This window comes from Hordeum vulgare, chromosome 7H (assembly GCF_904849725.1).
Source record: "Hordeum vulgare subsp. vulgare chromosome 7H, MorexV3_pseudomolecules_assembly, whole genome shotgun sequence".
Taxonomy (NCBI): domain Eukaryota; kingdom Viridiplantae; phylum Streptophyta; class Magnoliopsida; order Poales; family Poaceae; genus Hordeum; species Hordeum vulgare.
Genome location: NC_058524.1, coordinates 187,387,305 through 187,459,393, shown reverse-complemented (window position 1 = coordinate 187,459,393; position 72,089 = coordinate 187,387,305). Strand labels below are relative to the sequence as shown.

The 72,089-nt window shown below is 44.8% G+C and overlaps 1 protein-coding gene and 1 pseudogene across 3 annotated transcripts; both read right to left on the bottom strand.

The window, feature by feature from the left end:
• Window positions 1–35,284: 35,284 nt before the first annotated feature.
• Window positions 35,285–53,059, bottom strand: LOC123412186. Of its 3 annotated transcripts, none has more exons than XR_006613437.1 (4): window positions 52,781–53,059; window positions 39,770–40,044; window positions 35,635–35,923; window positions 35,285–35,555 (listed from the first exon to the last, which is right to left on the bottom strand). XR_006613437.1 is itself a non-coding variant. In XM_045105127.1 (3 exons), the coding sequence occupies exons 1-3, from the start codon at window positions 52,823–52,825 to the stop codon at window positions 35,513–35,515; spliced, it is 363 nt and encodes a 120-aa protein (XP_044961062.1). In that variant the 5' UTR covers window positions 52,826–53,052; the 3' UTR covers window positions 35,285–35,512. The 3 variants fall into 3 exon arrangements, 1 of the variants encoding a protein (XP_044961062.1); XR_006613438.1 differs by lacking the exon at window positions 35,635–35,923 and adding an exon at window positions 40,296–40,396 and having other exon boundaries at window positions 52,781–53,058; XM_045105127.1 differs by lacking the exon at window positions 35,635–35,923 and having other exon boundaries at window positions 52,781–53,052.
• Window positions 53,060–63,190: 10,131 nt separating this feature from the next.
• Window positions 63,191–65,061, bottom strand: LOC123408850 (annotated as a pseudogene).
• Between the last annotated feature and the right edge of the window lie 7,028 nt (window positions 65,062–72,089).

Below are 72,089 nucleotides of genomic sequence, written 5' to 3'. Positions count from 1 at the left end.
ATTGTTCATTTGGAGTTGCTTCTTCTTCTTCTTCATCGATCTAGGATGGGTTCCAGGCCGGCAGCCTGGGATAGCAAGGATGGACGTCGTTCTTCTTTTGTCGTTTGTTTTCGTCCGTAGTCGGACCCTGCTCTTACTCTTGATGATTATGTAATGTACTGATGTGACTCTGATGTAGCTTGTGGCGAGTGTAACCAACTCTGAATATATATCTCTTCTTTTCAGTACATGTACTTGTAACGATATCCATTCTTGCGACACGACAAGATGCGCTTCTATCCCTGACGAGGCCTTCGTGCCAAATTGAGGATAGGATCGCATCTTGGGCGTGACAAACATCCTCACAAATACCAACAGGAATGGTTGTTGAATTATCAGCCATTTGAACAGAGATATCTGTAGGGATTAGTTTATCTATACAAAGCCTTTTATAAAGAGAGAAAGGCATAACACTCACTCCTGCACCAAGATCACATAGAGCAGTTTTGACATAATTAATATTTTTATGGAGCAAGGAATGGTGGGTATACCTGGATCACCAAGCTTCTCGGGAATCCTACCACTGAAAGAATAATTAGCAAGCATAGTAGATATTACCTCATTAGGAACTTTTGTTTTATTAGTAACAATATATTTCATATACCTCGAGTATGGAGGCAACTTAATAGCATGAGTCAAAGGAATTTGAAGAAAAAGAGGTTTCATTCATTCACAAAATTTATTGTAATGCTCTTCTTCTTTGGTTTTGAAAGACTTATTTGGGAAGGGCATTGATTTCTGTACCCATGCTTCTCTTTCCTTCCCATGTTTTTTTGCAACAAAATATGTTGGGGAACGTCGCATGGGAAACAAAAAAATTCCTACGTGCACGAAGACCTATCATGGTGATGTCCATCTACAAGAGGAGATTTGGATCTACTTACCCTTGTAGATCGCACAGCAGGAAGCATTAAGAAACGCTGTGGAATGCCCTCACGTCCCTCGATCCGCCACCCGAACCGTCCTGCGATCCGTCCCACGATCCACTCCGATCTAGTGCCGAACGGACGGCACCTCCGCGTTGAGCACACGTACAGCTCGACGATGATCTCGGCCTTCTTGATCCAGCAAGCAAGATGGAGAAGTAGATGTGTTGTCTGGCAGCGTGACGACGCTCCGGTGGTGGTGAAGGATCTACTCCTGTAGGGCTCTGCCCGAGCTCCGCGGAAATACGATTTAGAGGTAAAACTATGGTGTCTAGAGCTGAGTTGCACGTGGCAAAAGTTGTCTCAAATCAGCCCTAAGTCACCACTACATATAGGAGAGAGGGGGAGGAGGCTTGCCTTGAGGTCCAAGCCCTCAAAGGTGCGCCGGCCAAGGAGGAGGAGTCCTACTCCAATCCTAGTCCAACTAGGATTGGAAAGTGGAGTCCTTCTCTCCCTTCCCACCTTTCTTTTTTTTCTTTGGTTTTTCTCTATGGCGCATAGGCCTTCTTGGGCTGTCCCACTAGCCCACTAAGGGCTGGTGCACCACCCATAAGTCCTTTGGGCTTCCCCTGGGAGGGTTGCCCCCCTCCCGGTGAACTTCTAGAACCCATTCGTCACTCCCGGTACATTCCCGGTAGTGCCCGAAAACTTCCCGGTAACCAAATGAAGTCATCCTATATATCAATCTTCATCTCCGAACCATTTTGGAAACCCTCGTGACATCAGTGATATCATCTAGGATTCCGAACAACATTCAGTAACCACACATATAACTCAACTATACTAAAACATTGCCGAACCTTAAGTGTGCAGACCGTGCGGGTTCGAGAATTATGTAGACATGCCCCGAGGTACTCCTTGGTGAATATCCAATAGAGGGACCTGGATGCCCATATAGGATCCTACATATTCTCCGAAGATCTTATCGGTTGAACCTCAGTGTTAAGGATTCATATAATCCCGTATGTCATTCCCTTTGTCCTTCGGTATGTTACTTGCCCGAGATTCGATCGTCGGTATCCGCATACCTATTTCAATCTCGTTACCAGCAAGTCTCTTTACTCGTTCTATAATACAAGATCCCGTGACTTACACTTAGTCACATTGCTTGCAAGGCTTGTGTGTGATGTTGTATTACCGAGTGGGCCCCGAAATACCTCTCTGTCACACGGAGTGACAAATCCCAGTCTTGATCCATACTAACTCAACGGACAACTTCGGAGATACGTGTAGAGCACCTTTATAGTCACCCAGTTACGTTGTGACGTTTGATGCACACAAGACATTCCTCTGGTGCCAGTGAGTTATATGATCTCATGGTCATAGGAACAAATACTTGACAGGTAGAAAACTATAGCAATAAAACGACACGATCAATATGCTACGTTCATAGTTTGGGTCTAGTCCATCACATGATTCCCCTAATGATGTGATCCAGTTATCAAGCAACAACACTTTGCACATAGTCAGAAAACCTTGACTATCCTTGATCAACTAGCTAGCCAACTAGAGGCTTGCTAGGGACATTGTTGTGTCTATGTATCCATACATGTATCTATGTTTTCATTCAATACAATTATAGCATTGATAATAAACGATTATCTTTAAACAGGAAATATAATAATAACTATTTATCATTACCTCTAGGGCATATTTCCAACAGTCTCCCACTTGCACTCGAGTCAATAATCTAGTCCTCACATCGCCATGCGATTTACATTGTAATAAATCGAACACCCATACAGTTCTGGTGTTGATCATGTTTTGCCCGTGGAAGAGGTTTAGTCAGCGGGTGTGCTACATTTAGATCCGTGTGCACTTTGCAAATATTCACATGCTCTCCTTGGACGTACTCGCGGATGAGGTTGAAGCATCGTTTGATGTGTCTGGTCTTCTTGTGAAACCTTGGTTCCTTTGCTAAGGCAATGGCACCAGTGTTGTCAGATAACAGAGTCAATGGATCTAGTGCGCTTGGCACAACTCCAAGATCTGTCATGAACTGTTTCATATAGACACCGTCCTTTGCGGCCTCTGAGGCAGCCATGTACTCCGCTTAACATGTAGAATCTGCTATGATGCTCTGCTTGGAACTGCACCAGCTCATCGCACCCCATTAAGAATAAATACATATCCAGTTTGCGACTTAGAGTCATCCGGATCGGTGGCAAAACTTGCGTCGACGTAACCTTTTACGGCGAGCTCTTTGTCACCTCCATACACGAGAAACATTTCCTTAGTCCTTTTCAGGTACATCAGAATATTCTTGACCGCCGCCCAGTGATCCACTCCTGGATTACTCTAAAACCTGCCTGCCATACTTATGGCTAAGCTGACGTGTGGTCTAGTGCACAACATTGCATACATGATAGAACCTACGGCTGAAGCATAGGGGACGGAACTCATTTGTTATCTATCTTCCGCGGTTGCTGGGCACTGAGTCTTACCCAATTTTATACCTTGTAATACTGGCAAGAACCCTTTCTTGTATTGATCCATTTTGAACTTCTTCAAAACTTTATCAAGGTATGTGCTTTGTGAAAGTCCTATCAGGCGTTTTGATCTATCCCTATAGATCTTAACGCCTAGAATGTAAGCAGCTTCTTCTAGGTCCTTTATAGAGAAACTTTTATTCAAGTAATCCTTTATGCTCTCCAAAAGCTCCACGTTGTTTCCAATCAGCAATATGCCATCCACATATAATATTAGAAACGCCACAGAGCTCCCACTCACTTTCTTGTAAATACAAGATTCTCCAACCACTTGTATAAACTCAAATGCTTTGATCACCTCATCAAAGTGCTTATTCCAACTCCGAGATGGTTGCACCAGTCCATAAATGGATCGCTGGAGCTTGCACACTTTGTTAGCATTCTTCGGATCGACAGAACCTTCGGGTTGCATCATATACAACTCTTCCTTCAGAAAACCGTTAAGGAACGCCGTTTGACATCCATCTGCGAGATTTCATAATCGTAAAAGGCAGCTATTGCTAACATGATTCGGACGGACTTAAGCATCGCTACCTATGAGAAAGTCTCATCGTAGTCAACTCCTTCAACTTGTGAAAAACCCTTTGCCACAAGTCGAGCTTTATAAATGGCCACATTACCATCTACGTGCGTCTTCTTCTTATAGATCCATTTGTTCTGAATAGACTTGCGGCCTTCAGGTAGTACTTCCAAAGTCCACACTTTGTTCTCGTACATGGATCCTATTTCGGACTTCATGGCCTCCAGCCATTTGTTGGAATCCGGGCCCACCATTACTTCTTCATAATTCACAGGTTCATTGTTGTCCAACAACATAATCGTTAAGACAGGATTACCATACCACTCGGGAGCAGTACGTGATCTTGTCAATCTGCGAGATCCGATAGCAACTTGATCCGAAGTTTCATGATCATCATCATCAACGTGCTCCTCAACCGGCACCGCAGGAACAGGGGTTTCCCCTTGCCCTGCGCCACCTTCTAGAGGGATTAGAGGTTCGACAACCTCATCAAGTTCTATCTTCCTCCCACTCAATTATTTCGAGAGAAACTCCTTCTCAACAAAAGCTCAATTTTAGCAACGAACACTTTGCCCTCGGATTTGAGATAGAAGGTATACCCAACTGTCTCTTTTGGGTAACCTATGAAGACGCACTTTTCCGCTTTGGGTTCCAGCTTTTCAGGTCGAAGCATTTTGACACAAGCATCACATCCCCAAACTTTAAGAAACGACAACTTTGGTCTTTTGCCATCCCACAGTTCGTATGGTGTCGTCTCAACGGATTTTGATGGTGCCCTATTTAAAGTGAATGCAGCTGTCTCTAATGTATAACCCCAAAACGTTAATGGCAAATCAGTAAGAGACATCAAAGATCGCACCATCTTTAATAAAGTACGATTACGACGTTCGGACACACCATTACGTTGTGGTGTTCCACGCGTTGTCAACTGTGAAACAATTCGACATTGTCTTAAGTGAGCACCAAACTCAAAACTCATATATTCACCCCCACGATCAGACCGTAGGAACTTGATCTTCTTGTTACGATGATTTTTAACTTCACTCTGAAATTGTCTGAACTTTTCAAATGTTTCAGACTTGTGCTTCATCAAGTAGACATAGCCATATCTACTCAAATTGTCAGTGAAGGTGAGAAAATAACGATATCTGCCGTGCGCCTCCACACTCATCGAACCGCACACATCGGTATGTATGATTTCCAACAAGTCACTTGCACGCTCCATTGTTCCGGAGAATGGAGTCTTAGTCATCTTGCCCATGAGGCATGGTTCGCGTGTGTCAAGTGAATCAAAGTCAAGTGACTCCAAAAGTCCATCAGTATGGAGTTTCTTCATGCGCTTTAAACCAATATGACCCAAGCGGCAGTGCCATAAAAACATGGCGTTATCATTGTTAACTCTAACTCTTTTGGTCTCAATGTTATGTATATGTGTATTATCGCTATCAAGATTCAATATGAACAATCCTCTCACATTGGGTGCATGACCATAAAATATATTATTCATAGAAATAGAACAACCATTATTCTCTCACTTAGACGAGTAACCGTCTCGCAATAAACAAGATCCAGATATAATGTTCATGCTTAACACAGGCACTAAATAACATTTATTTAAGTTCATAACTAATCCTGATGGTAACTGAAGTGAAACTGTGTCGACAGCGATTGCATCAACCTTGGAACCATTTCCCACGTGCATCGTCACTTCATCCTTCGCCAGCCTTCGCTTATTCCGTAGTTCCTGTTTTGAATTGCAAATATGAGCAACAGAACCGGTATCGAATACCCAGGCACTACTACGAGAGTTGGTTAAGTACACATCAATAACATGTATATCGAATATACCTGATTTTTCCTTGGCCGCCTTCTTATCCGCCAGATACTTGGAGCAGTTGCGCTTCCAGTGACCCATACCCTTGCAATAATAACACTCTGTTTCAGGCTTAGGTCCAGCATTGGGTTTCTTCGTTGGATTGGCAACAGGCTTGCCGCTCTTCTTGGAATTACCCTTCTTTCATTTGCCATTTCTCTTGAAACTAGTGGTCTTATTCACCATCAACACTTGATGCTCTTTACGGAGTTCTGACTCTGCTACTTTCAGCATCACGAATAACTCGCTGGGTGACTTGTCCATCCCTTGCATGTTATAGTTCAAAACAAAGCTCTTATAGCTTGGTGGCAGTGATTGAAGAATTCTCTCAGTGATAGCCTCTTGCGGGAGTTCAATCCCCAGCTCAGCTAGACGGTCAGACATTTTGAGCACCCAGACATTTTGAGCACATGTTCACTGACAGACGAATTCTCCTCCATCTTGCAAGCATAGAATTTATCGGAGGTATCATTCCTCTCGATTCGGGCGTTCTTCTGAAAGATAAACTTCAACTCTTGGAACATCTCATATGTTCCATGACGCTCAAAGCGACGTTGAAGTCCCGGCTCTAAGCCATACAAGACTGCACATTGAACTACTGAGTAGTCCTCCTTGCGTGCTAACCACACGTTCTTAGCATCTTGGTCATCCGCAGCGGGTGGTTCATCTCCTAGCGCAGCACTAAGCACATAATCCTTCTTTCCAGCTTGCAGGAGCAACTTAAGATTACGAGCCGAGTCTACAAAGTTGCTTCCATCGTCTTTCAACTTAGCTTTCTCTAGGAACGTATTAAAATTCAGGGTGACTGTCGCGTGAGCCATTGATCTACAACACAAATATTTTCAAAGTGGACTTAGACTATGTTCAAGATAATTAGAGTTTAACTAATCAAATTACTTGCTAAACTCCCACTCAAAAAGTACATCTCTCTAGTCATTTGAGTGGTACATGATCCAATTTCACTAGCTCAAGTCCGATCATCACGTGAGTTGAGGATAGTTTCAGTGGTAAGCATCTCTATGCTAATCATATCAACTATACGATTCATGCTCAACCTTTTATGTCTCATGTGTTTCGAGGCCATGTCTGCACATGCTAGGCTCGCCAAGCTTAACCCGAGTGTTCCGCGTGTGCAACTGTTTTGCACTCGTTGTATGTGAACGTTGAGTCTATCACACCCGATCATCACGTGGTGTCTCGAAACGACGAACTGTAGCAACGGTGCACAGTCGGGGACAACACAATTTCGTCTTGAAATTTTAGTGAGAGATCACCTCATAATGCTACCGTCGTTCTAAGCAAAATAAGGTGCATAAAAGGATTAACATCACATGCAATTCATAAGTCACATGATATGGCCCTCGTCATGTGCCTCTTGATCTCCATCTCCAAAGCACCGGCACGATCTTATTGTCACCGACGCCACACCATGATCTCCATCATCATGATCTCCATCAACGTGTCGCCATCGGGGTTGTCGTGCTACTTATTCTACTACTACTAAAGCTACGTCCTAGCAATATAGTAAACGCATCTACAAACACAAACGTTAGTTTAAAGATAACCCCATGGCTCCTCCCGGTTGCCGTACCATCGACGTGCAAGTCGGTATTAACTATTACAACATGATCATCTCATACATCCAATATATCACATCACGTCATTGGCCATATCATATCACAAGCATACCCTACAAAAACAAGTTAGACGTCCTCTAATTGTTGTTGCATGTTTTACGTGGATACTATGGGTATCTAGTAGATCGCATCTTACTTACGCAAAAACCACAACAGAGATGTGCAAATTGCTATTTAACCTCTCCAAGGACCGCCTCGGTCAAAACCAATTCAAAAAGTTGAAGAAACCGACACCAACCAGTCATCTTTATGCAACGAGGTTGCATGTCAAGCACTTCTCCCATTGCAAGAATCATAGATCTAGTTGGCCAAACAAAACCCACAACTCGAAGAGAATTACAAGGATATGAAATCATGCATAAGAGAGATCAGAACAAACTCAAATAAGATTCATAGATAATCTGATCATAAATCCACAATTCATCGGATCTCGACAAACACACTGCAAAAGAAGATTACATCGGATAGATCTCCATGAAGATCATGGAGAACTTTGTATTGAAGATCCAAGAGAGAGAAGAAACCATCTAGTTACTAGCTATGGACCCGTAGGTCTATGGTGAACTACTCATGCATCATCAGAGAGGACATGGTGTTGATGAAGAAGCCCTCCGTATCCGAATCCCCCTCCGGCAGGGCACCAGAACGTTCCCCGGATGGGATCTTGCGGAGACAGAAGCTTGCGGCGGCAGAAAAGTACTTTCGATGATCTCCTGATTTTTTATGGATTTTTAAGGAATATTGATACGTCTCCAACTTATCTATAATTTTTGATGGTTTCATGCTATTATCTTGTCAAACTTTGGATGTTTTGCATGCCTTTTATATATTTTTTGGGACTAACTTATTAACTCAGTGCCAAGTGCTAGTTCCTGTTTTTTCCATGTTTTTGAGCCCTTTCAGAGGAGATTTTGAAACACAGTCCAAACAGAAGAAAATCCCCGACAAGATTTTTTCTGGAATGGAAGAAGATCGGGAAGCTTGGGAGCCAAGGCAGGGGAGCCAGAGGGGCCCCACAAGCCCCCACCCCGCGGCCAGGGGGAGGCCGCGCCATCCAGGCTTGTGGGCCCCCTGAGCGCCCCCCTGACCTAGGCGTTGCGCCTATAAATTCCCTAAAAATTCCAAAAAAATCAGGAGATCATCGAAATCACTTTTCCGCCACCGCAAGCTTCTGTCTCTGCAAGATCCCATCTGGGGCACGTTCTGGTGCCCTGTCGGAGGGGGGATTCGGACACGGAGGGCTTCTTCATCAACACCATGACCTCTCCGATGATGCGTGAGTAGTTCACCATAGACCTACGGGTCCATAGCTAGTAATTAGATGGCTTCTTCTCTCTCTTGGATCTTCAATACAAAGTTCTCCATGATCTTCATGGAGATCTATCCGATGTAATCTTCTTTTGCGGTGTGTTTGTCGAGATCCGATGAATTGTGGATTTATGATCAGATTATCTATGAATCTTATTTGAGTTTCTTCTGATCTCTCTTATGCATGATTTCATATCCTTGTAATTCTCTTTGAGTTGTGGGTTTTGTCTGGCCAACTAGATCTATGATTCTTGCAATGGGAGAAGTGCTTGGTTTTGGATTCATACCGCGCGGTGACCTCACCCAGTGACAGAAGGGGTAGCGAGGCACGCATCATGTTGTTGCCATCAAGGGTAAAAAGATGGGGTTTTCATCATTGGTTTGAGATTATCCCTCTACATCATGTCATCTTGCTTAAGGCGTTACTCTGTTCGTCATGAACTCAATACACTAGATGCATGCTGGATAGCGGTCGATGTGTGGAGTAATAGTAGTAGATGCAGAAAGTATCGGTCTACTTGTCTCGGACGTGATGCATATATGTATGATCATTGCCTTAGATATCATCATGACTTTGCGCGGTTCTATCAATTGCTCGACAGTAATTTATTCACCCACCGTGATATTTGCTATTTTGAGAGAAGCCTCTGGTGAACACTATGGCCCCCGGGTCTACTCCACACCATATTTTCAACCTTTCTCTTTTTACTTCGTTGCACTTTCCGCCTTTAGATCTCACTTTGCAATCAATCTTGAAGGGATTGACAACCCCTTTAAAGCGTTGGGTGCAAGCTCTTTTGTGTTTGCGCAGGTACTCCGGACTTGACGAGATTCTCCTACTGGATTGATACATTGGTTCTCAAACTGAGGGAAATACTTACTGCTCCTGTGCTGCATCACCCTTTCCTCTTCAAGGGAAAAAGCAACGCAAACTAGAGAAGTAACAAGAAGAATTCCTACGCGCCAAGGAAGGACTTTTGTTGCTGCAGCAGAAGAATTTCTGGCATGATTGCCGGGGAGGAAGATCAAGTCAAGAACTCATCCAAGTAGGTGTCCCAACTCATCTCTTGCATTTACTTTGTTTGCCAGTTGCCTCTCGTTTTCCTCTCCCCCACTTCACCAATTTGCCTTTTTATTTTGCCTTTTTCGTTCGCCTTTTCGTTCGCCCTTTTTCTCGACTGCTCTTTGTTTGCTTGTGTGCCTTCTTGCTTGCTGAAGTCACCATGAATGAAAACACCAAACTTTGTGACTTCTCGAATACTAATAATAATGATTTTATTAGTACTCCGATTGGTCCCGCCACTAGTGCGGAGTCATACGAAATCAATGCCGCTTTGCTGAATCTTGTTATGAAAGAGCAATTCTCTGGCCTTCCTAGTGAAGATGCCGCATCCCATCTCAATACTTTCATTGAGCTTTGCGATATGCAGAAGAAAAAAGATGTGGATAATGACGTGATTAAATTGAAGCTTTTTCCTGTCTTGTTGCGAGATCGCGCAAAAACTTGGTTTTCTTCTTTGCCCAAAAATAGTATCGATTCTTGGGATAAGTGCAAAGATGCTTATATATCCAAGTATTTTCCGCCAGCTAAGATCATCTCTCTCCGTAATGATATCATGAATTTCAAGAAACTTGATCATGAACATGTTGCACAAGCTTGGGAGAGAATGAAATTAATGATTAGAAATTGTCCCGCTCATGGCTTGAGCCTTTGGATGATTATTCAAATCTTTTACGCTGGCTTGAATTTCGCTTCTAGAAATATCTTGGACTCCACCTCAGGTGAACATTCATGGAAATCACGTTAGGAGAAGCCACAAATCTCTTAGACAACATCACGAAGAACTGCTCTCAGTGGCACACTGAAAGGTCGTCTACTAGTAAGAAGGTACACGCTATAGAAGAAATTAACTCGTTAAGTGCTAAGATGGACGAGTTAATGAATATGGTTGCTAGTAGAAGTGCTCCTTTGGATCCTAATGATATGCCTTTGTCTTATTTGATTGAGAGTAGCAACGCTAGCTTGGACGTTAATTTTATTGGTAGGAATAACTTTGGCAACAACAATGCTTTTAGAGGAAACTATGTTCCTAGGCCTTTTCCTAGTAACTCCTCTAATAACTTTGGCAACTCCTACAACAATACTCATGGAAATTACAATAGATTACCCTCTGATCTAGAGAGTAATATCAAAGAGTTCATCAACTCTCAAAAGATTTTCAATGCGGCCATAGAAGAAAAACTACTCAAAATTGACGATTTGGCTAAGAGCGTTGATAGAATTTCTTGTGATGTTGATGCTTTGAAAGTTAGATGTGCTCCTCCCAAAATCAACATGGATGAAACTTTGAAAGCTATGCGTGTTTCCATGATTCAGAGCCAAGAAAGAACCGCCCAAATTCGTGCTAGACATGAATGGCTTAAAAAGGCGTATTCTCGTGATGAGAATCAGAAAGATCTTAAAGTGCTTGGTGTGACTCCCATTGAATCTTTGTTTTATTGTGTCAAACCTAATGATTATGGGGCTGGATATGAATCCACTTTGGTTGAAAAGTGCCCCAATGATTCGGAGTCCATCTATCTTGATGCTAAAAGCATTAAAAGTGGAGTAGAAGATGTTAAAACTTTGAGTAGTAATGAAATTACTACCGTGGATTTCAAGGAATTCAATTATGATAGTTTCTCCTTGATTTAATGCATTTCTTTGATGCAATCCATGTTAAACTCTCCGCATGCTTATAGCCAAAACAAAGCCTTTACCGATCATATCGTCGAAGCTATGATAAAAGCTCTTGAAGAGAAACTTGAATTGGAAGTATCTATCCCTAGAAAGCTTCATGATGAGTGGGAACCTACCATCAAAATCAAAATCAAAAACTATGGGTGCAATGCTTTGTGTGATTTGGGTGCTAGTGTTTCTGCGATTCCAAAGTCTTTATGTGATGTTCTGGGTTTTAATGAGATTGAAGAGTGTTCTATTAATTTGCATATTTCTGATTCTACTGTCAAGAAACCCATGGGAAGGATCAATGATGTTCTTACTGTTGCAAATAGGAACTATGTACACGTGGATTTCATTGTGCTTGACATTGATTGCAATCCTACTTGCCCTATTATTCTTGGTAGACCTTTCCTAAAGACTATCGGTGTTATCATCGATATGAAGGAAGGGAATATTAGATTTCAATTTCCGTTAAGGAAGGGCCCCCGGGTCTACTCCACACCATATTTTCAGCCTTACACTTTTTACTTCGTTGCTCTTTCTGCCGTCAGATCTCACTTTGCAAACAATCTTGAAGGGATTGACAACCCCTTTGAAGCGTTGGCTGCAAGCTTGTTTGTGTTCGCGCAGGTACTTTGGACTTGACGAGGCCCTCCTTCTGGATCGATACCTTGGTTCTCAAACTGAGGGAAATACTTACTGCTCCTGTACTGCATCACCCTTTCCTCTCCAAAGGAAAAACTGACGCAAACCAGAGAAGTAACAAGAAGAATTCCTACGCGCCAAGGAAGGACTTTTGTTGCCGCAGCAAATATATAGGCGCAAAACCTAGGGCAACGGAGCCTGAGGGAGCCCACAAGCGAGGGGGTCCCCCCCTGGCCGCGCCATGAGGGCTTGTGGGGTCCCTGGTGGCCCCCTGCCCTGATTCTCCGGCTCCCCGATCTTTTTCTGTTCCGGAAAAAATGTTTTTGGCAGTTTCATTCCGTTTGGACTCCGTTCAAAATCCCTCTGAAAGGGGTCAAAAACATGGAAAAATTAGGAACTCGCACTTGGCACTGAGTTAATAAGTTAGTCCCAAAAAATATATAAAAGGCATGCAAAACATCCAAAGTTTGACAAGATAATAGCATGAAACCATCAAAAAATATAGATACGTTGGAGACGTATCAAGCATCCCCAAGCTTAACTCCTGCTCGTCCTCGAGTAGGGAAGTGATAAAGACTGAATTTTTGATGTGTAATGCTACCTAGCATAGTTGTCCTTTGAAAATTCTTTCACGTGACATGAATGTTCAGATCCGTAAGATTCAAAACAATAGTTTGCTATTGACATGAAAACAATAATACTTCAAGCAAACTAGCAAGGTAATCATGAACTTTCAAAATAACAAGGCCAAGGAAAGTTATCCCTACAAAATCATATAGTCTTGCTATGCTCCATCATCCTCACACAACTAATGTAAATCATGCACAACCCCGGTATTGGCCAAGTAATTGTTTTCGCACTCTTACTTTCTCAAACCTTTTATAACTATCACGCAATACATGAGCGTGAGCCATGGATATATCACTATAGGTGGAATAGAGTGTGGTGGTGGTTGTGAGACAAAAAAGGAGGAGATGGTCACATTGACTCAGCATATCAAAGGGCTATGGAGATGCCCATTAATAGATATCAATGTGAATGAGTAGGGATTGCCATACAAGGGATGCACTAGAGCTATAAGTATGTGAAAGCTCAAAAGGAGAACTAGTGGGTGTGCATCCAACTTGCTTGCTCACGAAGACCTAGGGCAATTTTAAGGAAGCCCATCATTGGAATATACAAGCCAAGTTATATAATGAAGATTCCCACTAGCATATGGTAGTGACAAAGCAAGAAGCTCTCAATCATGAAGAACATGGTGCTATTATGAAGCACAAGTGTGGAAAAAGATAGTAGCATTGTCCCTTCTCTCCTTTTATCTCTTTTCTTTTCTTTTTTCATTTCGGCTCTTAGGCCTCTTCTTTTTTTGGGGGGCTCTTTGGCCTCCTTTTTTTATTTCCTCACATGGGACAATGCTCTAATAATGATGATCATCACACTTTTATTTACTCACAGCTTAAAGCTCAAAATGATGATGACTCTATAGGAAATGCCTCCGGCAGTTTACCAGGATGTGCAACGATCTAGCTTGGAGTATGACGTTGAAACATCTCGCTAGCTATCTTACGATAATGCAATGGCAATATGAGAGTGACGGCACAAGTCATGAGACGGAACAATGGGAGTTTGATACGTCTCCAACGTATCTATAATTTTTGATGGTTCCATGCTATTATCTTGTCAACTTTGGATGTTTTATATGCATGAATATGCTATTTTATATCTTTTTGGGGACTAACCTATTAACTCATTGCCAAGTGCCAGTTTCTGTTTTTTCCGTGTTTTTGACCCTTTTTCAAACAGAGTCCAAATGGAATGAAACTTTACGATGATATTTTTGGACCAAAAGAGACCCCCGAAACTTTGGAAGAAGGCCAGAAGAGCCACGAGGGAGTCACAAGCCCTGAGGTCGCGACCACCCCCCTAGGTGGCGCCTACCAGGCTTGTGACCTCCTCGTGGGCCCAACCGACGTAATTCCACCGCCATAAATTCCTATAAATTCAAAAAACCCCAAAAAGAAACCTAGATCGGGAGCTCCGCCGCCGCAAGCCTCTGTAGCCACCAAAAACCAATCTGGAGCCCGTTCCAGCACCCTGCCGAAGGGGGAATCAATCTCCGGTCGCCATCTTCATCATCCCGGCGATCTCCATGACGAGGAGGGAGTAGTTCTCCCTCGGGGCTGAGGGTATGTACCAGTAGCTATGTGTTTGATCTCTCTCTCTCTCGTGTTTTTGAGATGAATTGATCTCGATGTACCATGGGCTTTGCTACTATAGTTGGATCTTATGATGTTCTTCCCCTCTCCCTCTTGTAATGAATTGAGTTTCCCCTTTGGAGTTATCTTATCGGATTGAGTCTTTGAGAACACTTGATGTATGTCTTGCACGTGTCTATCTGCTGTCATCAACTTGCGGGTTTGTGACATTTGGAACCTATGCATATGGGTTGGCACACGTTTGATCCATGTGAGTACTCGATGTATGTTTTGGTGATCAACTTGCGGGTTCGTGACATTGGGAACCTATGCATAGGGGTTGGCACGCGTTTTTACTCTCCGGTAGAAACTTTGGGGCACTCTTTGAAGTTCTATGTGTTGGTTGAATAGATGATTCTGAGATTATGTGATGCATATCGTATAATCATGCCCACGGATACTTGAGGTGACAATGGAGTATCTAGGTGACATTAGGATCTTGGTTTATATGTATCTTAAGGTGTTATTCTAGTACGAACTCTATGATGGATGGAACGGAAAGAATAGCTTCGTGTTATTTTACTACGGACTCTTGAATAGATCGATCAGAAAGAATAACTTTGTGGTGGTTTCGTACCCGACAATAATCTCTTCGTTTGTTCCCCGCTATTAGTGACTTTGGAGTGACTCTTTGTTGCATGTTGAGGGCTAGTTATATGATCCAACTATGTTATTATTGTTGAGAGAACTTCACTAGTGAAAGTATGAACCCTAGGCCTTGTTTCCACGCATTGCAATACCGTTCGTGCTCACTTTTGTTACTAGTTACCTTGCTGTTTTTGTCATTTCAGATTACAAAAACCTATATCTACCATCCATATTACACTTGTTTCACCATCTCTTCGCCGAACTAGTGCACCTATACAATTTACCACTATATTTGGTGTGTTGGGGACACAAGAGACTCTTTGTTATTTGGTTGCAGGGTTTCTTGAGAGAGACCATCTTCATCGTACGCCTCCCACGGATTGATAAACCTTAGGTCACCCACTTGAGGGAAAATTGCTACTGTCCTACAAACCTCTGCACTTGGAGGCCCAACAACATCTACAAGAAGAAGGTTGTGTAGTAGACATAAGAGTTGCATGGCAATATATCTCGGAATGGCTCTGAAAATGCCATAGAAGGTAGGTATGGTGGCTGTTTGGAGGAAGGCATATGATGGGTTTGTGTACCGGCGAGAGTTGTGCGGCACTAGAGAGGCTAGCAATGGTGGAAGGTGAAAGTGCATCTATACCATGGACTCACATTAGTCATGAAGAACTCACATACTTGTTGCGAAAGTTTTTATTAGTAGTCGAAACAAAGTGCTAAACGCATACTCCTAGGGGAAGGGTTGGTAGGTGTTAACCATCACGCGATCCCGACCTCAACACGAAGGATGACAATCAGTAGATCAATTATGCTCCGACTTCCTAACATAGCGGTTCACCATACGTGCATGCTACGGGAATCACTAACTTCAACACAAGTATTTCTAGATTCACAACACCCTACTAACAGAGCTCTTAATATTATTGAATCCACGTCTCAAAACTAATTGAGAGGAATCAAGACTTCTCTTTCTACTCAATGCACATGAAGATGGAGGTTTTTGTATCCTCTTTGGGTACCTATCACCTTTGGGACTACTTTCATAGCATAAGCCAACTACCAAGTCACGCACCGCCGTGCTCTAAAAGATATAAGTGAAGCACATAGAGCAAAAGTATCGAGCTCAAAAGATATAAGTGAAGCACTATGAGCATTCTAGAAAAATCATGATGAGTGCATGTCTCTCTCTCTCAAAAAGGTGTGCGGCAAGGATGATTGTTACACAACAAAAATAAAAGACCCCTAAGATACATGACGCTCCAAGAAAAACACATATCATGTGGTGAATAAAAATATAGCTCCCAGTAATGTTACCGATGGATTGAAGACGAAAGAGGGGATGCCTTCCCGGGGCATCCCCAAGCTTAGGCTTTTTGGCGTCCTTGAATTTGGCTTGGTATGCCTTGGGCATACCTAAGCTTGATCTCTTTCCACTCATTATTTCTTTGTCCATGATAACATCACCCAAAACTTGAAAACTTCACAACACAAAACTTAAACAGAAACTCGTGATAACATTAGCACAAGAAAACAAACTACCACCTCTTTTGATACTGTAGCAAACTTAAATTATATCTATATTGGTGTTGGGCTACTGTATTCTCATTTTTCCATGGCTAGTACCCCCCCCCCCCCCCCCGCCCGATACTAACCATAGTTTCATCAAAACAAGCAACCAACTCAACAAAAATAGAATCTGTCAAAAACAGACCAGTCTGTTGCAATCTGTATACTTCGTATACTTCTGTTACCTCAAAAATTCTGTTACTACTGCCTGGGCAAAAGGCATATCAACCAGCAGCAAAAAGAATTAACTCAAAAGCTCTTTCTGGATAAAAATGAAAAATCATCTCGTGAGCGAAAAGTTTCTGTCTTTTTCCAGCAGGATCAAACAACCATCACGAAGACTAGTCATAAAGGTTTTGCTTGGCTCAAACACAACAAGAAACACAAAAAACACAATCACAACAGAATTATGATGGTGTGGACGCAACAAAACAGAAATAAAAAGATAAATTCATTGGGTTGTCTCCCAACAAGCGCTATTGTTTAACGCCCTTAGCTAGGCATAAAAGTGATAGAATCACGTATCGTCGTCTTTGGTGCTCAAACCATAAGTGGCGTGATCACTTATCATCTTAAGGTTTTCATCTTTCTTGCTAGATGATTCACCACTATTTTTGGGAACAAAAACAGACTTGGTGACCTTATTGTGGGCAAAGTTTGGAGTATTCTACAGAGCGGCAAAAGCGGAACCCAAGTTGGTTATAACGTCCTCTAGTTTGCCAATCCTAGCGGAATCATGACCTAGCTTTTCATTAATTGTGGGTTCCTTCTCCTTTAAATTTTTCAAAACCATTCCCACCTTGGATCCGTACTGAGTGATTTTATTGTGGATCTTTTTATCCAAATTCTCAATGAGTTCTATCGTAGCAACTTTATTTTCAATGACGTCCACCCTACGCATCACATGTTCCAGAGTTAAGGTAGTTCCATTAACCATGAGTGGGGGTGAGCCTACCAAATTTATTATAGCTCCGTAAGAATCAACGGTATGGCTACCCAAGAAATTTCCACCTACGATGGTGTCAAGAATATACCTATTCCAAGGAGAAACACCCACATAAAAGCTGTGAAGCAGGACGGTAGTGGATTGCTTATGAGTAGATCTACTCTGAGCATTGCAAATCCTATACCAAGCGTCCTTTAAGTTTTCTTCCTCAATTTGTTTGAAATTGAGAACTTCACTCTCGGGAGTATCGTTCAAAGTGGTGGATCTAGCCATGAGGACAGGTAGGCTATCACACACAGACGAATAGGAAGCGAGCGAGAGAAAAGGGCGAACGAAAAGGCAAACGAAAAAGGAAAATTGGTGAAGTGGGGGAGAGGAAAACGAGAGGCAACTCGCAAAAAAGTAAATGCAAGAGATGAGTTTGCGACACCTACTTGGATGAGTTCTTGACTTGATCCTCCCTGGCAACGGCGCCAGAAATTCTTCTGCTATGGCAACAAAAGTCCTTCCCCGGCAACGGCGCCAGAAATTCTTCTTGCTACTTCTCAAACAACAGCGCCACAAATTGACACGTTGACGGAGACTTGCTTGCGTTGGTTCTTCCCTTGAAGAGGAAAGGGTGATGCAGCACAGGAGCAGTAAGTATTTCCCTCAGTTTGAGAACCAAGGTATCAATCCAGTAGGAGAATCTCGTCAAGTCCAGAGTACCTGCGCAAACACACAAGAGCTTGCACCCAGCGCTTTAAAGGGGTTGTCAATCCCTTCAAGATTGATTGCAAAGTGAGATCTGAAGGCGGAAAGTGCAACGAAGTAAAAAGAGTAAGGTTGAAAATATGGTGTGGAGTAGACCCGGGGGCCATAGTGTTCACTAGAGGCTTCTCTCAAAATAGCAAATATCACGGTGGGTGAACAAATTGTTGTCGGGCAATTGATAGAACCGCGCAAAGTCATGACGATATCTAAGGCAATGATCATACATATAGGCATCACGTCCGAGACAAGTAGACCGATACTTTCTGCATCTACTACTATTACTCCACACATCAACCGCTATCCAGCATGCATCTAGTGTATTGAGTTCATGACGAACAGAGTAACGCCTTAAGCAAGATGACATGATGTAGAGGGATAATCTCAAACCAATGATGAAAACCCCATCTTTTTAACCTTGATGGCAACAACACGATGCGTGCCTCCCTACCCCTTCTGTCACTGGGTGAGGTCACTGCACGGTATGAACTCAAAACCAAGCACTTCTCCCATTGCAAGAATCATAGATCTAGTTGGCCAAACAAAACCCACAACTCGAAGAGAATTACAAGGATATGAAATCATGCATAAGAGAGATCAGAAGAAACTCAAATAAGATTCATAGATAATATGATCACAAATCCTCAATTCATCGGATCTTGACAAACACACCGCAAAAGAAGATTACATCGGATAGATCTCCATGAAGATCATGGAGAACTTTCTATTAAAGATCCATGAGAGAGAAGAAGCCATCTAGTTACTAGCTTTGGACCCGTAGGTCTATGGTGAACTACTCACGCATCATCGGAGAGGTCATGGTATTGATGAAGAAGCCCTCCGTATCCGAATCCCCCCTCTGGCAAGGCACCAGACCGTGCCCCAGATGGGATCTTGCGGAGACAGAAGCGTGCGGCGGCGGAAAAGTACTTTCGATGATGCCTTGATTTTTTATGGATTTTTAGGAATATACAGGCGCAAAACCTAGGGCAACGGAGCCTCAGGGAGCCCACAAGCCAGGGGGCTGCGGGCCCCCCTGGCCGCGCCATGAGGGCTTGTGGGGTCCCTGGTGGCCCCCTGCCCTGATTCTCCGGCTCCCCGATCTTTTTCTGTTCCAGAAAAAATATTTTTGGCAGTTTCATTCCGTTTGGACTCCGTTCAAAATCCCTCTAAAAGGGGTCAAAAACATGGGAAAAAAACAGGAACAAACACTTGGCACTGAGTTAACAAGTTAGTCCCAAAAAATATATAAAAGGCATGCAAAACATCCAAAGTTTGACAAGATAATAGCATGAAACCATCAAAAATTATAGATACGTTGGAGATGTATCACCGCTGAATCGAGAAAAGACTAAGGAGGGCACCAAATCGAACATCGCCATCCACAAAACCCTTTGTGTTCTACTCGAGATTACATCTACGCATGAACCTAGCTCATGATGCCACTGTTGGGGAACGTCGCATGGGAAACAAAAAATTTCCTACGCGCACGAAGACCTATCATGGTGATTGATAACCCACAAGTATAGCGGATCAATTGTAGCCTTTCTTGATAAGTAAGAGTGTCGAACCCAACGAGGAGCTAAAGGTAGGACAAATATTCCCTCAAGTTCTATCGACCACTGATACAAATCTACGCACACTTTACGCTCGCTTTACCTAGAACTAGTATGAAACCAGAAGTACTTTGTAGGTGTTATAGGATAGGTTTGCAAGAAAATAAAGAACACGTAAATAAAAACTAGGGTCTGGTTAGATAAAGAAACAATTATGTTAGTTTAACAAGTGTGGAAAATTGGTGGTAGGAGTTGCGGAATTGTCCCTAAGAAATTGACTACGTTACTAGACCGATAGCAAGTTTTATGTGGGAGAGGCCACTACTAGCATGTCATCCCTTACTTGGAATTTTATGCACTTATGATTGGAACTATTAGCAAGCATCCGCAACTACTAACATTCATTAAGGTAAAACCCAACCATAGCAATAAGATATATTGGTCCCCCTTCAATCCCGTATGCATCAATTTCTATGTTAGGCTGAAGCTTCTGTCACCCTTGCCCTCCAATACATAGTCCTATCAACATACTACTAACCCTATGGTGTGATCCACGCGCGCGCTCATATGATGGGCACCAAAGGACAGCAACATAACCACAAGCAAATTAAACCAATCATAGGAATTCATCAATCACCGATAGGAAAACGGAAATCTACTCAGACATCATAGGATGGCAACACATCATTGGATGATAATATGAAGCATAAAGCACCATGTTAAAAGTAGAGGGTACAGTGGGTTGTGGGAGAGTGGACCGCTGAATATAGATGGGGGAAGGTGATGGAGGTGTTGGTGAAGATGACGGAGGTTTTGGTGTAGATCGCCGTCACACGATGATGCTCGGGCGGCGTTCCGACGCTGCCGGGAGAGGGGAAGAGAGCCCCCTTATTATTCTTCTTCCTTGACCTCCTCCCTAGATGGGAGAAGGCTTTCCCCTCTGGTCCATTGTCTCCATGGGGGCGGAGGGGCGAGAGCCCCTCTGAGATTGGATCTCTCTCTCTCTCTCTCTCTCTCTCTCTCTCTGTGTGTCCTTCTGTTTCTGCGCTCCCAGATTCTGCATTTCACCATTTCTTAAATTCCCGGAGATCCGTAACTCCGATCGGGCTGAAATTTTAACACGATTTTCTTCCGGATATTTTATTTCTTGTCGCGAAAGAAGGGCCCCAACCGCCTTAGGGATTGGTCACAAGCCTGCCAGCCGCGCCCTAGAGGGACCACGCCTCCTGGGCTTGTGACCTCCTCATGCATCGTTGCGCGTAGATTCTTCTTCCCAAAAATCATAAATATTGCAAAAAAATCCCCGTAGGTTTTTATTGCATTTGGACTTCGTTCGGTATGGATAATGTGCGAAACAAAAAAACATGCAACAAACAGGAACTCGCACTAGGCACTGGATCAATATGTTAGTCCCAAAAATAGTATAAAAAGTTGCCAAAAGTATATGAAAGTTGGAGAATATTGGCATAAAACAATCAAAAATTATAGATACGACGGAGACGTATTAGCATCCCCAAGCTTAATTCCTGCTCGTCCTCGAGTAGGTAAATGATAAAAAAGAAAAAAATTGATGTGGAATGCTACCTAGCATAATCTTGATCATATAATCTAATCATGGCATGAATACTAAAACACGAGTGATTCGAAGCAATAGTCTATCATTTGACATAAAGACAATAATATTTCAAGCATACTAACAAAGCAATCATTTCTTCTCAAAATATCATGGCCAAAGAAAGTTATCCCTAAAAAATCATATAGTCTGGCTATGCTCCATCTTCCCCACACAACGTATTTAAATCATGCACAACCCCGGTTTTAGCCAAGCAATTGTTTCATACTTTAGTGTTCTCAAACTTTTTCAAGTTTCACGCAATACATGAGCATGAGCCATGGACATAGCACTATAGATGGAATAGAATATGGTGGTTGTGGAGAAGATAAAAAGGAGGAGATAGTCTCACACCAACTAGGCGTATCAATGGGCTATGGAGATGCCCATCAATAGATATCAATGTGAGTGAGTAGGGATTGCCATGCAACAGATGTACAAGAGCTATAAGTGTATGAAAGTTCAAAAAGAAACTAGTGGGTGTGCATCCAACTCGCTTGCTCACGAAGACCTAGGGAAATTTGAGGAAGCCCATCATTGGAATATACAAGCCAAGTTCTATAATGAAGATTCCCCACTAGTATATGAAAGTGACAACATAGGAGACTCTCTATCATGAAGATCATGGTGCTACTTTGAAGCACAAGTGTGGTAAAGGATAGTAGCATTGTCCCTTCTCTCTTTTCTCTCCATTTTTATATATATTTTTTCCCTTTTTTGGTGGGATTCTTTGGCCTCTTTTTTTATTTGGGCTTCATTGGCCTCTTTTATTACTTCCTCACATGGGATAATGCTCTAATAATGATGATCATCACACTTTTATTTACTTACAACTCAATATTTGGAACAAAATATGACTATATATGAATGCCTTTGGCGGTGTACCGGGATGTGCGATGATCTAGCATAGCAATGACATCAAAAAACGGACAAGCCCTGAAAACATCATGCTAGCGATCTTATGATCATGCAAAGCAATATGACAATGATGGTGCGTGTCATAATAAACGGAACGATGGATGTTGCATGGCAATATATCTCGGAATGGCTATGGAAATGCCATAATAGGTAGGTACGTTGGCTCTTTTGAGGAAGGGTATATGGTGGGTGTAATGCACCTGCGAAATTTGCACGGTACTAGAGAGGCTAGCAATGGTGGAAGGGTGAGAGTGCGTATAATCCATGGACTCAACATTAGTCATTAAGAACTCACATACTTATTGCAAAAGTCTATTAGTCATCAAAACAAGGTACTACATGCATGCTCCTAAGGGAAGGGTTGGTAGGAGTTAACCATTGCGCGATCCCGACTTCCACACAAAGGATGACAATCAATAAATAAATCATGCTCCGACTTCGTCACATAACGGTTCACCATACGTGCATGCTACGGGAATCACAAACCTTAACACAAGTATTTCTATGAATACACAATTACTCCCTAGCATGACTCTAATATCACATCTTCATGTCGCAAAACTATTGCAAGGAATCAAACATATCATATTCAGTGATCTACAAGTTTTATGTAGGATTTATGACTAACCATGTGAATGACCAACTCCTGTTAACTCTCTAAATAGGTATAAGTGAAGCATGACAGTTTAATTCTTTCTACAAAAGATATGCCCCGCTCTAACAAATATAAGTGAAGCAACAGAGCATTCTACAGATGGCGGTTTTCTATGTGTACGGAAACAGGCAATCCAAACTTCAAATGATATAAGTGAAGCACATGAAGAATTCTATAAAGCCATACTCAAAAGATATAAGTGAAGTGCAAAGAGCATTCTATAAATCAACCAAGGACTATCTCATACCAGCATGGTGCATAAAAGAAAAAGGAAAAATAAACACAAAAGACGCTCCAAGCATTTGCACATATCATGTGACGAATAAAAATATAGCTCCGACTAAAATTACCGATATATTGTAGACGAAAGAGGGGATGCCTTCCGGGGCATCCCCAAGCTTAGACGCTTGAGTGTTCCTTGAATATTACCTTGGGGTGCCTCGGTAATCCCCAAGCTTAGGCTCTTTCCTCTCCTTATTCCTTCATCCATCGTGGTCTCACCCAAAACTTGAAAACTTCAATCACACAGAACTCAACAAAACCTTCGTGAGATCCGTTAGTATAATAAAGTAAATCACCACATTAAGTAATGTTGTGAACTCATTCCAAATTCATATTAGCATTATATCTACTGTAATCCAACTTCACCATGGTTCATACCCCCCGATACTACCCATAGATTCATCAAAATAAGAGAACAATGCAAAGAAAACAGAATCTGTCAAAAACAGAACATTTGTAGTAATCTGAACTTATACCATACTTATGATACTCCAAAAATTCTGAAACAATTATGATAATTAAGTAAATTTGCATATAAATCAGCATCAAAAAGAATCAACTCAAAATCTCTTTCTGGATAGTAATTAAAAATAATTTCGTGAGCACAAAGTTTCTGTCTTTTTCGGCATGATCAAACAACTATCACCCAAACTAATCATAAAGGCTTTACTTGGCACATTATTTTTATAATACAATGGATGTACAAGGGGATAATTATTTTTGTGAGAAACTTCCATGAAAAATTCTACATTGTTTCCATGAGCATGAACACAAGTGTTCAAGGTCGACCCTCAGTTCCACAATGCATCACCTTTCAATCGCTTCTCTTTTTGAAAAAGTTTTAAGTTCCCTTCTATTTTTTTTAACTATATAAAAGCACTCAACGGAAATAAATGACTCTCTAAAACTTCCAGGTTGTCTCTCAGGCAGCGCTTTCTTTAAAGCCATTAAGCTAGGCATAAAGTGCTCAAGTAATGGATCCACCCGGATCCCAAGGTATATCAAACCCAATTTTAATTAACAATGATTTGTAATTTAGTAGTGAGCACAAGGTAACATATATCATGCAATGACGAAGTCTAACTCTCTTCCTATGCATTGGCATGTCATAAAAGAACAATTCATGCACATCAAGTAAAGGCCAATACATAGCATAAGCAGTTTCTTGAAATTTTATCGTATTGGAAACATAGGGAGGTGGAGATGTAGTTCCTCTCTCATAATAATTGCAAGTAGGAGCAGCAAGCACATGCATATTATATTCATCAAAATCATCATGTGTAATAGTAGAAGGCAACCCATCTATGTAATCCCTAATAAGAGCAAACTTCTCCGATATAGTGTAGTTGGGAGAGTTCAAAAAGATAATAGGACTATCATAAGTGGGTGCGATAGCAACAATTTCATGTTTAACATAAGGAACTATAGCAATTTCATCTTCATAAGCATCATTCAGATTGGCATCATGTCCACAACCATAGCAAGCATCAAGTTCATCAAAAAGGGATATTTCAAACGAATCCAAGGGATCATAGCAATCAACATAGCATTCATCCTTCGGTAAGAACGAAGGGGAACTAAACAATGTATGAGTTGAAGAGTTACTCTCATTAGAAGGTGGGCACGGGTAGCTAGTCCGCTCTTCCTCCTTTTGTTCTTCGCTCTCCTCGTCATCTTTTTCATCTAATGAGCTCACAGTTTCAGCATTTTCTTCTTCCATAGTTTCCTGCAAAATATTAATATCTTCTTGGGCAGCAAAGAATTTCTCCATAAATCGATCAATGTGGGCATTATATTCATAATTAGTATAACAATAATGAAGCATAACCAAATTTTCAGATCGGTAAGCAGCATCATCATTATCATCACACCTTTTAAACAGAGCTTCAATTTCATAAGCACCCATAAAAGCAACAAACTCTTCTATTTGTTCCACATCATAGTAATCATATATACCATTAGCATAAGAAGCCAAGGTTTCATTAGCATTAAATTTACAAGAAAAGGGAATGTGTTTAGCCTTCATCCTAGAGCAACAAGTAATATCATATCTCGAGCATAGCTCCCAAGCATACCATTTCAACATATGAATTTGACCCATAATAGTTTCCCTTTTTGAGTCAAGGGATAATCCCTAAAGTATTCACGTTGATCCAACGTGTATCCCATTATATAATTTAATGGGGTTTCCTCAAGATTATTAAAGAAGTGCATAATATTTTCCACATAACGAGCATCGAGGGTTTTAGGAGGTTCCTCATCTCCATGAGTAGCAAGTACACCTAATTTTTTTTGGTATTTCGTGTTCCATATCCATAACTAAAGATACAGAACAACTTAGAACATCAAATAAATCTACTTAGTGATAAAGCAAACAAGCACACACGAGAATATTCACCCCACGCTATTGCTCCCCGGCAACGGCGCCAGAAAAAGGTCTTGATAACCCACAACTATAGAGGATCAATTGTAGCCTTTCTCGATAAGTAAGAGTGTCGAACCCAACGAGGAGCTAAAGGTAGGACAAATATTCCCTCAAGTTCTATCGACCACCGATACAACTCTACGCACACTTTATGTTCGCTTTACCTAGAACAAGTATGAAACTAGAAGTACTTTGTAGGTGTGATAGGATAGGTTTGCATGAAAATAAAGAACACGTAAATAAAAACTATGGGCTGGTTAGATAAAGAAACAATTACGTTAGTCTAATGAGTGTGGAAAAGTGGTGGTAGGAGTTTTGGAATTGTCCCTAAGCAATTGACTACGTTACTAGACCGATAACAAGTTTTATGTGGGAGAGGCCACTGCTAGCATGTCATCCCTTACTTGGAATTCTATGCACTTATGATTGGAACTATTAGCAAGCATCCGCAACTACTAACGTTCATTAAGGTAAAACCCAACCATAGCAATAAGATATACTGGTCCCCCTTCAATCACGTATGCATCAATTTCTATGCTAGGTTGAAGCTTCTGTCACCCTTGCCCTCCAATACATAGTCCTATCAACATACTACTAACCATATGATGTGATCCACGCGCGCACTCATATGATGGGCACCAAAGGACAACAACATAACCACAAGCAAATTAAACCAATCATAGCAATTCATCAATCACCGATAGGACAACAAAAATCTACTCAGACATCATAGGATGGCAACACATCATTGGATAATAATATGAAGCATAAAGCACCATGTTCAAGTAGAGGGTACAACAGGTTGCGGGAGAGCGGACCGCTGAATATAGATGGGGGAAGGTGATGGAGGTGTTGGTGAAGATGACGGAGGTGTTGGTGTAGATCGCCGTCACACGATGATGTCCCAGGCGGCGTTCCGACGCCACCGGGAGAGAGGGGGAGAGAGCCCCCCTTCTTCTTCTTCTTCCTTGACCTCCTCCCTAGATGGGAGAAGGGTTTCCCCTCCGGTCCATGGTCTCCATGGCGGCGGAGGGGCGAGAGCCCCTCCGAAATTGGATCTCTCTCTCTGTGTCCTTTTGTTTCTGCGCTCCCAGATTCTGCCTTTCACCTTTTCTTAAATTCCTGGAGATCCGTAACTCCGATTGGGCTGAAATTCTAACACGATTTTCTTCCGGATATTATCTTTCTTGTGGCAAAAGAAGGGCCCCAACCACCTTAGGGATTGGTCACAAGCCTGCCAGCCGCGCCCTAGGGGGGCGCCTCCTGGGCTTGTGACCTCCTCGGGCATCGTTTCGCGTAGATTCTTCTTCCCAAAAATCATAAATATTCCAAAAAAATCCCCGTAGGTTTTTTATTGCGTTTGGACTTCGTTTGGTATGGATAATCTGTGAAACAAAAAACATGCAACAAACAGGAACTGGCACTAGGCACTTGATCAATATGTTAGTCCTAGAAATAGTATAAAAAGTTGCCAAAAGTATATGAAAGTTGTAGAATATTGGCATGAAACAATCAAAAATTATAGATACGACGGAGACGTATCAGTGGTGTCCATCTACGAGAGGAGATTTGGGTCTACATACCTTTGTAGATCGCACAACACGAAGCGTTAAGAAACGCGGTTGATGTAGTGGAACGTCCTCACGTCCCTCGATCCGCCCCACTAACCTTCCCACAAACCGTCCCGCGATCCGTCCCACGATCCGCTCCGATCTAGTGCCGAACGGACGGCACCTCCGCGTTCAACACACGTACAGCTCGACGATGATCTCGGCCTTCTTGTTCCAGCAAGCAAGACGGAGAAGTAGATGAGTTCTCCGGCAGCATGACGACGCTCCGGTGGTGGTGAAGGATCTACTCCTACAGGGCTCCGCCCGAGCTTCGCGGAAATACGATCTAGAGGTAAAACTATGGTGTCTAGATCTGAGTTGCACGTGGCAAAAGTTGTCTCAAATCAGCCCTAAATCACCACTATATATAGGAGGGAGGGGGAGGAGGCTTGCCTTGAGGGCCAAGCCCTCAAGGGTGCGCCGGCCAGGGAGGAGGAGGAGTCCTACTCCAATCCTAGTCCAACTAGGATTGGAAAGTGGAGTCCTTCTCTCCCTTCCCACCTTTCTTTTTTTTCTTTGGTTTTTTCTCTATGGCGCATATGCCTTCTTGGGCTGCCCCACCAGCCCACTAAGGGCTGGTGCGCTACCCATAAGTCCTTTGGGCTTCCCCTGGGAGGGTTGCCCCCCTCCCGGTGAACTTACAGAACCCATTCGTCACTCCCGGTACTTTCCCGGTAATGCCCGAAAACTTTTCGGTAACCAAATGAAGTTACCCTTTTATCAATCTTCGTCTCCGGACCATTCTGGAAACCCTCGTGACGTCTGTGATCTCATCCGGGACTCCGAACAACATTCGGTAACACACATATAACTCAACTATACTAAAACATCGCCGAACCTTAAGTGTGCAGACCGTGCGGGTTCGAGAACTATGCAGACATGCCCTGAGGTACTCCTTGGTCAATATCCAATAGCGGGACCTGGATGCCCATATTGGATCCTACATATTCTCCGAAGATCTTATCGATTGAACCTCAGTGTCAAGTATTCATATAATCCCGTATGTCATTCCCTTTGTCCTTCGGTATGTTACTTGCCCGAGATTCGATCGTCGGTATCCGCATACCTGTTTCAATCTCGTTACCAGCAAGTCTCTTTACTTGTTCTGTAATACAAGATCCTGTGACTTACACTTAGTCACATTGCTTGCAAGGCTTGTGTGTGATGTTGTATTACCGAGTAGGCCCCGAGATACCTCTCCGTCACACAGAGTGACAAATCCCAGTCTTGATCCATACTAACTCAACGGACAACTTCGGAGATACCTGTAGAGCACATTTATAGTCACCCAGTTACGTTGTGACGTTTGATGCACACAAGGCATTCCTCCGGTGCCAGTGGGTTATATGATCTCATGGTCATAGGAACAAATACTTGACATGGAGAAAACTATAGCAATAAAACGACACGATCAATATGCTACGTTCATAGTTTGGGTCTAGTCCATCACATGATTCTCCTAATGATGTGATCCAGTTATCAAGCAACAACACTTTGCACATAGTCAGAAAACCTTGACTATCCTTGATCAACTGGCTAGCCAACTAGAGGCTTGCTAGGGACATTGTTGTGTCTATGTATCCACACATGTATCTATGTTTTCATTCAATACAATTATAGCATGGATAATAAACGATTATCTTTAAACAGGAAATATAATAATAACTATTTATCATTGCCTCTAGGGCATATTTCCAACAAAATCTTCTCTAGTATACCTCTTGCGCTTGTCGGGTGCTTCTTCTTCTCGTACCTCAGGAGGATCACTCTTTTCATTATCTTTATCAGGTTCAGCACCATCTTCAGTTTCAGCATCGGAAATAGATATACTATTAGGATCAACAATAGGTTCTTCATTACTTATGGGATCATTGGAGTTGTCAGCTTCCTTGTGTTTCTTCTTCTTCTTCGGGGAGTTGACAATGTCTTCTTCCTCCAATTGAGAATCTTGCTCGATCCTCTTTGGATGCCCCTCCGGATAGAGGGGGTCCTGGGTGTGTGTACCTCCTCGGGTCTTTATACCATATGCCTGCGTATTAACTTGTTTGGCATTATTAGCAAGCAAATCTTTTTGCACATTAGAAATTTGTTCAAGCTGAGTTTGAACCATATGAAAATGCTTAACAAGACCTTTAACATCATTAGCAGTTCTACTTAAAACATCAAGCAAACTTTTGATAGCAAGGGAATTATCATGCAATTGGCTTTGAATCCTCTCATTAAAGTGATTTTGCTTGACAATAAAAATTATCAAGCTCATCTAAACATTGATCAGGGGGCTTACCATGAGGGATGTCACTTGCATTGAATTCTAAAAGAGAGTGTACCTCTACCATAGGTGGGTGAGTGGTAGGCTCACATAATTTCTCAATAGGAGGTAGATTCTTCACATCTTCAGCTTTAATACATTTCTCTTTAATAGACTTATTTTCTTCTTGCATAACTTCGGGGCTCAAGAAAAGCATGCCCCTCTTCTTAGGTGGTGGAGATGGTTCAGGGACGGGCCAATCATCATAATTTTTAGCTATCTTGCCCATTAGTTCTTCAGCATCGTCCGGTGTTCTTTCCCTGAAAACACAACCAGCACAACTATCCAGATAGGTTCTAGATTCATCGGTTAGACCAGCATAAAATATATCAAGCAATTCATTCTTAGGGATTCCATGTACCGGTCTAGCCTTAAGTAGAGTGCAATACCTCCCCCAAGCTTTAGGGAGGTGCTCATCCTGCAACTGTTTAAATTTATAAATTCTTCGTAAAGCAGCATGTTGCTTATGAGCAGCAAAATATTTAGCAACAAAAGATTGAGGTAAATCTTGAGGACTCTTAATGGAACCACATGGTAGTGCATCATACCATGCTTTAGCATCTTCCTTCAAAGAGAAATGAAGTAGCTTAGTAACATAATATTTTCTCTTCTTGTCCTCTATAGTGAATAAGCCACCCAACTCAGTGAGTTTAGTAAGGTGTGCAATAGCATCGTCATCTTCTCTGCCATAAAAGGGGTCAGCTTCAACTGTGGATATAAGTGAAAGATCAAGAGAGAAATCAAAATCAGCATCCTCAATGCAAATAGGGGATGATCCAAACATAGGATCAGGAGTAAACTTGTTCTTCATAGAATACTTTTCAAGCAGCTTCTGAACAGAAGCAGGGTCAGAGTTAGCACACTTTGTAAGCTCCCTGCATAAATCATCATCAAGTTCAATATAATAATCATCAAGAATTCTTTACTTGAGACCACTCAAGTCTGGGTAACCAAAAGATCTACCAATGGGGTAGCATGTAACAGGAAGTTCAATTCCAGACTGCTTAGCAGCCTTGGCAATCTGAGACTCAATAAAATAACCAAGTAAACTAGGCTCATCAATAGTAATAGAAGCATCATCAAAAGTATCAGGCATAGTGACAGACTCGGTAGAAGCAGCATGTGATGGTGGTGAAGCAAACTTACTCATGACGAAAGGTGAATCAAGCGTAGCGCTAGTGCTAAGAACAGTTTCTTTTCTCATAGTGGATGGTAAAATTGGGACCTTGGGGTATCCTTTCTTAACCATAGTGAATAAATCGCAGCAAGAAAAATAACTCCAAGTAGGCTTGTAAATAAAGCTATGCTCCCCGGCAACGGCGCCAGAAAATGGTCTTGATAACCCACAAGTGTAGGGGATCGCAACAGTCTTCGCGGGTAAGTTAACCCAATTTATTGATTCGACACAAGGGGAGCCAAAGAATATTTGTAAGCTTTAACAGTTGAGTTGTCAATTCAACCGCACCTGAAAGATACTTGCTTGGCAACGAAATATTAGTAGCAACGGTGGTATGGAAGTGATGGTGGCAACAGAAATAATAGTGGCAAAGCAACGAAAGTAAAACGACGAAATTAAGGCAACTTGTAACTAGCAGTATTAAAACATTGTAGGCTAGGGAGATGTATGGTTGATCATGGATGAGAGATATCATGTATTTCACTTGGGGTAAGGCACATAGAAAAGTAATGATCATCTAGGCATATATCAAACATTAGGCATGTATCCCAAGGTAGTCGTGTGTGCTTGCAATAAGAACTTGCACAACATCTTTTGTCCTACCATCCCGCTATCAAAGGGGCAAAAAGGAACTTATGGAGATTAAGGTGCTCCTGTCAAGGATCACCGGAACAAAGCATTAACAATCAACAGATTCATGGAATCCTCAAATTATAGTCTATCCCCTTTGGTGTCCCAAGTTGTCACCATTGGGATCGCCGGTTCCGGACTATAATAGGTGCATACAACTCATAGATAGGGTCAAGAACACAAATATGTTCATGAAAACATAATAGGTTCAGATCTGAAATCATGGCATTCGGGCCCAAAGTGACAAGCATTAAGATCAACGAGTAGTAGCAAAGATGATAAACACCATAGTAGATGATAGGCAACATGCCCCCAACAATCCGATGAACTATTACATGATCTAACTCATCCAATCTCTTCCATCCCCTTGATCTACAACAGGGAATTACTAACACATGATGGGAGAAGCCATGGGAGGATGACGGAGTGGCGATGGTGATGACGATGGCGATGATTTCCCCTCTCCGAAGGCTAAAACAGCCTCCAGATTAGCTCTCCTGAAGAAGAACCGAGGGTGGCGGCGACTCCGCGTCAAGAACTTGCAAAGCGACTTCTCTTCTGGGATTTCTCCGTCACGGGTAAAAATAGGAGCCAAAGTAGGGCACCAAAGGGGGTGGACCCCACCCAGACGGCCTCCCAATGCGCCCAGGGGGTAGGCCGCGCCCACAGGTCGCATGGGGGCCCTATGGCTCCCCTGTGGCTCATCTTCCGGCCCATGGTTCCTCCCGGTGCATGGATTTTCTCTATTTTTATGGGAATTTTCCGAGACGTCTAAATATCCATTTTCCTGCGCACAAGAAAACCATACAAGCAGCTCTGCTGAAAACAGCGTCACTCCGGGTTAGTTTCATTCAAATCATGCAAGAATGAGGCCAAAACAATAACAAAAGTGTTTGGAAAAGTCGATACATTTGAGACGTATCAGCGCCGCCCTAAGAACAGGGATGATTTGCGAATCAGATCTACAAGGAAGAAGAACTCACCTGATGAGTGCAGATGGCTGCGGAGGTAGCCTGTAGGGATCCAAGCCAAGTATCGCGTCTGATCGATCCAGAGAGGCGGTAGATCCGAAGTGGAAGCACTGCAATGGCAGTGTGTTTGTGACATGAGCTCGAGGAAGAAGATGAAGTGGAGCGGCGATGTGGATGAAGACGAGTGACCCCCCGCGACTATTTGAAGACCCGAGGCTGAAAACCAAAACGGCAAGCGCGGGAATCAAGGAGGCGCATTAAAAATTGGAAATGATGGCGCCTGGATTTTTGGGATGACTGGATAAGACGAAAGGTCCATTGGGATGACGTCATTAAGATCTCTGAGATGGTGGGGCAGGTGACGTCGTCAATAAGCGACTCAGCGAATCAAACATATCATGAAGATTGGCGGCTTGTCGCTCTTTAAAAAAAAGCCGAGTCGGAGATTCCACGTGAGTCGCCAGGGTCAAAAGTAAAGGTTTATTAACATGAATAAATTCAAGTCAATATGGGGCCTAATGTTGGGGATATTACTCAATGTATGACCCGCCCTACTAGGCCGGGTCAGGTTCATGGTGACTCAACATTCATGTTCAAAGATGGGCCTAGACCCAGGATGCAGAAGGCGCAAGGTGTTCTCCATCAGAGAGTCGGCCGAGCCCAAGAGCCCAGGTGGTGACTCAAGGTCCAAGAAGAGGAAGACTCGCCGTTAGTTTCCTTGCTTGAGAGACACAGCGGCTTAGAAACATGTCAGGTCACGACTTACAATGTGGCCTGGACTCTTGTAAACCTAGGGCCCTGGCCTGTATATAAAGGCGAGGTTCTAGGATTGATAGACTTAAGTTACAATCCATCGAGAGCTAGGTCAGGCGAGTTACGCACCCTTGTAATCGATTCCAACATCAAATATACACAAAGCAGGACGTAGGCTTTTACCTTCATCGGAGGGGCCGAACCTGGGTAAACCCGAGTCTCGCTTCCGCTCAACCCCTTTGAGTCGTCACCAAGGTGCGATGGCTCCATCACTAAGTCCTTTCATGAGGACATCTGCCGTGACAAAACCACGACAGGAACCGAGATATTCACTGTGAGCTTATTGAGTGCCAAAGTCAGCTCATCACTATGGGTGACGAAGCAAAGACTTGCAGGGTCAGCGAAGACGGCAGTTAACTCGTGGTCGGAGAGGGGAGTGACCACCCAGCCCTAGTCTGGGCAGAAGAGGTGCTGAAGCTCGGCCAAGATGATGGCCGGAGACGATGTCCACCCACCAAGCACAGAGATGAGGGCCGTGAGAGACGGTGAGGTCGGTGGCTCGGAGATCTCTATCTGGTAGTAGCCAGAGCCCTCAAGGGCATGGCCATAGAGCGCCAGCTCGCTGGAGAGATCGGCCTCCGGGCACAGCAAGGCAGGGTGATCGGCACTCTTGCATTTGTGACAGGAAGGGGGAGCTTGCAGTCCACTTGGTAGTGACCCACCACCCCGCAATTGAAGCAAACAACGAACGAGGCGCGGGGAGCTCCTTAAACAGGAGCATCCACCGGCGGGGGAGCGGGGCGGGTCACCGAGGATGCTTGACCGGCGCAACCATGGACGGGTTGGCCACCCTTCTTCTTCTTCTTCTTCTTCTTAGCAAATGCCCCTTGCCATTCCTCCCACCAGGCCCCGCCGGAGGAAACTAGGGCTGGCGCTGGGGAGGGTTATAGCGCCGTGGAGGCGACACCTCCGCTCGACCTGAGCGCGCTGGGGATCAAGAACGTCGGCCACGCGACGGAGACCGGTTGTCACGGCCCCGCCAGTGGTCGGTGGACGGTCGCGTTACTGGGACTCGCGCCAGGACAAGACCTCCTCGCCAGCCACCGCCTTGCCCTTGAGCAGGGAGCTGCGGAGCTCATTCTCATGTCGGCTGGCCGAGGGGGAGGGGCGACGATTCGCGGCCGACTGTTCGTCGTCCCGCTCTGGAACGCGGCGCTTGGGGCGAGGCGCGCCGTCGTCGAGGTCCCGTGGCATGGCGACGGGCAGCAGCCGACCGGAGCAAGGGAAGGGAGAGGAGGATGACGCGGCGGGCGGCGCAAAGGGAACGGGGGTAGGAGCGGGCGAAGTGAGAGTACTTATAATCCCCCAATTAAGCTTTTGTTTTCAATTCTTTTTTTAATTTGGCAACTAAGTATGTTTAAATTAACAGCTGTTTTTAAAATCTGGCAACTGATCCTTTATCTAATAACTAAATACATGTAACTTTGGCAGTTAAGTATATATAAAACCTAATCTAAAAAAAGAATATGTTAAACCTGACAACAAATCCTAAGCAGATGCATGTGGCTTGTTCTTGGCTACGTATTGAACAATGACTGCGTACTTATATTTGTAGCTAGTGTGTTGTTAGTGTATGCACCTTTTTTCCTGTTTTTGTGGTACGCTTTGCATGCACGCTTGCACTTTAGTCTCAGCCTGCCATACTACACTCGGTTGTCTGACACTGAGCCTTGAGTTCATTTCTTCTGCATGTACGCGCAGATACGGGAATTGTTCCTGGCCCTGAGCATTGAGTTCATTTCTTCTGCAGGTACATGCAGATATGGGAATTGTTACTCGCTGCGGCGCCGCTACGTAGTGCCTTCATGAATGTATCTAGATATATTTTAGTTCTAGATACATTTATTTTTATTTATTTTTATGATAAGTAATTCCGAACGGAGGGAGTATTTCTTTATCTTAGTTCTAGATGAAGTACAGTATGAACTAAAATATATTTATTTTAGTTCTAGATACATTTATTTTTATTTTTTTTACGACAAGTAATTCCGAACGGAGGGAGTATATACATCATCCCGCATGAAGGGGGAGGCTTACAACAGAAAGCATACAATCTGTATTCGAAACTTTGAATACTTCATTGCAGGTCAAAGTTACGAGTTACAGGGATCTCTCTATTCAAAACTGCCAAGAATTCACTGTAGGTCTCCATGTGTTAAAAGACAGGGTGGAGGGCGCGCTACAGCATGGTGTCTTACGAACTTCATCCATGTCACTGTGGTCCTCATGGTACAAGTCTCGAGGCGTCCCCAACTTCATAATGTACTTCATCTGTGGGCCGTGCTTCACTCCCATGAAGTTGTTGTTCCAGGGAGCATTGTCCGGAACCTGGTAGAGACATAAGTTAAGTGAGTAATATTTGAAAAGTTCTCAAGAACAAATGCAAAGTACTCATAAGCACGCTTACGGATTGATATGATCAAAATATAAGACAACTCCCTTTGTATATAAGAAAACATCTTATATTTGATACAGAGGGAGTGGAATCCAAGGAAGCGGTCGCTGAGAAGCATCTCGGCTTTCTCATAGTGAGTCGGGAGGTAACCACCAGGGTTGCTACCGTTGTCCTTGTTGCTACGGCGTCAATTGTATGCTGTCAGCGAGCACGATCATCCTTGTTGCTACGGAGTCAATTGTATGCGGTCAGCGAGCACGACATTGTTGTTCTCCAGAATCTTAGGATGCAACGTCAAATCCTGAAGAACAAAACAGAATGAACAGTTCACTACTTTAGGACTCTCGATCAAGGATTTTCAGCAGCACATTGCCACGGTGGCTCTAATCTGGACCACCATGTTTTACTATGGATTTTTTTAAATAATACAATTTTTTATTAAATTTGAAAAATATTATGCAGATTCAAAAAAAATCAGAAATATTATGCTGGTCTTGTTAAATTTGAGAAGTTCTTTCCATATCTCCTCGAAGGTCCCGGGAGGCCACCCACTCCTAGCTAATGCGTGAGCCAGCTCATTCAGTAGGATGTCACTATTGATGAGTTCGTCTCATGAAACTATTCTATTGCCTATCTTGAAATTGCTGGCTAAACGCAGAAGACACTGGGACATATCAGAGAGAAAACTAGTATCAAAAGGATAATGAGACATCTTGGCGAAACTACGATACTACACTGGACTGCTTACCCACCGGAGTGTGGAGGAATTTTTATAGGTTCAGAAGAGAAAAATAGGCGGAAACTAACAAGCAGGAAACTATGGCAGGAGATATCGGCGGGAACTAAGAAGTGGGAAACAATGGCGGGAAGTTAAAAGCGGGAAATTAGGGCGGGAAGTCAGAAGCAGGAAATTATGGCGGGAAAAAGAATTCTTGCCACCTGATCCAATAGCGGGATCTGCCACTCGGGAAACTAGAGGGGCTATTTTGGCATTCTGGTCATCAGAAAATCTTAGTTACGTAGGAAAATATGAATGCATGCACCTATCGACTTTGCCAACACCGATTAGTACTAATTGGTCACTACTAAGCCGATTAGTACTAATTGGTCCCGGCAAGGCCGATTAGTACTAATTGGTCAAATTTAAGCCAAGTGGAGCCAATGCAGCGCGGCCGAGTGGCCTATCCAAAGCCGACAGGCACCAATCGGCTTTGGCAAAACCTACTGGAGCCAGTCGGCTAGGCCGATGGTGTAATATTTCCGAATTTTTTTGAACCTGCATAATATTTTTCAAATTTAATAAGAAAAATGTATTACAACAACAACAAAGCCTTTAGTCCCAAACAAGTTGGGGTAGGCTAAAGGTGAAAATCATAAGATCTCACGACCAACTCATGGTTTCAGCACACGGATAGCAAGCTTTCACGCACCCCTGTCTATGGCTAGTTCATTGGTGATGCTCCAATCCTTTAGATCTCTTTTTACGGACTCTTTCCATGTCAAGTTCGGTCTACCCCGGCCTCTCTTGACATTATCAGCATGCTTTAGCCGTCCGCTATGCACTGGGGCTTCTGGAGGCCTACGCTAAATATGTCCAAACCATCTCAAACGATGTTGGACAAGGTTCTCTTCAATTGGCGCTACCCCAACTCTATATCGTATATCATCATTCCGGATTCGGTCCTTCCTTGTGTGGCCCCACATCCATCTCAACATGCGCATCTCCACCTAGTTGTTGCACATGTCGCCTTTTAATCGGCCAACACTCAGCGCCATACAACATTGCGGGTCGAACCGTCGTCCTATAGAACTTGCCTTTAAGCTTTTGTGGCACCCTCTTGTCATAGAGAATGCCAAAAGCTTGGCGCCACTTCATCCACCCGGCTTTAATTCGATGGTTCACATCTTCATCGATATCCCCATCCTTCTCCAACATTGACCCCAAATATCGGAAGGTGTCATTCTGAGGCAGGCTAACATCCCCCTCCTCCTCGTGTCTAGTAGTACTGAAAGCGCACCTCATGTACTCAGTCTTAGTCCTACTAAGTCTAAAACCTTTCGATTCCAAGGTTTGCCTCCATAACTCCAACTTCCTGTTGACCCCCGTCCGACTATCATCGACTAGCACCACATCGTTCGCAAAGAGCACACACCATGGGATATCTCCTTGTATAGCCCTTGTGACCTCATCCATCACCCACGCAAAAAGATAAGGGCTCAAAGCTGACCCCTGATGCAGTATTATCTTAATCGGGAAGTCATCAGTGTCACCATCACTTGTTCAAACACTTGTCACAACATTATCGTACATGTCCTTGATGAGGGTAATGTATTTTGCTGGGACTTTGTGTTTCTCCAAGGCCCACCACATAACATTCCGTTGTATCTTATCATAGGCCTTCTCCAAGTCAATGAACACCATATGCAAGTCCTTCTTTTGCTTCCTATATCTCTCCATAAGTTGTCGTACCAAGAAAATGGCTTCCATGGTCGACCTCCCAGACATGAAACCAAACTGATTTTTGGCCACGCTTGTCATTCTTCTTAAGCGGAGCTCAATGACTCTCTCACGTAGCTTCATTGTATGGCTCATCAATTTAATTCCACGGTTATTAATACAACTCTGAACATCCCCTTTGTTCTTGAAGATTGATACTAATATACTCCGTCTTCATTCTTTTGGCATCTTCTTTGCCCAAAAAATGAGGTTGAAAAGTTTGGTTAGCCATACTATCGCTATGTCCACGAGGCCTCTCCACACCTCAATGGGGATACAATCAAGGCCCATCGCCTTGCCTCCTTTCATCCTCTTTAAAGCCTCCTTGACCTCCGACTCATGGATACGCCGCACAAAACGCCTGCTAGTATCATCAAAGGAGTCGTCCAGATCAATAGTAGAGCTCTCACTCTCTCCATTGAACAGCTTGTCAAAGTACTCCCACCATCTATGCTTAATCTCCTCATTCTTCATCAGGAGTTGCTCTGCTCCGTCCTTGATGCACTTTATTTGGTCAACATCCCTCGTCTTCCTCTCTCGGATCTTGGCCATCTTATAGATGTCCCTTTCTCCTTCCTTCGTGTCTAACCGTTAGTAGAGGTCCTCATACGCCCGACCCCTTGCTTCACTCATAGCTCGCTTTGCGGCCTTCTTTGTCATCTTGTACTTCTCTATGTTGTCTACACTCCTACCCAGATATAGGCGTCTGAAACAATCTTTCTTCTCCTTAATTGCCTTCTGGACATCATCGTTCCACCACCAGGTATCTTTAGCTTCTCTTCTACTTCCCCTGGACACTCCAAACTCCTCTGAGGCCACCTTACGAATGCAAGTCGCCATCTTCATCCACATGTTGTCTGCATCACCTCCTTCCTCCCAAGGGCCCTCCTTAATGACCCTGTCCTTGAACGCCTGAGCTACCTCCCCCTTGAGCTTCCACCACTTCGTTCTAGCGACTTTGGCACGCTTGTCCCGCTGGACACGAATCTAAACAAGACTAGCCAATCGTCTGTGCTTCTCAATGGTCATTGCTCCGAGCCAAGTAAACAAGGCCAACCAACCTAGTGACCCTACTTCACTTATTAATATGCAAGGACATATGCTCGCCTAAACTACCCAAATCTCTAGAACCGCTCCATGGTCTAGATAGCAGCCCAATGATTATCTAGTTGCTATTTCTCAATTCCTTCTGGATCACACATAAAAAAGGTAGAATGTGCAAGAAGGAATAGAACACAATTCAGTAGAGACTGGTTTACATGCAGAAAGCCCCTCTGCCACATAACGTACCAAACAGAACCAATAATTCAGCAGTGAAACTGTCCACCGGCAACACTATTATAATTGTGCAAAACATAAAACAACCAACGGCAATATATTTTTACGTATTGTGCAGAGCGAGTTTGATAGGTTAAATTTCTATTGTACACTATATGATAAATCATTTTATGTATAAATATCGAATACATTGGCTTTGTATGAATAGTGCCATCTCATTAAGAAATCAGATGTCTCAGGAGAAACAATTAGCTGATGGAAAGACAGAAATTTGCTTGATTAGATGTCATAGATTTGCTCATGTTTTAGCCACTTCATTCTGGATAAGGATCAGGTGGTTGGATTTCAAGGTAGAAATAGTAGGAGATGAACCTGGGGTGATAGCCGAGGAGCTTCATTTGGCTGGGTATGCATCCATCCCAATGGCTCGAAGTCAGCAAGGAACTCATGCTCCCGAAGATTCGCTGGAAGAGCCGCCATCTGGTGAGTTCCATGCTGTGGGGGAATCGATATGCATCTGATCTCCTTGGTTGGGGATTATCCTGTGGACTCAGCCCATAAAGGAAACCCGCAACCTGTGTCCGTAGATCTGCTATGCGTATGAGCTTCAAGATATTCTTTGGCATGATGTAAATATAGCCAGTCTCCTGTGCAGAATACATGCAGTGAGTAACCATTTGGGTAGGATGTGACTGATATGCTTTTAAGAATGTTCTGTCAAATAGGAGGCATTCAAGTTAGTGGAATTGTGATAAGATTTAGAGCACATATATGCCTCCCATAAAGCACATTCAGTTTATCAGATCCAAGGTAAGAGATACCCAGAACTAAAGATGCAGCTATTTAACATCTCGCAAGCCAAAATTAGGAAGTTTATCTCTCAAGTCTCAATACATACAAAGCATATTCTTCATCGACGACATAGAGGTTTATTCACCACAGTTGCAACGGCACGCCATCCAGCCATCCCCGGTCTGTTGAAGCATCCTTCAATTTTATCTATCGTGATGCAAACTACTCAGGGTATATCTTACAAATTATATACAAAATCTACATCATAAATCATAACAAAGCAACATGCAGCAGTCAGTTCATCAAATAAAAAACAGTGAACATAAGTACATACAGCAGGAAGTATTGTGGCTGTGTCTTACTACTCGTTGACAATGGTAATGGCGGGTGGATATATTCATCCTCGATCAAGAACAGAGCCAATGAAAAAAGAGTTACACACCCTTCTTCCAAGAATGAAATATAAAAAACTCCCACTGATCTAATCATCTCAGATATATTTGCTTTAAAGTTTGGAGACATCAATCACTAATTTGCGCTGTTCACCTTGACCAGTCTGTGCAGAGATAATCATCTCAATCAAGCTATTGTGTCTGAGAACCTACAATCTGTTAGAGTTATAATATAAGTCATGTACCCTTTTGTATTTATCCCAATATATAAGAGGTTTCCTGCATATAGTCCACCACCTGTACATGTATATATACCGGCCTATGGCCTCATAGGAATACAAGTTGCATATTCCTAACATGGTATTAGAGCCTTAGTGTTTTTCCTTTGCACGCGCAACTCGTGCTCCGATGAAATCCCTTGTCCTGCTGCTTCCTCTCTCCCCGCAGCCGGATCTCCTCCTGTTCCGCCGGATCGAACCAGCAGCAGGATCGAACCAGCCGCAGGCCCCGCTCGCGGTTAGGCCGATCTCGTCAGCTCCTGGTTCTAGTCCGCTCGTCAGCTCCCGTCCGCGACTCGTTGCTGCTCCCGTCTCGTCGTGGTCAAAGCTCCAGATCGATCTCCTCCCATCAACGCCCCGCTCCCGATCCATTTTCGTCCCTGGCCGCCGCCGCCTCCAGCCGCCGCCGCCCCATCTGGCCAGATCGACCCCGCCGCGTTGCCTCGGATCCAGATCGAAGCGGCTCCCATCCTGCTCCACGACGTAGCTGCCGGCGTGGTGCAGGGACAGGGTCACCACGTCCTGCATCAGCCGCTGCACCGGCATCTGCCGCGTCTGCACGTCGCCGTTCTCCACGGCGTGCTGTTTTGCACTCCCGATCGGATCTGGTTTTCCCTGGTCGTTGACCTCTAAAAAGAAAATGGTCTACACCAGCACGCAACGTTGCAGTCCCTTGCTTCCCGTGACTCCTGACGGCTGTGCTGGTAGTTCTTCTGTTGCTCCTGCGAGCTCTACATATGGTGATTGTCGCTCTACATCGACTCCTCTCGCGACTTTCATCGGTGCATGTCGCTCTTCCCCGACACCTCTCGCGATTTTCACCGGTTGTCATGGTGCCTATGACTCCATGGACTGCACTTCGTCCACGCGTCTTCCCTTGGCACTTGGTGCTTGTCCGCACACGGCCTCGTCTTCTTCACCGGTCTTTGCCGACGATACTGGACATACTACACCGCCACATTTAGCGGCTTCCACAGGTGGTGGTGGTTGCTTCTCTCCTCGTGCCATTACGCCGCCTACTTCAGCTGTGTACTTCACCGAGGACGAGATTGCGCGACTTCGCGCCCTGCTGCTTGCCTTCGACTCTCCGTTGTCGGGTGTGTCTACATCGACATCTTCGGTTGCACCCCTGACTGAGCAGGAGATTGGATGATTTCAATGTCTGCTAGCTCCATCTGTTGTTTCTTCATCGACGGGTTCTGTTGGTTCTGCTACGGACTCTTCTGGCATTGCGAGACCACCTTCTACACACGCAGGTACATCTCCGTGGGTTATTGATACTGGAGCATCTTTTCATAGTACTCCTGATTCATCCACTCTGTCATCTACTCGACCTCTTGATTCTCCTGTTCATGTTCTTACTGCTGATGGTATTTCTCTCCCGGTTACTGGCCGAGGCACTCTTAGCACTTCATCTTTTCATGTTCCCGATGTTGCTCATGTTCCTCGGCTTACCATGCAGCTCCTTTCTGGTGGCCAGATTGTTGACTCTGATTGTCGGGTCATTCTTGACTTTGACTCATGTTCAGTTCTGGACCGTCACACTGGTGCTCTTCTTGGTGCTGGCCCCCGGCGTCGTGACTCTCAGGGTCTCTGGGAGCTTGACTAGCTTCACCTTCCATCCGCTGCCACCGCAACTAGTCTCTGCTCCTCTGTTGCCTTGTCTACCAGCTCTTTTCAAGAGTGGCATCATCGTCTGGGTCATTTATGTGGCTCTCGTCTCTCATCCTTAGTTTGACGTGGTCTTCTTGGATCCGTCTCCGGTGGTGTGTCTTTAGACTGTCAGGGCTGCCGGCTTGGTAAACAGGTTCAGTTACCTTATCCTCATAGCGAGACTATGTCCCAGCGTCCTTTTGACCTTGTTCACTCCGATGTTTGGGTTCCAGCTCCCTTTTCCTCGAAGGGAGGCCATCGCTACTATATTATCTTTATAGATGATTTCTCTCGATACACGTAGATCTATTTTATGTCTTCTCGTAGTGAGGTATTATCTATCTATAAGCATTTTGCTGCCATGGTTCACACTCAGTTCTCTATGCCTATTCGTGTGTTCCGTGCTGACTCTGCTGAAGAGTATATCTCCAAGATGTTGCGTGGATTTCTGGCTGAGCAGGGTACACTTGCTCAGTTCTCTTGTCCTGGTGCTCATGCTCAGAATGGTGTGGCTGAGCCGCAAGCATCGTCACCTTCTTGAGACGGCTCGTGCGATGATGATTGTTGCCTCTCTCCCGCCGCATTTCTGGGCTGAGGCCGTCTCCACCTCCACCTATCTCATCAATCTACAACCTTCTGCTGCTCTCCAGGGTGGTGTTCCTTTTGAGCATCTCTTTGATCGTTCTCCCGATTATTCGATGCTTCGCCTGTTTGGTTGTGTTTGCTATGTTCTTCTTGCCCCTCGCGAACGCACCAAACTGACCGCTCAGTCTGTTGAGTGTGTCTTCTTAGGCTACAGTGATGAGCATAAGGGCTATCGTTGTAGGGATCTTATCGGTCGTCGGATGCGTATCTCTCGGGATGTGACTTTTGACGAGTCTCGTCCCTTCTACCCACGCCCATCTTCCTCGACCTTTTCAGTGGAGCATATCTCTTTCCTCACTTTTCCTGATACACCTCTCACCCCCATCGAGCCTTTGCCTATTCGTTCCGCTCCCTCTGCTTCTCCACCTCCTGTCGATTTGCTACCACCATCTCCCACGGTTTCCTCTCCTGGCATGTCACCGGATTCTGCACCTTCATCTCTGGTGACTTCTACGTCTTCACCCCTCGATTCTACCTTGGTGATCCCCCCTTGCATTGTTCCATCTTTTCCTCAGTGTTACACTCGTCGTTCACGTCATGTGGATGCCTCTGTGGATGTGTCGTCATCCTCATCTCAGCCTCCCTATGCCTTGCGTTCTCGCCCTCGTCCGCCTTTTGATTGCCTTGGATTTCCCACCGTTGGTGCTGCTGTTCTTGAGCCGACTTCCTATCATCAGGCTGTTGTTCCTCCTGAATGGCAGTTTGCGATGGCAGAGGAGATTGCTGCTCTTGAACGCACTGGTACGTGGGATCTTGTTTCACTTCCTCCCGGAGTCCGTCCCATCACTTGTAAGTGGGTCTACAAGGTTAAGACTCGCTCCGATGGTTCTCTTGAGCGTCACAAAGCTCGTCTTGTGGCTCGTGGTTTTCAGCAGGAGCATGGTCGTGATTATGACGAGACTTTTGCTCCTGTGGCCCATATGACCACTGTTCGTACACTTCTTGCCGTGGCCTCTGCACGCCACTGGTCTATATCTCAGCTTGATGTTAAGAATGTCTTTCTTAATGGTGAGCTGCGTGAGGAGGTGTACATGCAGCCACCAAATGGGTATTTTGTTCCTGATGGCATGGTATGCCGTCTTCGTCACTCTCTCTATGGCCTTAAGCAAGCCCCTCGCGCCTGGTTTGAGCGTTTTGCCTCTGTGGTGACTGCCGCTGGTTTTTCAGCGTGCTCATGATCCAGCATTGTTTATTCACCTTTCTCCTCGTGGTCGGACTCTTCTTCTTCTCTATGTTGATGACATGATCATCACTGGGGATGACCCCGAGTATATTGCCTTTGTAAAGGCCCGTCTTAGTGAGCAGTTTCTTATGTCCGATCTTGGACCTCTTCACTACTTTCTTGGGATTGAAGTCTCTTCTACCTCTTATGGCTTTTTTATATCCCAGGAAAAGTATATCCAGGATCTTCTTGCTCGTGCTGCTCTTAGTGACGAGCGCATTGTTGAGACTCCTATGGAGCTCAATGTTCACCTCCGTGCTACTGATGGTAATCCCCTGCCTAACTAGGTGCATATTGGTGTTGATGCTTTCTATGTGCGCGCTGGTGTGCAGGATCAGGTCATTGCTCTTCAGTATGTGCCTTCCGAGTTACAGTTGGCGGATTTCCTGACGAAGGCCCACACTAGAGCACAACATGGTTTTTATCTCTCCAAACTCAGTGTTGTTCATCCACCATGAGTTTGAGGGGGGGGTGTTAGAGTTATAATATAAGTCATGTACCCTTTTGTATTTATCCCAATATATAAGGGGTTTCCTGCATATAGTCCACCACCTGTACATGTATATATACCGGCCTATGGCCTCATGGGAATACAAGTTGCATATTCCTAACACAATCAACCCCCAGATTACACTGGATCACTTCCAAATGTATTTAGCTAGAGGACACTCGAAGAAGAGATGGTCAATCGATGTTGTGGTATTTCCACGGCAGATGACAGGGGGTAGCTTAGATCATGGTTTCGGGCTGATGGGAGCCGGCAGCGTCTGGAAACGGGTGATGGCGCAAGACACATGACGCCGATCTATCCAGGTTCAGGGCCCTCCGATGAGGTAAAAAAAACCTAGTCCTGCCAGTGTGACTATATGAGATCACAGTACAATGGTGCTCCTCGAGCTGTTCGTGAGGAGGGAGACGGAGCTCTCGCTGCCGGCCTCGCTGCCTCGGTGGTGTCTGGAGCGTCAGGGGGTTTTGGAGTCTAACGGTTCGCTAGTTCCCAGCCCCTCTCTCGGGGGGCTGAGATGTGGCTTTATAGTGTAGCCTAGGATGTACAGTAGTGGGAAAAAGTAGGGGGACGGGGCCCGGCTGCCAGCCTCTCCTGCTGGCCGAAGGACCCGCCGGCTGTTGGGTCTTGTCCGGCGCGGGGCCCGCCAGTCTGACGCTACAGCGGCCGGTACGCGGGTCGTCAGGTAGTAGGTAGACGAAGGCATGGCTACAGTGTCGCCTCGCCCGGTCAGCCTCGATGGTGACCGGTGGCCCTGTAGCCACATCGTATCTTGCATCATGACGCCTGTGGCCACGTCGGGCCTGCCAACGCGCGTTGTAGCCACGCGCGCCCCTGCGTCAGGAGTCTGGTCTTGTCACCGTACGCCGGTACGGTCAGATAGGATGGGTACTGACCCGCCGGCTGCCGTTGGGACCAGCCGGACGGGCCGACCGTCGCCAGCCGGCCCGCCACTCAACGGCCAGACGGGCCGCCCGTGGCCAGCTGGCCAGCCACACAACAGTCAGATGGGCCGCCTGTGGCCGGCCGACACGCCACTCGACGGCCAGACGGGCCGCCTGTGGCCATCCGACAAAGCGGGCCCAGCTGGCCCCCTAATGTCTTGGAGAAGGGTTTCCTCCGCTTTGGTATACCCAGGGGCCATATCCCCATCAGTAGCCCTCGAAACTATTGGGGTCCGGAGGTCTCCGGACGAGGGGGGCCAGCGGTTTTCCCCCCACGCCCGAATTGTGAGAGTTGTTGGAGGTGGTGCGCCGGCTGGGGCCGATGGGCGAGTTGGCCGACCGCCAGCCGTTTGGGATGGCGTCCCGCCGAGGGTCAGCTGGAGACCCCGACGCGCGGGAGCGGCCGTCGGATGCGGGCCAGTCGGCCAGTATGCGCCATGTGTGGACCGGTGGTGAGCGGCGGGCCCACCACCACGCGCGCGACGGGACGTCGCCGCAGGCCTAGCCCGACGGGCCTCGGCCCACGTGCGGGATCTTCTGCGGCCACGGGCCGTCGGCTGGGGTTCCCCGCACGATTAATGCGTGTGGGCATCGTGGGATACTGGGGGATGTGGGCGTAACTGATCACACGCCCCCACGTCTCCCCGGTCTTTAAAAGACGGAGGAGGGGAGGCCGTTGCATGTCAGCCAACTGAAGAAACATCTGGGCCCTACAACAATTCCCAATCCAAACATACCTCTTATACATGAGGATGGGACAATCCTGCTCGAGCCCGAAAAGATTTTGGAAAGGAAACTAATCCCCAGAGTCCAGGGTGATTTCCAGGTACCTATCGTTCGTTGGCTGGTCAAGTGGGCAAATCTTGAAGCTGAGCATGCCACCTGGGAGGACGCTTCGTTCATTCAAAAGATTTTTCCAGCTTTCGACCCTGTGGACAGGTCTAATGTCGAGCCGGGGAGTTGTCAGGCCCCAACTGAAAAGCTCCTGTGCTGCGGAGGCAACGAATGAACTCATTTCAAATTCAAAAACTGGCGCCAAGCAATTACGGCCGCTTATCTCCGATCCAACGCCCCGATGTGCAGCCTACCGCTTCGCTAGGATTGAAGTTGCGGGAGGCGTTGATCTCCGATCCGACGGCCAACGTACCTCCGTGTTCAGTTTACGCCGTGAGCTTCTGCAGGAGAGTGCATCATCATCTTTTTACCACTTTTCCCTGAATTTTTACCCCGTTTTGTAAGGCTATAAAGCCATGGATTCCGACTCGGTAGAGCACTATCATATGTAGGGTTTCCCCCATTGCGCCGCCAGTGTTCCTGGCCGGCTTAGGTGCCTCTGGTTGTAAGATAAATCCTCGGCAATTCGCCCCTGAAATGCAATTGAATTCCTCTCTGAACTACAGCTTGTGTTCGTCACGATTAGCTGGGTCCGACACGTATCTTTAACATTGACAATGCTATGTCATGAGAGGCATTTATTTGTTAGGAAAGCAACTTGTATTACCATGAGGCCATAGGCCAGTATATATACATGTATAGGTAGTGGACTATATGCAGGAAACCACTTATATATTGGGATAAATACAAAAGGTACATGACTTAGATTATAACTCTAACACCCCCCCCACACACACACACACAAACTCATGGTCGATGAACAACACTGAGTTTGGAGAGATAAAAGCCATGTTGTGCTCAAGTCTGGGCCTTCGTTAGGAAATCCGCGGAAGGCACATACTGAAGAGCAATGACCTGATCCTGCACAGCAGCGCGCACATAAAAAGCATCAACACCAATATGCTTGGTGAGCTCATGCTTCACAGGATCGCGCGCAATGCTAATAGCACTTGTACTATCAAATAAGAGCAGAGTCGGTGTAGTGACAGAAACACCAAAATCCTAAAGTAACCACCGTAACCAAGTCACCTCTGTCGTCAAAAGAGACATCGCTCGCAACTCAGCCTCTGCACTCGAATGGGAAACTGCAATCTGTTTCTTCGTCTTCCAGGCAATAAGAGAACCACCAAGAAAAACACAGTAAGCAGAAAGTGAACGACGATCCGAAGGATCACTAGCCCACGTAGCATCCGAATAGGCCTGAAGTTGTAAAGAACTGGAGCGAGGAAAGAATAGACGGTGAGAGATCGTGCCCCGAAGATATCGGAGAACACGGAGGAGATGACTATAGTGAACCGATGTGGGAGCAGAGACGAACTGACTCAGAATATGAACCGGATAAGAGATATCCGGACGAGTGACAGCTAGATAAACAAGACTGCCAACAAGATGACGATAACGCGTCGGGTCAGGCAGGGGATCGCCATCAATAGCAGAGAGGTGAACATTGAGCTCCATAGGAGTCTCAACAATGCGTTCATCAGTAAGAGCAGCACGAGCAAGAAGATTCTGGATATACTTTTCCTGGGATATAAAAAAGCCATCAGAGGTAGAAGAGACTTCAATCCTAAGAAAGTAGCGAAGAGGTCCAAGATCAGACATAAGGAACTGCTCACTAAGACGGGCCTTAACAAAGGCAATATACTCGAGGTCATCCCCAGTGATGACCATGTCATCAACATAGAGAAGAAGAAGAGTCCGACCACGAGGAGAAATGTGAATGAACAATGCTGGATCATGAACACTGGGTGAAAAACCAGCGGCGGTCACCACAGAGGCAAAACGCTCAAACCATGCGCGAGGGGCTTGCTTAAGGCCATAGAGAGAGCGACGAAGACGACATACCATGCCATCAGGAACAGAATAGCCAGGTGGTGGCTGCATATACACCTCATCACGCAGCTCACCATTAAGAAAAGCATTCTTAACATCAAGCTGAGAGATAGACCAGTGGCGTGTAGAGGCCACGGCAAGAAGTGTACGAACAGTGGTCATATGAGCCACAGGAGCAAAAGTCTCGTCATAATCACGACCATGCTCCTGCTGAAAACCACGAGCCACAAGACGAGCTTTGTGACGCTCAAGAGAACCATCGGAGCGAGTCTTAACCTTGTAGACCCACTTACAAGTGATGGGACGGACTCCGGGAGGAAGGAAAACAAGATCCCACGTACCGGTGCGCTCAAGAGCAGCAATCTCCTCTGCCATCGCAAACTGCCATTCAGGATGAACAACAGCCTGATGATAAGTAGTCGGCTCAAGAACAGCAGCACCAGCGGTGGAAAATCCAAAGCGATCAACAGGCGGACGAGGACGAGAACGCAAGCCATAAGTAGGCTGAGACGAGGATGACGACACATCCACAGAGGCATCCACAGAACGTGAACGACGAGTGTAACACTGAGGAAAAGATGGAACAATGGAAGGAGGAATCACCAAGGTAGAATCGGGGAGTGGCGACGAAGAAGTCACCGGAGAGGAAGGTGTAGAATCCGGTGTCATGGTAGGCGAGGAGGCCCTGGAAGATGGTGGCGACAAAGCGAGTGGAGGTGGAGAAGCAGAGGGAGCGGAACGAATAGGCAAAGGCTCGACGGGTGTGATAGGTGTGTCAGGAAAAGTGAGGAAAGAGATATCCTCCACTAAAAAGTCGAGGAAGATGGGCGTGGGTAGAAGGGACGAGACTCATCGAAAGTCAAATCCCGAGAGATAAGCATCCGGCGACCGATAGGATCCCAACAACGATAGCCCTTATGCTCATCACTATAGCCTAAGAAGACACACTCAACAGACTGAGCGGTCAGTTTGGTGCGTTCGCGGGGGGCAAGAAGAACATAGCAAACACAACCAAACAAGCGAAGCATCGAATAATCGGGAGAACGATCAAAAGACGCTCGAAAGGAACACCACCCTGTAGAACAGCGGAAGGCTGGAGATTGATGAGATAGGTGGAGGTGGAGACGGCCTCAGCCCAAAAATGAGGCGGGAGAGAGGCAGCAATCATCAAAGCACGAGCCGTCTCAAGAAGATGACGATGCTTGCGCTCAACCACGCCATTCTGAGCGTGAGCACCAGGACAAGAGAATTGAGAGAGAGTTCCTTGCTCAGCAAGAACACCACGCAACATCTTAGAGATATACTCGCCAGCGGAGTCAGCACGAAACACACGAATGGGAAAAGAGAACTGAGTATGAACCATGGCAGCAAAACGCTTATAAATGGACAACACCTCACTACGAGAAGTCATGAAATAAAGCCATGTGTAACGAGAGAAGTCATCTATGAAAATAATATAGTATTTATGACCCCCATTCGAAGTGAAGGGAGCCGGACCCCATACATCGGAATGGACTAAATCAAAAGGACGCTTAGACACTGACTCACTATGTGAATATGGTAACTGAATCTGCTTGCCAAGACGACAACCCTGACACTCTAAAGAGGCATCTCCTGAGACATACCCCAGAAGACCTCGACGAACTAACGACGACAAACGAGAACCACACAGATGACCAAGTCGATGATGCCACTGCTGGAAGGAACCAGTAGCCGAGGCGACCAAAGCGGAAGAACTGGCGATAGAGTGGGCAGCGGAAGGAACATGAAGCCAGTCCAACTCCCAAAGACCCTCAGAATCACGGCGGCGAGGACCAGCCCCAACCAGGGTGTGCGTGCAACGGTCCTGGACAGAACAAGAGTCAAGGTCAAGGATGACATGACAACCAGAATCAGCAAGTTGACCAGCGGAAAACAGATACATGGTAAGTCCAGGAACATGAGCAACATCAGGAACAGAATAAGGAGTGGTAAGAGTGCCTCTACTAACGACAGAAAGTGGAGTACCATCAGCGGTGAGGACATGAACAGGAGAATCAAGCGATCAAAGAGAGGACAGAGTGGAAGAATTAGAAATCATATGAAAGGAACCTCCAGAGTCCAGAACCCATGGGGATGTACCTGACTGTGTAGAAGGTGGTTGCTCAGTACGGGAAGCCTCAGTACAGAACCAGCAGTACCCGTCGAGGAAGAACCTGAAGCAGCGAGCAGACGCTTAAATCTTAGAATATCCTGCTCAGTCAAAGCGATGGCTGAAGCTGTCGAGGTAGATGATGAAGTCGATGTAGATGATGAGCGCGCCTTGCGCAAGTGTTTCTTCTTCGTGTAGCAGTGGGACTCAATATTACCATCATTGTTGCAGTAGCCACAATGTGAACGGGGGCGTCCTGAGCCGCCAGAAGGAGTGGGCAAGAGCAGCGGAGCACTCGAGCGAGAGGGGGTCGGTGCAGCAGGTGGCGTAGAAAAAGTCCGAGCAGCGAGCACCGAGGGAACCTCCAGCAAACCAGCACCACGTAAGCGAGTCTCCTCAGCACGAATCTCAAAAAGCGCCTCCACGAGAGAAATACGGCCACGAGCAAACAACTGAGCACGCCGAGGCTCAAACTCCTTACGGAGCCTAGACAGGAACTCGTAGACGCGATGAAACTCCAAATCGGCTTGGACAGCCTGGCAACAGGAGCAACTACGACAACCAGCACTGCGGAGAGAATCAAGCTGGCGCCAGATAGCAGAACTCTGTGCATAGAAGTCATCAATAGTAGAGTCACCCTGCTGAAGAACATGCTCCTGACGAACTACAGAGAGATATAAGGCATCACCAGAGGGCTCATAGCACTGACGAAGGTGAGTCCACATCTCAAAGACAGTAGGAAGGCCCAGAAACTCAGAGGCAAACTGAGGCAGAACACTGGCAGTGAGAACAGCTGCAGCACGGGCATCATCATCAAGCCACTGGGTGTAAACAGACAGAGCACCATGATACACCTGAAGAGCCTCCTCATAGATCAAAACCTTCTCATCATAAGCACGAATAGCAGCCTCATCAGCAACCTTAGCCGCATCCTTCGTAGCCTGAGGAGCATCCGCAGGAAGAACCGGTGGAGTCGGAGGAGTGGGAGCCACAGGAGGAACCGGACATGGCAGACAACAGATCTCGCCAGAGAGAACTCCCCAGAGAGGGATGCCACGCATGTGAATGCGCATGAAGCCAGTGAACTCGGTGTAGTTAGTTCCATCGAAGATCACCGAACAGCGAGGGACACCAACATAGCCAGATGCAGTAGACATGTTTTTATTTTTAATTTATTTTATTTTTCTGGAAAGGAAGTCAGTCAACGGATCGGGAACCGCGTCGACTGGAACCGTGAGAGCCGATCTGCAAACCGCGTCGGCAGGAACTGCTAGAGCCGATCCTGGAACTGCTAGAGTCTGGGCGGCGTTCCTCGTGGGAGTGCGTCCCGCGGCGAACCTGGAACTGCTAAGCGGGAGTGCGTCCCGCGGATTCTGGCGGCGCTCCCGCGGATCCTGGCGCGCGCGTGAAGCGGATCGGGGTGCAGCGAGCGGTTCCGGGCGGCGCCTGGCGATTGGCGCCTGATCCAGCAGTCGAGGTGGCGTTCCCGTGGGTGGTTGGAGATCCGCGGCAGCAGCCCGATTCGGCAGCAGCCCGATCCGCGGTAGCAGGCTAATCCAGCAGCACGTTCCGCGCCTGATCCGGCGAGAGGGTTGTTTAGCGGCGGGATCGGGCCTGAAAGAAGGAGCGGCAGCAACAGAATTCCTCCTGGGACGATGACAGCTCTGCAGATCGGGTCAAGGGAACCGAGATGTGTTCCAGCGGGACCAGACAAGAGCACGAGACGCCTCGCCAAGGGAGCAACGACGGCTGTGGGTTGGGATCGAGAGGAGCATTCGTTGCGCGTGCTAAAAAAAACCTAAGCTCTAATACCATGTTAGGAAAGCAACTTGTATTATCATGAGGCCATAGGCCAGTATATATACATGTACATGTGGTGGACTATATGCAAGAAACCCCTTATATATTGGGATAAATACAAAAAGGTACATGACTTATATTATAACTCTAACATTATTTATATAAGAGGACATGCAAAAAAGCTTTTGATATTGCAATGAACCTGGTTCAAAGAAGATAAGCAATTTTGGATTATTTGACTGAACCGGGCATGCAAGAATAATATCTTAATCTCTAATTAGAACACATGCATACCCTAGCAGCGGTTGTGTTGGGGAGGAGCTGCAGCTGCTTGTCCATGGAGCAGCCGGAAACCCTAGTACGGCGCGCGAGCGGTGGTGGCGGGGAAGACCGAATCCATATGGTGGAAGTGGTAAATCAGCCCGTGGTCGTGGCCGTGCTAGGCGGCGGCCGGAGTGGCGGACCGCGACGGAATCTGACGCCGGCTGTGCGAGAGAAAGGGGATGGGAGGCGGCGGGGGAGAGGCTGAGAGCTGCGACCGGGAGACGCAGAGAGCGACGGGTTTCAACTTTCAATATACGAAACAATATCAATATATTATATTAACCACTGAAGGAGTACATGTGACGAGGACGGTGCGGTAGCCCAGTGGTTGGGTTCACGTTGGTGTGCCCAGCTTCCAGAGTTCGACTCCTGTGTTGGGTTATCTGGGATTCTCACTAAGTAGGTGCTCGGGGATATGCCAGCTAGTCTTGTCAAAAATATTTGTTTCCTCACCTGTTTTGCAAAATTTCACCGATTTTTTTTCTCACCACTTCTACAAATTTCATGGCTAAGGAGACATATCTATCATTTATTCGTCATCATTGCGGGGCAAAAAAATTTGCTCACATATTTTGAAAGGCATCAACAAAAAGAAATAGATTACCACCTAATCATCATTGTGGACAAAAAGAAAACAAATTGTCATCTAATCATCGTTGCGAAAAAAAATAGATTGTCACCTATTCATCGTTGCGGGTCAAAAAAACAGACTGTCACCTAATCAACGTAGCATGAACCAAAAGGAAAATTTTGTCACCTATTCTGCAAATATATGGACTAACAAGACGCATTTATCATCCGTTCCATCATTGAGGGGGCAAAAACATTTTGCCACATATTCTAAAAGGCATCGAGAGAAAAATAGATTGTCACCTAATCATCGTTGCCCAACCAAAAGGGAAAAATTGTCACTATCTTGCAAATGTCTGGCTAACGAGGCGCATTTATCATCAGTTCACCACCATCATTGAGGGCAAAAACATTTTGCCACATATTCTAAAAGGCATCAAGAAAAAAAATAGTCATATATACCTACTAATAAAAGAAATAGGTATTCTTAGTCCGTTATATTTTTTTTGTAGAGACCTCCCTCAAGTTTTCTGGTATCAACTCGCAGTACATATTAATTGATTCTTTGAAAATTCATATCTTTTTAACGCTCACTCTAAATTTAACATGTTATATATGAAATTTGATTAGAACAATATGTAGAATCTGAATATGATATTATTTTACGTGTTAACCATTTAAAAAATGCTATTTACGATAAAACCTTAATCGATAGCGCATGATAAGTCTTTCCTTCATATCGGTGTCGATTCGAATTGAAAATGAACACTTTGGCAAAACTAGGATGGAGAACAAAAACAATATATATAATCACGCATGCACGTCTCGTCGAAACCTCACAGGCTAATAAATTTATCATTTTATGTCGAGAGGGAGACATCTTAAGATTGACAACATTCAAACATGTTGTGATGGTGCGAACACTAAGGCCAGCGTCGACGGGCGTGGGAAGAAGGGTAAATAGAAATACAGATGGGATGTCATGTGTTGAAATAAAGGACATGGGCCTATGGTCTCAAGACTGTTAGATTAGTGTGTGTTTTTCTTACCCGTTGCAACGCACGGGCTCTTTTGCTAGTCTATTATAAAAGGCATCAATAAGAAAAATCTCCCCAAAGAGTAGGCGTCCCAATCAAACATAAAAAAGATGGGCTTGGCTACATAAATGACAACTAGAGATTTATTTTAGCCTAAAGCGAGGTCACCCAAACAACATCCCATCATTAAAAAACGCTAAAAAGAATGGATGTTGGGGTTGTTTCTTATTTATTTCCTCAAACGTTCTTGCTTGATCACAAAAACAAAGCTTAATTGGTTTCAAATGATGCAAAGGTCGGCTGAAGAACTTTTTTCTTTATACCAAGAGAAATTTATAAATCTATTATGTGGCGCGGGGTTTGGAATTTGCCACGAAGCATCAGGCACATGTTTTCCTTCTAGTTATATTGAATTGCTAGTATATTTGTTAGCTCTAACTTGCTAAGATAAAAAGGTGTACGGGAGTTATGTCATGAAATAATTGGCTAGTAGCGCAACATCATCAATGTGTGTGCTCGGTGGATAGTAGTGCTGATAAAATTTAGTGAGAGATGTCGCTTCAATTTTCATTGCCAATGTGCTTCTCTGCCGCTCATTCATGTTGATGTGTTGGTACATGTTAAAAAGGAACATGGATATGAGTGGCTAGCTTGATGTGAAGGGAACCCTGCCTTTGTTGCCAACTCCGGTTCAGAAACGCAATGATGAGCCATGAAGAAAAATGTTGATGCCGCTCTCAGCGCAGCGAGCGGGAGTGCGGTGAATGTGAGGCCACCATGACAGTGTGGTATAAGCAGATGTGGTGGTGGAAGAGGCGGAGGCAAGGGCCTGTGTCCTAGGTTTGAATTTTGTGATTCAATTCTATGAAGACCCATTTATCGTCCATCAGAGCGATTCATCGACTGTGATGGTGGAACAAGCTCTAAATGCTACAGACGCTTGGTCAGGCTATCAAAGGTAGCAGGAAATTTCTAAAGTATTTTAGAAAAAGATTGTAAACATGCGTCTTGATAGCGCGCTATAGAAAGTCACCAAACGCACAAAGCATGTAATTTCACATCTTATACCTCATTTTAAGAAGTGAAGAGAAGGAAGTCCCTTTAAAAAAAGCAGGAGGAAAACTTGTATCCACCTTTTTTAGTAAAATGTAAAGCGTGTGTATACTTTAGTTTCAGGGTCCGTTTTCATAGTTTAGACATGCTCACACCCCCGCGTGTGGAAGGATCATGGCCTAGATAAGCTCCGGTTACCGTTGGTCGCATGCTAATTTTTTGAACAGTTGGGGGTGCTCCTATACGACACTTCACGCTTCGGTTAGCCTCTATAACATCTTTTTTAGAACAACGCCCTGTAGCACTTTTTCTTGGGTGGTGCCTTTATAGCATCTCAAGGTCCTGTATGGCCGCATGAGCCTAACCATCCAACACTAGCACTAGTACTATGCTTGCATGTTTTTTTGGTTGACAGGTTTAACCGGTTGAACATAGACCGTTGACTTTTGAACCAAAGGAATCTGAAAAAAATGTTAGTTTTAAAAAATGAAATGTTTTAAAAAGTTCATAAGTTTGTAAAAAAAGTTTGTAAAATTTAAAAGCACTTCATCAAATTTGGACAAACTTTGCACAATTTGAAAACAAATTCATGTGATTGAAAATATCCATGAATTTGAAAAACAATCACAAATTTGACAAAAAATAGTTCACGAATTTGAAAAGAATAAATAAATAAATATGGGAATGGAAAAATAAAATAAAATAAAATAAGAAGAAGAAAACTAAAAAAATAAAGAAACCAAGCCCCAAAACTTGGCCGAAAGCAGTGCTAGGAGACATGTGTTTTGGGCCCGCACATTTAGCAGCCGCCAACATAGCATCTACGCTATAATCGCCGCAACAGAGTCTGGATAAGATTTGGTCAACAGCTGAGGCCTGCCAGCTAGAGCGTGCGTGACACAAGAAATTTGGGCCTCTTCCGTAGTTGCTTCCGTTTATTTTATTTTTCCTTTTCTTGAGGGGATAGTTGCTTCCATTTCTGGGGTTATGTCTTTCCTTGCGAAAGTATTGTGACATTTTTCTGGATTTTTTCATAAGAACATAAGCCAATTCCTTGTGAACTAATATGATGCAAGATAGGGTCATGCTTCCAGCTGCACTAATGGGAGGAGAGTTGGGGTTCACCTGCAAGCAACACCTTGAAGCAGCAGATGGGGAAAAGAAAAATAGTTTCACACATATATCATGGTAAACAACTTAAGTTCTTCAAAATATAGACAAAGCAAGAAACATCTTGTGCCAACAATGGTTCCACAATTCAGCGGCCCAAAATACATCCACTGTCGAACTACCTCTCGCGCAAAACCTCTCGAGTTCTTCCTCCTCCTCTTGTCAGATCAGCAACGACAGGTTGTAGCCTGGCATGCCAAATTTTCCAAGCTTGGCACGGTGGTTTTCGAGTCGCGACTCATGCGAGTCGCTCAGGCGTGACAAAATTGACAAAAATGACCCCTGGGACGAAAGAACTCACGGATTGACCCCTCGGGAGAAATAATTCACCGGCCTGACCCTTTTGTGTGGCGCCCGACACCTCGGCGCCACACTGTACTGTGTGACGCCTAGGGGTTAGGCGTCACACCCCGGACCACGTGGCAGGGAGGGCCCCACCCCCAGGCAGTGTGACGCCTAAGCCTCAGGCGTCACACATTGTAATGTGTGGCGCCTGACCCTTAGGCGCCACACATTACAATACAGAGCCACGGGCCAGCCCCCTCCCCACCCCCTCCCCACCCCCTCCCTCATTCAAACAGAAACTTCCATTGCGGCGGCTGGCTCTCATCCCCTCCCTAATCCCCTCCCCCATCTCCTTCAGATCTGAGGATTTCTTCCTTGGATTGATCCCCCAAGGTAATGTCCTCCTCCATCCCTTCCCTTTCCCATCCTTCTATCCAATTTTATTATGTTTTGGTTGAGTAGATTGATTTTAGTAGATTGATTTGAGTAGGTTCTTAGGATTTGACTAGTTAGGATTTGGTTGAGTATATGAGTAGTTAGTAGTTAGTAGTAGTAGTAGGTATAGGAATTGCATTAGGTTTTGGTTTTGGTTGAGTATATGAATAGTGAGTAGTAGTAGTAGTTAGTAGTAGTTAGTAGTAGAGGTAGGTATAGGAATTGTATTAGGTTTTGACTAGTTAGGATATGAGTTAGGATTTGACTAGTTAGTATATGAGTTAGGATTTGCATTAGGTTTTAACTAGTTAGGATATGAGTTAGGTTTTGACTAGTTAGGATATGAGTTAGGATTTGACTAGTTAGTTGAGTATATGACTAGTTAGTAGTTAGTAGTAGTAATAGTTAGTAGTAGTAGGTATATGACTAGTTAGGAATTGCATTAGGTAGTTAGTGGTAGTAGTTAGTATTAGTAGTAGTTAGTAGTTAGTGGTTAGTGGTAGTAGTTAGTATTAGTAGTAGTTCATATGAGTATATGAGTCTTATTTGAATATTAGTAAATGAGTAATTTTTTGTGATTTGTAGGATGGTGTGGCTTCTGAATGATGTTTATGACGCTGAACACCGGGCCTATTTCATGTCGGAGAAGAAGATGGTAAGTAGAAAATGATTAGTAGATTAGTAATATTTTGAAAATGTAATAAGCACTTGATATCTTCTTGTCCTATATGTTTGCAGGAGCTTACGCCCCTGAAGATCCGGTCTCATGGGGCATCCTCTGTAATGCATTACGATGAGCGGTACACCCCGTACATCGAGATGACGGGACTCCTTCCATTCGTGCAGCTTGTGAGTCGGTCAACTCCAAATCTGAACGCTGCGGCAGTCACAGCACTCATTGATCGTTGGAGGCCGGAGACACATAGTTTTCACCTCCGGACCGGAGAGATGACGGTTACTCTTCAAGATGTTTCCATGATCACCGCTCTTCCCATCGAGGGGAAGCCACTATGTATGAGCACTGATTCTGAGGGATGGCGGCATCAAATGGAGGCTCTTATTGGTATGTCGCCGCAGGAGCCGGAGGTGGAAGATGGAGGGAAGAAAGATAGAGTCCCTGCCGGCGTCACTTTCACTTGGATTGCCGCCAACTTTGCTCATTGTCCTGAGGACGCAGATGACGAGGTCATCCAGAGGTATGCTCGCGTCTACATGTGGTACGTCATCTCTAGGACTATATTTGCGGACGGCACAGGCAAGAATGCTCCTTGGATGTGGCTGAAGGCGTTGACTGTTTTGGACAACAAGTTCAGCTGGGGCTCGGCCGCACTGGCTTACTTGTATCGGCAGGTAATAAATTGTTAATATTAAGTACTCTCTGTTATCTTTTTCTGCTAAACTGATGCATGTTTGTTGTTACTTGTAGTTGGACGATGCTTGTCGCAGGACGACAAAGGACGGTGGAGTTGGTGGTTGTATGCTCCTACTTTCAGTATGGAGCTGGGAACGCCTACCTGTTGGACGCCCTAAAAGCTCAAAGTGGAATACCTGGGATGACCACGACAACCCTGTACGTCAACCTACATGGGCTTACAAGTGGGACTTGGTATCGGAGGTGGCAAGCGAAGTGAACCTATTGTACAAGCAGTACACCAACGAGATGGATTCGCTTACCCCCGAGCAGGTAAGATGGTTTCAGAGTTGACTTCCAGCTTCTATGTTGTGAGTGAAATGAATTGTGGTATTCATCTTGTGTTGTAGGTTGAATGGGAGCCATATGGTGTCGGGACAAACTTTGGTGATGCACACACGTTCGAGCTGAATCCACTATGCGTGCAGGAAAGACATCTTTGGCTAATGCGTTGTCCCCTAATATGCAATTGGGCGGTTGAGTGGCATCTCCCGCATCGTGTGCTGCGTCAATTTGGTTACTTTCAGCCACACCCGCCGGAGTGGGTGGACACGGACACACAGCTTCACAGGTAACAAAAAATAATTAGTGATTAGTTTTGTTCTTAGTGTTGAGCGAGCTACTGATGTGTTTTGTTCAAAGCAGGTTGGATAGGAGGAGGCAGCGAAAAATCAAGGACTGGCAGAAGCATCATAAGAGCTACGTCCTTATGTTCGAGCAAAGTGTGCAGGCAACTTCGAGCATACAACGAACCCAGTACCGTCAGCATTGTGCTCTTGCGTTCAGCAACTACCTAAGATGGTTTCAGGAGAGTACTCGTGTCGTGCTTCCTTGACCCGTCCCTTGTTGGCTCGTGCTTCCTTGACCCGTCCCTTGTTGGCTCGTGCTTCCTTGACCCGTCCCTTGTTGGCTTGAACTTGGTTGGCTAGGACTTGGTTGGCTAGGACTTGGTTGGCTTGACCTGGAATCATTGTTTTTGGACTTCTTCTTTCGCGTCGTACACCTTCTTCTGTTGTGCCCTGTTACACCGCAATCTCCACATTGTGATCTCTCAGTAGGCTCTTGGAATTGGTTGTTCCCCATTTCTCTGCCACCACCATGGCCCCATCCATCCATGTCTCCTCTAAAACGCTTTGTCTTTCGTCTTCCTAGTTTCACAACCTTCCACTCTGGGTCGGGCCATAGTTGTACTCCATGATACTCCGGCCATTGTGATTGGTCAAAGTATGGTTCAAATCTAGGAGCCCATGTATGCTTCGTGGTCATGATCGAGAACTCGGACTCCCTCACGGTTAGTGGATGGTTGACGTCCACATTCCTACTGCGAGCTGCCGTGTACAAATGCGAGCATGCGAGATGAAGCAACCTTGGTCTCCCACAAGAGCAATCACACAAGGATAAAGAAACCTTGAACGCCCTGTTTCCGTGTTGCTGGCCATCGTTTGTCGTTCCTCCGGGCTCATTCACTTCGTATGTCCAATCCTCGTTGTTGTACAGGGTAGCCGTTTGGGAGTCAGCCTTCCGTGATTGAAATACCATCCATTTGTCAACCTTTGGTGGAAACTGGTACTTATACTTTTTCTTGTTCTCTCCCGCAATCTGATCATCTGTTTCTTGTGAGTACTTTAGAAAGTATGCTCTCAACTTGTCGAATGTGTATTGAACTATTGCCGTCACCGGCAACGCACGGACACCCTTCAACACCCGGTTGAAGCATTCTGCCATGTTACTGGTCATTTGACCATATCTTCAGCCATCTTCGTCATAAGCTCGTGCCCACTTGGCCCGAAGTTCAATGTGCCTGTTAAGAAACTCAAGCCCACCTGCATCAAGTTTTTTGTTTACAAGCAAAGCATTGTACAATCTTGCAAATCGTTTGTCAGAAAATGCTTGACAACAATCCTGAAGATCATCCGCCAACTCCTTGCTACCACATGCCCGGTAGAAGTTTGCACAGAAATGCCTCATGCACCATCGATGATGCAAAGGAGCATGGCCGGGAATGACAATGTCAACCGCGTTAAGTATGCCTTGATGACGATCCGATATGACACATATTTCCCTCTCAAACGGTAATACTTTGGTTCTCAAAATATGCAAGAACCATTCCCAGTTAACATTGTTCTCTGCCTCAACCAAAGCAAAAGCCAAAGGCATCAACCGGTTATTGGCATCACTTGCTATTGCAACCAACAAAGTGTCCTTGAATTGTCCGGTCAAAAACGTGCCATCGATGGAGATGACAGGACGGCAGTGCTGGAAAGCCCTCACACATTGCTCAAATGCCCAAAATGCACGACCAAATACGCGAACCCTATTTCCATTCTTAATCCTTGTTTTCTCCCCATACGGCTCGACCACATGAACCATGCCCGGGTTAGTGTGGGCAATAGCTCCCAACAACCTAGGTATGCGGTTGCATGCTTCCTCCCAATCACCATATAACATCTTGAATGCGGCTTGCTTTGCTTTCCATGCCTTACCATATTTCACCTCGTAGTGAAAGAAGGCTTTCACAAGGTCTTGTATGCTTTTTATGCTCATTGTAGGAAGAGAGGAGATGGAGTTGGAAAGCCTATAAGCGATGAACTCGGAGGTTAGTTGTCTATGGCTTTGCGACGATAGGGCACCATCAACCCTCTTGCCTTGACACATGTGAGGCATACAACTGACAATGTTCCATCCTGGCCCTCCTTTCCATGGTCTTGCACGGACAATCCAAGGACAACCTCTATCCTCACAAGCAACCGTGTAACGCAGCTTCATGTTTGAATGAACAACTTTGTGTGGCCTGTAATGCGTAACAGAATATTCATCCAACCACATCTTCAGTTCAAAGAATGTTTCGAACTTTGACCCCGGCAAAATAATATTCTTCCCATGTGTGTCCCGATGAGAAGGTGGCATAACTCCAAACAATATGCCTTCGCCTCCGTCAACCACGGCTTCATCCGCAAGGCTAAGATCCTCGAACAATGGTGTCCGGTGATCACGCTTTAATACCTTCGTGAAAGCTTCAGCCTCCTTTGCCGTGAACCCTTCCTCATCAACTTCTTCATCGGGACCCTCATCGTCAGACTCAGAGGCATACCCACGTGAGTACGGAATGGAATGGTCCATTGTCTCTTGCAAATTATATTTGTCCAAATCACCAAGATTGTTGTCATGAAGAACATTACCATCATCATAGTGCTCATAATTAGCCTCTACCAATGGTTCATGTTCAATGTTGACCTCTTCGTTAGCCTCATACACACAAGAAAGAGGTTCAATGCTGGCCTCTTCGTTGATGGTTGCAGGAATAGCTTCAACAATCGAAGAGGAAACCCGGTTCAAATCCAACAAGTTAGGAACATTTGTTTTCATGGCAAATAACTCTAGAGCCTTGTCTAGTGATTCGGCCACCGTATCCTTGTATGCAAGCCAACGTTGCTCGGAGTTGACACGCATGGTCTTCCAACGAATGTGCATTCCGAATCCCACATTATGCCTACCAGCAAACTCAACTACATCACTAGGGTCCATCCAATTCAAATCCTTTCGGACTTGTTCCAACAATTCAGCATAGCTAGGACACAAATCGAACACCATGTCAAGCTCATCCGGGTCCGGATCAATATTGCCTTTTAAAAAGGCATCCTTGTCCACGTGATGAACATAAACACATGTTCTTCCCATACCTAAACAACAAAACATAGAACCTTTTTATGAGCAATCATACAATTACAATAACCATAGCCTAACTTCCAAATAACCCTAACCCCCTCATAACCCTAACACAACCAAACATCCCTAACCCTAGCCTAACCATAGCCTAACCCTAGCCTAACCCTAAAACAACCATAATGCACACATCCAAACAACCCTAGTCCTAACCCCATCATACCCCTTATCCTAACATACAAACAAATAAAACAATATGATATACATCCCACATTTCATGAAAAACTAGGGTTTCCTCAAATTTGCAAAAAAAAGAACACAAAAGATTTTCCTTTGGATGAGAATGAGGAGAGAGGTGGGGATTACCTTAGGGGAGTGATTGGACAACAAATGCCCGCTCCAAACCTTGAGATTTGGTGATGTAGAGAAGGATTTGAGGGAGGGGGCAGTGGCTGGGAGAGGGGCTGGGGAGGGGAATGAGGGAGGGGGTGGGGAGGGGGTGGGGAGGGGGCTGGCCCGTGGCTCTGTATTGTAATGTGTGGCGCCTAAGGGTCAGGCGCCACACATTACAATGTGTGACGCCTGAGGCTTAGGCGTCACACTGCCTGGGGGTGGGGCCCTCCCTGCCACGTGGTCCGGGGTGTGGCGCCTAACCCCTAGGCGTCACACAGTACAGTGTGGCGCCGAGGTGTCGGGCGCCACACAAAAGGGTCAGGCCGGTGAATTATTTCTCCCGAGGGGTCAATCCGTGAGTTCTTTCGTCCCAGAGGTCATTTTTGTCAATTTTGCCCTCAGGCGTAGTGACTCGAAAAGAGTCGAGCCTGTAGTTGCGACTATTCGCGACTCGCTTTTCGAGTCGACGCTAAGTTGAGTCGACCTTGTTGTTGCAACTCATAGACTAGACTAGTCGCGACTAGTCGAGCGACTCGAAATCCAACTACTTTGCCCGTTCCCTCCTGGTCTGGGTGGAGCCTGAGCAGATATTGAACCGCATTTTCCTCCATCGTCAGCAAGTCAACAAAATGCTGCGAGCATCGTCCAATCCTGAGCTTCTGGCTCCTTCTTGCCTCTCCTTCGGCTGGGGTAAGATCACCAGCAAGTAAATTTAGAAGAGTAGACTTTCCTGACCCATTGGGTGCAACAATTGCAACACGTGTTCCCATGTCAATGCCAACATCAACATCCGCCAGCTTGAAGTCCATTCGGTTGGGGTAGCTGAAACCCACCTCAATGAGCTGAAGGAGTGGTGGTGTGAGCAAAGTACGTAGGCTCTGGGAAGCGGAACTCGACTTTGTAGTCAAGCCAGTTCCGTGGCAGATCCGCTGGCATTCGCCACATTCTTTCCCTTCCTCTTTCCCTTGGCAACTTCTTTATGGGCCTTTAACCTTATCTTGTGCAGCCTTGCTCCCAGTCTTCCTTGCTGCTTTCATCTACTTTTCATACACCTCCTTCCTCTTCTTCTCATACCCGCTCTCAAAGTCATCAAAATTACCACGGTAAACATGCAGACTCTTATCGTGAAGATGTATGATATCGTTCAAGAAGTCCCGGTCATGGGAGACTACAATTAGGGTCTTCTTCCACTGCGAGCACAAGTACTGCTCCAACCAAAGCACGGATCAGAGGTCCAAATGGTTGGCAGGCTCATCAAGAAGCAGCAAGGTTGGCTGCATCAAGAGAGCACGGGCAAGCGAGATGCGCATCCTCCGGCCACGGCTGAAGGACTTTGTAGACCTTGCCTGCATCGCCTGATCAAACCACAGACCCGCAAGGATTCAGGATCACTGGATGCCTCAAGCTTTGAGCGCTGTGAGCTCTTCGTTAGCTGCAACCATGGCCTCCGTTGCCGAGCGGCTATCACTGACAATCTGCTGCTCCACAAGTAGCACCTGCCGCCGGGAGAGCAGCTTCAGAAGAGTAGATTTGACCATGCCATTGGGCCCCACCAGGCCGTAGCGGCGACCGTGCGAGATCCGGAGCGAGGCGCCTTGGGCAGCTCCTTCTCACGCGCGGAGACGGAGAAGTTGTCGAGCACGATGTTCCCGTCCAGGGCGGCGGCGGATCAGGGGACGCGGAGCGCCTCCGGCTTGGCGACCTCAGCCATCATCTGCCGCTTGTCCTTCTTCTTGGAGTCCTTGTCGGAGAGCGCGATGGCGTTGAGGTCGACGGTGGCACGGGCCGGTTTGTACTTGGCCTTGGCGGTGACGGCGGCCACGTCCTCCTCCTCGTCGGACGGGGGGGCAGGTCGATGTCGAGGACGCGGCGGGCGGCGCCTTGGAGGGTTGGGTCTGGCCGCGGGCCTGGCGTTGGGCGCCGGCTTGTCCATCGAGGCTAGCATGGCGGATACGGAGGGGGGCTTCTCCTTCTTGCCGGCGGCGGAGTAGTAGTTTTTGTGACTCATGGCAGCGGTGGCGGCGGAGGAGGACGGCGATGTGAGTTGGGGGATTTGGTTTAGGCTTGGGCAAGAGAGAGCGGCTGCCCATCATTTGGTTAAAATGGTTTGTGGTGTTGTTCAGTCCAATAAGGAGCATAGCTCAACTGGCGCGGTTCGACCCCGGAGGGGGCGCTAATCCAGGCACCCGGAAATGATGATTTGTCTGCTGGCATTATTAGCCTCGAGACCTATATAATACCCCCTTCGTCTCAAAATTCTTGTCTTACCTTTGTCTTGAAACCGATGTATCTAAATACTAAAAATTGAGTAGATACATTCATATCTAAACAAATCTAAGACTAGAATTTTGGGATGGAGGGAGTATCGCTTTTTAACGGGCTTATGAATTTATGCATGCTCACGCACTAGCAAAAAGACCCGTGCATTGCAAAGGGAGAAAAAAATATCGCATGCTTTTATAATCTATAATTGATGGTTTAGAAAAAATATCACACGTTTTTATAGTCTACAAAGATGTTCTTAGTCTATAAAGCGCGTATGAATTTATGCATGGTAGGCATGCATTGGCGTTGATTCATAATTTTATTTATAACTAGCAAAAAGACCCGCGCATTGCAACGAGAGAAAAAATATCACACGCTTTTATAATCTATAATTGATGGTTTAAAAAAAATATCACACGCTTTTATAACCTATAATTGATGGTTTAGAAAAAATATCACACGTTTTTATAGTCTACAAAGATGTTCTTAGTCTATAAAGCGCGTATGAATTTATACATGCTCACGCGGGTGTTGGTAGACATGCATTGGCGTTGATTCATAATTTTATTTATAACTAGCAAAAAGACCCGTGCATTGCAACGAGAGAAAAAATATCACACGCTTTTATAATCTATAATTGATGGTTTAGAAAAAATGTCACACGCTTTTATAATCTATAATTGATGGTTTAGAAAAAATATCACACTTTTTTTAGTCAACAAAGATGTTCTTAGTCTATACATTTGCATACTATGGTACATGCATCCTGGGTGGTTAGGCGGATCTCCTTGCCACAAAGTTGTCTCTTTACTCCTGTTATACCAATATAATAAAGCGAAGCCGCGAGTTTGATTTCCTACACCATGTATTTATTTATTTTGTCTGATTTGAGTGATGTATGTCGGCCCATGTGAAAGAAATGATGAATCATGCATCGTTGATTTAGGTTGCACCTTAAATATATTATTTTTAAATAGTTAATAGATAGAAAATATATCATATTCAGATTCTATGCATTTTTTTAATCAAATTTCATATATAATATGTTGAAATTGAAGTTAAGGTTTAAAAGATATGATTGTTTTAAAAAATCTATTTCACATGGACTGCTGCTTATTTAATGCAAATATTAGGGGATTTTATGGAAAAATGCAGAAAACGGTTCGCTGTAACTAAAAGTTGGACTGCGGGTTGATTACCTAAAACTGTGAGTGCTTTTCTGTAAAATGATAGAAAACGGTTCGTTGTGACTTAAAGTTGGACTGCGGGTTGATTATCTGAAACTGCGAGGGCTTTTATGCAAAATAACAGAAAACGGTTCGCTATGACTTATAATTGGACTGCGGGTTGATTACCTAAAACTATGAGGGCTTTTCTGCAAAATGACCAACGATGGATGACAGAAGCACTACGTGCTTTATTATTAGGAAAAGATTTAGGTTGAAGTTGTACACAATCATCAATGGGGCCTATTAAAAACGCCCTCTCCCGTGGGACCAGATAAATCCAGACGGTGGTAGTATGTTACAGAAACAACCATTATTGATGTGAGTGAAGCATTATTAACATTAGTAACAAGATACACCACCTGTTTCATTTTATGCCGTCTACTAAGGACGCCTCCATTGACAATCCGTAAATTTCCTCTTGCATATGTCCGCTGAGAGGGGAAGGGGATAGTTCACGGACACGGATGCGGGAGGATGACATCCAAGCATGTATGACGTTGATTCACATTTTTATTTACAATTTAGGATGAAGTTGTACACAATCACCAATGGGACCTATATAATATCGCTTTTTAGCGTGCGTAGTGTAGTGTAGTTGCCCCGCGTCCAAACAACGTATATTTTAACGTGTGGAGTAATTTTTCGGCGCCCGTTGAAGATGCTTTAAGCATGCATGCAACCACCAACCCACTAAATCTACACCAATCGATGAATTTATGCATGCTCACGCTAGTGCTGGTAGGCATGCATTCGCATTGATTCATATTTTTATTTATAATTTAGGTTGAAGTTGTACACAGTCATCAATGAGCCCTATTAAAAACGCCCTCTCCCTTGGGACCAAATAAATCCAGACGGTGTTAGTATGTTACAGAAACAACCATTATTGATGGGAGTGAAACATTCTTAACATTAGTCACAAGATACACCACGTGTTTCATTTTATGCCGTCTACTAAGGACGTCTCCAATGGCAATTTGTAAATTTCCTCTTGCATACGTCCGCTGAGAGGGGAAGGGGACAATTCGTGGACACGGATGCGGGAGGATGACATCCAAGCATGTATGGCACTGATTCACATTTTTATTTACAATTTAGGATGAAGTTGTACACAATCACCAATGGACCTATTAAAAATGTGAATTAATTTTTTTTCCTGAGCCTAGTTTAAAATATATATTTATATAAACATAAAGAAAAATTCAAAAAACTTAAATTTGAGATATCATTTATCCTGACCGATATCGCTTTTTAGCGTGCGTAGTGTTTTACATCATGTGTTGGAGTTGCCCCGCACCCAAACAACATATATTTTAACGCGTGGAGTAATTTTTAGGCGTCCGTTGAAGATGCTCTAAACATGCATGCAACCACCAACCCACTAAATCTACACCAATCGATGAATTTATGCATGCTCACGCGGGTGCTGGTAGGCATGCATTGGCGTTGATTCATATTTTTATTTATAATTTAGGTTGAAGTTGTACACAATCATCAATGGGGCCTATTAAAAACGCCCTCTCCCCTGGGACCAAATAAATCCGGACGGTGCTAGTATGTTACAGAAACAACCATTATCGATGTGAGTGAAGCATTTTTAACATTAGTAACAAGATACACCACATGTTTCATTTTATGCCGTCTACTAAGGACGCCTCCAATAGCAATCCGTAAATTTCCTCTTGCATACGTCCGCTGAGAGGGGAATGGGACAGTTCACGGACAAGGATACGGGAGGATGACATCCAATCATGTATGGCGTTGATTCATATTTTTATTTACAATTTAGGATGAAGTTGTACACAATCACTAATGGGACCTATTAAAAACGTGAATTTATGCATGCTCACGTGCGTGCTGGTAGGCATGCATGGCGTTGATCAACATTTTTATATATAACTAGTTAAATGCACGTGTGTTGCCATGAAACAATATAGATATGCTAGAGACATTAACAAAATGATACTCCAATATAATGCATCAGTTTATTCACATAAATATCGATGTCATTCTCAACAACCAAGCACCCACTCCTTCCTCCCAACGGGACATTTTCTTCAACATCAGTTAGAAGACAAGTTAAGTTTCTTGCTACTACCATCCATTTCTAAATGTATTTGCTCCAAACCATACTTATTGTCACTGATTTGGTACAACCAAATCAACGACAATTAATATGAGTCATATGAAATACTAAAAAATAAGAACTCCATTGTACATCCACCATTAATAAATATTAGCTTTTTAAATATTTTAATATGGACTATATACGAACTAAAATGGGTGAACAAACATGGTAAAACGTGTCTATATATCCTAATCAGAAAGAATGTTGGAACATCCTATATTTATGAATAGAGGGAGTACTAAATAACATTCAAAATCTGCAAACAAAACCACAAAAAAATGTTGAAAAGGAAGCAAACATTAAGATCCATAATTTGGTACAATTTACATGAGAAATGAAATGCATGTTATAACTAAATTATAACGTGTCGTGAGCGGAACAAACATGTATAAGAGATGAGGGCAACTACATCTAGCTTATACATTATCCTGACCTGCCACACCCCAACCCATCAACACTACATGCGAGGCATCTCTTCCTCTCACACCAAATGCATCTCGTGCAAGCTCCATTCCTCATGATCCAATCTTTCGACGCCCAAATGCCAGATTTGGAGGACTTAGGTGGGGAGGATGTTGCTTTGAACACCATTGCCTCCTTTGTCCCGGAGCGACGAGATGTAGCTTACAACCGAGAGAATAGAAACAAGAGGCAATATAATGGTTAGGATACATAATATCAGATTCAGAATTCACATATTTTCATTCCTCTCATTGCATAGATAGGAAAAACATATATGAGTATCATTGAGAATACATCTTAGAAACAAAGCATCAACATATACAGGAGATAACTTGTAAAAAGGCCTACTTTGAAACACAACAAAACACCAAATGTAAGAAAGAGAATCAAGGACAAATCGTACAAAAAGAATAAAAAATATTTCAATAAAGAATTACCTTTTAGTTTGTCCAAATGGTAATTTTTATTACGTCGTATCAGTACCTTAAAAGCTAGACCACAGTTCAGGTTTTTTGGATAGGCTACATAATTTAAAGATCAACTCATTGCCATTTCCTACAACAAAAATAGAGAGTGAGAATATGAAGCTTTTATGGAAATATTGTACTTCTATTTAACTTCTCTGCAATGTTACCAAGTTTCACCATGTTTTTCTTGATTTTATAAAACATTTCATCTCTGCCTCCTTCGTCATGCCATTCCTGAATAATAAAGAATTAGAAACACATAGGTAGATCTTAGCACATTAGAAGTGAATCTTGAGTTTCAGAAAATAAAAAAAGAAATAGCTAGTATAAGAGTTTATCTTCTTAATCAAATGACAAAAGGAGAAGTCTTGCATCAGAGCCTTGTTTGTTCAGTAAGAATAAGTAATAGCCATGCAAATTTGTAGCATTGAAATAGAACAATATTGTCAGGACCCCGATCCTAAGTCATAAGAACCCAGCGTGTAACACGTCACATCACTTTGCGGCCTCACGCACGGTAAACTCCACGGCTGGCACCTTACCTTGGTCGGGATCGTTTGCGTCTTTTGGCTCACGTATATGAATGTGTCGCTAGCATTCGAAAGACAAAGAACCTGGGTCGACATGACTAGTTATAAACCCAAGTGGCACATCCGTAGAGGGACATGCATACATAACCCAGCAAAGCAGGTGTCAGTCAACATCGTGTGTAGACGAGTCGTAGTAAGCCACAAGGACTCCATTACACCACATAATTAGTTTCCAAGTAGTCCATATCCGCGGACGCGGCTATTCGAATAGATTAATTCACCCTGCAGGGGTATACTTCTTCACACACGCTCTCACCACTTATCACCATATGCACGTCATGCATCTGGGCAACCTTCAAGCGGAAGCACTAGCGTGGGCGTCGGCCACGACCTCACTAACCACACACGACTCTAGTCCAGTTTTATCGCCTATTTGAGACTGAACCCGCAAGGAAGTCTGGCCGAAGTTTCCATTACGACCCCAAACGATGTGTATAAGGTTCCCAAGCCCACCTCGACAGATGGTTCTACGCTTGGTACACCCGGCCACTGGTGTATCTACCACGCCATAGCCTACCCCTCCGGTCAACTCTATGCACGGCTGCCAACACATCCTACAAACACCAGAAACTAGTTGCAACTCTTGGACAGAGATCAAGGCGATTAATAAGTCGAGAGAGTCAATTAAGGATCCCAATATGCGGTAGTATCTTGTCTTGGATAACATACACAGAACTCAGTTCTTAAGGACGGTCCCAATGAGACAACCCACCATGTACTCCTACATGGCCTCTCATCGCTACCTTTACCAAATCGGATTCACACCTTTACTCTCACATTGTAGGACATGAACAAAACCATTTCGATTCATCGTCTAGATGGATCAGACCCGACACAACTCTAAGCATAGCAGGCATAGTAAGCAAGCATGGATGAGTAAGCATAACAAGGCTCAAGCAGTTGCTACTCATGCTAAGTGGTTTCAGCTATTTACTGTGGCAAAAACAGGTCATGCAGGGGAATGGGTTCAACTACCGAGAACATGTAACAGTTGAATCGTGGTTGTCCTAATGCAATAAAAGCGAGCAGAAGCGAGAGAGTAGGATTGTATGGGAATGCTCAAGGGGGGGGTGCTTGCCTAACAGTACTGAAGATAGCAATGAGTCTTCATCAATGTCAACGATCACATTGTCGGAACCATCGTCTACCGAGAGGGAACAACACCGGCAAACAGAAAAAGAACGACATTTACTTCACCAAAATGCAACAATATGATGCATGATCATTCCATGGCAATATGTTGTTGATTGGGCTAATGCATCTAGCATCAAGATTAAATGAAGTTAGTTTGAACCGAAGTTTCAAATTCAAACCCCATATGTGATTATTTAAATGGCATTTAATTGATTTGTCCAAAATAGAGGACAAAAGTTGTTCTAACATGCATGAAAATGCCACCATCAGATTCATTGGATTTTTCTGATAATTTTTCATATATAATTTATTTTCATTGGACTTACAGATTATTTTCTATGATTTTTAGAAGTTTTAAGCATTTTGTGGAATAGATAAATGAGTTAAGATTTATTTTAATTCCAGAAAGGAATTAAAGCACTGCGTCACAGTGACATCAGCTGGTCAACAACACCGACCAGGGTCAAACCTGACCAATGGATCCCACTCGTTAGTGGCTCAGGGAATAAACATGTTTAATTATAATCTAACTAACAGTTAATAGGGTCTGTGCCCACTTGTCAGTGGGTCATTAGGTTAGTTAAACTATTTTTTAAAATTAGCAGCTAATGACAAATTAACCAGGGCCCGTGCCCCACCTATCACTCACCCTGGGATGTCAAATCCCTAGTCAAAGGGGTCAGACCCACCGGCGGCTTGACGCCGACGAGGTCCGAGGCGGCGGAGGTGATCAGAAATCAGCCTCCGGTGACCATCAGAGCAGCGGAGGCCACCTACGCGAAGCTCAGGCTCGCGCGCATCCGATGGGGCACCGGGAGGTCGTGAGGTCACTGGAATAGTGGATGGCGACGAGCCCAGTGGCGGCGAGCTTCGAGCATGGCGGGGAGGCTAGATACGACTCAAAATTAGGTGTGAGGGGTGAGGGGATAGGAAGAGCAGCTCACTAGGAACACTATGAACGGCTCGGCTTGCTCGGGGAGGCCCTGC

What these genes read in the sequence shown, in the direction of transcription:
- LOC123412186 (XM_045105127.1), bottom strand. Translation starts at nt 52,825, where the DNA reads ATGGACAAGCAGCTGCAGCTCCTCCCCAACACAACCGCTGCTAGG. An exon ending in CCAACACAACCGCTGCTAGG is followed by an intron (nt 40,045 to 52,780) that starts GTATGCATGTGT and finishes TATTCTGCACAG; the next exon opens with GAGACTGGCTATATTTACAT. An exon ending in CTCCTCGGCTATCACCCCAG is followed by an intron (nt 35,556 to 39,769) that starts GTTCATCTCCTA and finishes TGTCTCTACCAG; the next exon opens with GTTCCGGACAATGCTCCCTG.